This window comes from Sus scrofa, chromosome X, assembly GCF_054392235.1.
Source record: "Sus scrofa isolate SSC_HxYL_T2T_F1_AM1 chromosome X, Sscrofa_HxYL_maternal_Yorkshire_Landrace_v2.0, whole genome shotgun sequence".
NCBI lineage: Eukaryota > Metazoa > Chordata > Mammalia > Artiodactyla > Suidae > Sus > Sus scrofa.
The window spans coordinates 53,074,002-53,146,090 of record NC_139401.1 but is presented as its reverse complement, the minus strand read 5'-3'; the positions used below and the strand labels follow the sequence as shown (position 1 = coordinate 53,146,090).

The 72,089-nt window shown below is 45.9% G+C and overlaps 1 protein-coding gene across 2 annotated transcripts; it reads right to left on the bottom strand.

Moving 5' to 3' along the window:
* Positions 1 to 27,049: 27,049 nt before the first annotated feature.
* On the bottom strand, positions 27,050 to 56,728 carry LOC110257828 (uncharacterized). 2 transcript variants are annotated; one of them, XR_002340839.2, is made up of 3 exons: positions 56,633 to 56,728; positions 50,015 to 50,075; positions 27,050 to 27,186 (listed from the first exon to the last, which is right to left on the bottom strand). XR_002340839.2 is itself a non-coding variant. In XM_021080578.2 (2 exons), the coding sequence occupies exons 1-2, from the start codon at positions 55,663 to 55,665 to the stop codon at positions 27,179 to 27,181; spliced, it is 462 nt and encodes a 153-aa protein (XP_020936237.2). In that variant the 5' UTR covers positions 55,666 to 55,795; the 3' UTR covers positions 27,050 to 27,178. The 2 variants fall into 2 exon arrangements, 1 of the variants encoding a protein (XP_020936237.2); XM_021080578.2 differs by lacking the exons at positions 50,015 to 50,075; positions 56,633 to 56,728 and adding an exon at positions 55,212 to 55,795.
* Between the last annotated feature and the right edge of the window lie 15,361 nt (positions 56,729 to 72,089).

Below are 72,089 nucleotides of genomic sequence, written 5' to 3'. Positions count from 1 at the left end.
TCTAGTTTTTCTTGGCTCCTCCTTATATTTTCTAGCTCCTTTCTGAGGGTATCTGCATTACTGTTCATATCTTCTCTTCATTCCTTCAGTATTTTCAGTATTTCTCTTTTGAACTCCAGGTCTGTCAGACTACTGAGATCTGTTTCATTGTTGACTGTTTTAGGTGAGTTCTCCTGTTGGTTTGACTGGGGGTGGTTTCTCAGCTTCTTCATCTTGCTTGTTGTCTTCTTTCTCCTGAAGGAGTTGTACTCTCCGTTATCGGGTAGTGTTTGCCTTGTCACTGCCGTGGAATATTTCCTGAGGGCTGTCGTTGTTGGTCAATCTTTTTTGAGGCAGTGTGGCTTTTCTGGAGTGTTGATGGGACTAACAGTGTTTCTTTGAAGCAAAGTAGGACTTCCTGAGGGCAGACAGAACTGGGAGGTCCACCCCACGATGGTAGCAGATTTCACTTGGTTCTCAGCACCCCCTGGGGTCTTGGGCGGGTAGCAGGGCCCTTGGAGACTCAAGAGGCTCCTCCCCAGGGCAGCCCGATTCAGAAAGACCGTCTGAGATCTTTTCCCAACTCGGCCAGGCTTGTTGCAGCTTTTCTGGGCTGCATGGGGTCCTGCCTGGAGCTGGCAGTCCTATGCAGCTGGTCCACTAGGTCGCAGCACCCCTTGGGGTCTTGGGCGGGTAGCAGGGCCCTTGGAGACTCAAGAGGCTCCTCCCCAGGGCAGCCCGACTCAGAAAGACCGTCTGAGATCTTTTCCCGACTCGGCCAGGCTTGTTGCAGCTTTTCTGGGCTGCAGGGGGTCCTGCCTGGAGCTGGCAGTCCTTTGCAGCTGGTCCACTAGGTCTCAGCATTCCCTGGGGGCTTGGGCGGGTAGCAAGGCCCTTGGAGACCCAAGAGGCTCCTCCCCGGGGGAGCCCGTCTCAGAAAAACCATCGGAGAATTAGGCTGATCTATTCACGACCTGGCTAGGCTTGTTCTAGCTTTTCTGGGCTGCAGGCCTTTTCCAGGGGGCTGGTGGTGTTTGGTGCTGCTCTGTGGAGGTGTAGCCCCTCCAAAGGGCAAGCAGGCCTGTGCAGGGAGAGCCCCTGCGGTGGTAGGCTTCAGGCAATTGTTGAGGCCAGCCCTCCTGGATGGCAGGCAGCCCCAGGTTCCGCGAGAGCGTAGGGGGTGGTGGGGGTGGGGGGAGGGAATGCACTGGGAAGCACAGCTCTCTGCTAGCTAGTGGGCCTGTAAGCTTGCTGTGGCATGGGGGGTATTCTATGGGAACCCACCCCTTCTTCTCTCCACTCCCCAGCAGGGGCGCAGACCAGGCTCTTCTCCCAGGTTCCCTCTGAGGCGGCTTTCCACTTCCCCGCCCCTAGAGTATTGCTCCCTTCCTCTGAGACAGCTTTGTTTTCTAGTCTCCCAGGTAGTCTCTGCCCCGTCAAATGGTTTCTAGACCTCCCAAGCAGTTTCCACTCTGCCCCGCCCCCCTAGCCCAGGGACTAATCTCTGGAGCCGAGGTCTCGGTGCCCAGCCCCCACCCAGGCGTCCCACGGCCCCCTCTCGGGGACCAACCTTCAGAACCGAGGATTCGGTGCCCAGCCCCCACCCAGGCGTCTCAATTTTTGGTGACTGTGCCCGTAGTTCAGATGGTCCGTTGGGTTCTTGATCCGTTTTTCCGTACTCTGACTTACTGCTACACTCTTCTCTGCATCTGGGGATTCCTCCGGTTCATTTGATCTTTCGCCCGGTAGGTGACTTTCCAGGGTGCGGGATCCCTTTCTCCTCCGCAGTTCCCTTTCGGGAGCGCCCGTCCCGCTGGGATTCACCTTCTCTCACTCTCCTCTTTTCTCCCATTCTGCCCAATAATGTCACGAACTTCTTGCCGTTATTGGAGTTTAGGTTCCTCTGCCAGCGATTGGTTGCTGTTCTGTGTGAGTCATTTCTTCTGTAGATGTGCTTTTTTTGTTGTGTTTGTGGGAGAGGGCGAGCGTGTCCCCCTACTCCTCTGCCATCTTGTCCTCCTGTGTCTGTGGTGTCAGTTTTAATTTCTCCTTTTTAATTTCTATCTGTATTGACTTGAACCTTCCCCACCCCCTTTTCTTGCTGAGTCTGGTTTAAGTTTTATCAATTTTGTTGATATTTTCAAGGAACCAACTTTTTGTTTCATTGATCTTCATTATTTTCTTTGTCTCTTTTTCTATCATTTCTTCTCTGACATTTACAATTTCTTTTCTTCTACTGATTTTGGGCTTTGTCTGTGCTTCCTTCTCTAGTTGTTTTAGGTGTATGTTTAGGCTCTTTATTTGAACTTTTTCTTCTTTCCCCATGCTTGCTAGTTTTAACATCATATTTGTCAATGGATGATTTTCTATCTTTATGTTATCATTGCCTTTACCAGTGAGTTTTCTCATTTGAAATTTTCTTGTTTCTGGTTGTGACCTTTTTTTTTTCTTTTCTGCCCATAGACATTCTTTTAGTAGTTGTTGTATAGCTGGTTTGGATGGACTTAATTCCCTTAGCTTTTGCATGTCTGAAAATCTTTTAATCTCTCTATCAGATCTGAATAAGAGCTTTGCTGGGTAGAGTATTCTTGATTCTTATCCTTCATCTCCTTAAGTGTATCTTGCCACTTCTTTCTTGCTTGCAGTTTCTGCTGGAAAATAAGCTGTTATCCCCATGGGGGTTCCCTTGTATGTTATTCATTGCTTTTCCATTGTGGCTTCTAATATTTTTTCTTTATAATTAATTTTTGTTAACTTTATCCGTATGTGTTTCACTGTGTTTCTCCTTGAGTTTATACTCTATGGGATTCTCTTTGCATCCTCAATGTGAGTGTTTCCTTTCCTTTATTAGGGAAGGTTTTGTCTATAATCTCTTCAAATATTTTCTCCCGCCCTTTTTCTCACTCTTCTCCTTCTGGAACTCCTATGATACAAATGTTGGTACATTTAATGTTGTGCCAGAGGTCTCTAAGACTCTCCTCAATTCTTTTCATTTCTGTTTTCTTTAGTATTTTCTGTGGCAGTGTTTTTCATCACTCTGTCTTCCACTTCACTTATTCATTCTTCTACCTCCATTATCCTGCTATTGATTCTTTCTAGTGTGTTTTTCATTTTCGACATGATGCTATTCATCTTAGTTTGCTTATTCTTTAAATATTCTAGTTTTTTATTAAACATTTCATATAACTTCTCTATCTGTGTTTCCATTCTTTTTCCTGGATTTTGAAGCATCTTTACTATCATCACTCTGAATTCTTTCTTCAGATAGACTGATTATCTCCTCTTCATTTGGTGTGTGTGTGTGTGTGTGTGTGTGTGTGTGTGTGTGTGTGTCTTGTTCCTTTTCATGAAAGCTATTTCTTTTTTTTTCCTTAGGGCCACACCTGTGGCATATGGAAGTTCCCATTCCAGGGGTCAAAATAGAACTGTAGCTGCTGGCCTACACCCCAGCCACAGCAATGCAGGATCTGAGCCATGCCTGTGACCTACACCACAGTTCACAGCAATGCCAGATCCTTAATCCACTGAGTGAGGCCAAGGGTTGAACCCAAATCCTCATAGGTCCTAGTTGAGTTAATTACCACAGAGTCACAATGGGAACTCCCTGAAAGACATCTCATGATGTCTAACTTTATATGTTTATTGTCCCCTTGACAGCAAGTATGAAGATGCAGCAGCTGGTGCCCAGTCCTGGAGTTCTCAGGGGTGGTAGTGACTCATGTGTACCCAAAGCACATGATTGGATCAGTGGTATCAGGCTACCTCTCCTGGAGCCAGGTGTCTGCTACCCATGGGGTCTGTGAGAGAAGTGGAAGTGGTTCACAGTTCACAGGATTATTTTTAAAGGGGGGGCAGGCAGCCATGTCTCCTGTGATCCCTCCTGATACCTTGTAGCTCTCAGGAGCTTTTCTTATTGCAGACAATGTCAGCAGATGCTTCTGCCATCCCTCCCTTTGCTGGGGAGGGCTTCAGGACTGCTGTCTCTATCTGCAGGACCAGGCATATATTTGTAGTCACTCCCTTTGTTGGCTGCACTAGGTAGCATTCTCTGTAGCCCCAAGAGCAGGGGCTGGTCCATAACTGTTGCTAAAATTATCTCTGTAGCTGTAGGTCCTTAGCCTTTCATGTGGTCTTTCCCACTACTGGGTGATGGTAGTATGCTTCCTGTAGCCTGAGTGGAGTAGAATGTGCTCCAGTGGGCCCTGCACATCTCTTCTGACCAGCAATGCAACATATGCCTCTTTCACATTCCCCTGTCTGGTTTCTAGGGGGGATTGTGGAGCTCATACTATTCTGAGATCACTCCACCCACCTTCCTGGCCCTTTTGCAAATCCTGGACAATTTGGACTGTTTCTGCTTTCTCTGTGCCCAGCCACGGGGCTGATTGTGGCTCTCCATCTGTGCACTGGGCCATTTAAGGCTCGTGGAGCTGTTTGTACCATTTTTGCAATCACTTTGGCTACCCACTGGGCTGTTCATGGCTCCTCCCACTGGTCCTTTTGCAACTCTCAGCACAGTCTGTGCTGTTTCAGTGATCACTTTTCTGCACCACTTCACTTTTCCTGCCCACCTGGCCATTCGTGGCTATTTACTGCCTGCTGGCTCATCTCTTAGTTTCAAATGCATTTCAAATATCCTACATTTGTACATTTCTCTCACAATTTCTGCTTTTGATGTCATATTTGCATATGGATAATTTCCTACATTTCATAATTTTTTCTCTCTCTCTTTGTCTGGTTAGGGCTACACCCATGGCATATGAAGGTTCCTAGGCTAGGGGTCAAATCAGAGCTAAAGCTGCCAACCTATACCATAGCCACAGCAATACCACATTGAAGCCTCATCCATGACCTACACCACAGCTGATAGCAATGCCAAATCCTTAACCCACTGAGCAAGGCCAGGGATCAAACCTTCATCCTTATGGATACTAGTTAAGATTCATTCCCACTGAGCCACAATAGGAACTCCAATTTTCTCTTTTTCTATTTGTGGCCTTTTCTTTTCTACTTTAAAGTACTTTAACGTTTGTTGTAAAGCTGGTTTGGTGGTGCTGAATCCTTTTAGCTTTTGATTGTCTGTAAAGCTTCTCTGATTTCCCCAGAAAATCTGAACAAGAGCCTTGCTGGGTAGAATACTCTTGGTTGGGCTTTTTATCTTGCATCATTTTAAATATATCATGCCAAGCCCTTTTTTCTACAGTGTTTCTTCTGAAAAATCAGATAATAACCTTATGTATATTCCCTTGTATGTTATTTGTTGTTTTTCATCATTGCTTTTAATATTTTCTCTTTGACTTTAATTTTGGTCAATTTGATTACTGTGTTTCTTGGCATACTCCTACTGGGTTAATCGTGCATGAAACTGTGAAATTCCTGGACATCGGTGACTATTTCCTTTCACATTATGGAGCAGTTTTCCATTATTATCTATTCCAATATTTTCTCAGGAATTTCTCCCTTTCTTCTCCTTCTAAGACCACTATTATGGGAATGTTAGTGCATTTAATATTGTCCAAGAGGTCTCTTAAACAGTCTTCATTTATTTTAATTCTTTTTTATTTTGTTCCATGGCAGTGATTTCACATTCTGTCTTGCAGCTCACATAATTGTTCTTCTGCCACATTTATCCTATTTTATTCCTTCTAGTGTATTTTTCATTTCAGTTATTGTATTCTTCAACTCTGTTTAGCTGTTCTTTATAATTTCTAAATCCTTTTTAAAAAATTTCTTGCAAATTTTATAATGTGCATCCATTATTTTTCTGAGATCTTGCATCATCTTTTGTGAGAAACATTGAATTTATTTAAAAGTAGACATAAAACTAAACAACTGTGTAAAGTAAATATTCTTCTTGCAGCCAAGTAAATTAAAAAGTGGGAAAACATTTGGGATTATATGTTTTTCCATTGTTCCAAGAGCAGACCTTTACCCTGTTGTTGAAATGATGATACACAGTTCAAAATATTAAACAGGAATGATAATTGAACATAACTCCAATTAAAAATATAGATAAAATGCTTTTTCCATTTGACATAAGTGTGGATATGAGCATACTTAGATTTAATGCATTTGAATTAGATTTGCCAAATTTTGGAGAAATGACCCTTAGAGAAGCAGTCTTCTGAACCTTGACATCCAACAGAAGATCAATCACTAATTCTGACATTCAATTTTCCTAAAATTTTGAAGTTAGATCAAATATATCTTTGAAGACATGAAAATCAAAAATCCATCAAATTGATTCCAGACATGTTAGAAGGGATATATAATAAAACATAATATGCGATTCTTAACAGAATGTTGAATCACAATTGGTAAAACATTCCTATCATGTTTCAGATTGCTCCAAAGCTTACTTTTAAATTTTTAATCAAAACTGGTGTGCCTTGTCTATTTTTCACTTTTACAAATCTACTTGGATAATACGCTGTACCTAGAAATCCTGTTACTAGAGAAAATGAGTTGGATTAATTTTCTAAAAGCCAGGCATCGTAGAAAAAGAAAAATCAGAAAGGAAAATGAGTAGTTCAGGGTTATTAATTCCAATAGAGTGTTATATAATTGGTAATATTTTGTTGCTAAGCAGTATGCTATGAAATAGCTTCAGTTAAGATCAAGAAAGATATTTATAGGGTCACATGCTAAACCACTAGATTTTGTCAGGCCTCACTTTTCAAGGCTGAGTTGGAGTATGTCAACTGCATGGTGGGCCTTCTAATCCAACCCATTTGCCATGGGAGGAATTAGATAAGGAATGATATAACCAATTGTGGGAGGGTTAGAAAATCCTTGGTTAAGGGTGAGGTTTTTTAAATTACTTAATGAATTTGATTACATTTATAGGTGTACAATGATCATCACAACCAAATTTTACAGCATTTCCATCCCAAACTCTCAGTGCATACCCCTACCATGCAACCTGTCTCATTTGGAAACCATACATTTTTCAAAGTCTGTGAGTCAGTATCTGTTCTGCAAAGAAGTTCAGTCTGTCCTTTTTTCAGATTCCACATGTAAATGATAGCATTTGATGTTGGTGTCTCATTGTCTGACTGACTTGATTTAGCATGATAATTTCTATGTCCATCCATGTTGCTAAAAATGCAATTATTTCATTCCTTTTAATGGCTGAATAATATTCCATTGTGTATATGTACCACACCTTCTTGATCCACTCCTCTGTCGAAGGACACTTATGCTGTTTCCATGTCTTGGCTATTGCATATAATGCTGCAATGAACATTGGAGTACATGTGTTTTTTTGAGTCATGGCTTTCTCTGGATAGATGCCCAGGAGTGGGATTGCTGGATCAAATGGTAGCTCTATTTTTAGTTTTCTGAGGCATCACCACACTGTTTTCCACAGTGGTTGCGCCAATTTACATTCCCATCAATAGTGTACTAGAGTTCCTTTTTCTCCACACCCTCTCCAGCACTTATTGTGTGTAGACTTTTTGATGATGGCCATTCTGGCCAGTATAAGGTGGTACCTCATAGTGGTTTTGATTAGCATTTCTCTAATAATTAGGAATGTTGAACATCTTTCCATGTGTTTTTTGGCCATCTGTATGTCTTCTTTGGAGAATTGTCTATTTGGATATTCTGCCCATTTTTTAATGGGGTTGTATTTTTGGTATTGAGTTGTAGGAGGTGTGTATAGATTTTGGAGATTAATCCCTTGTAAGTCAATTCATTTGCAAATGTTTTCTCCCATCCTGTGGTTTGTCTTTTCACTTTGTTTAGGGTTTCCTTTGCTGTGCAAAAACTTTTAAGTTTAATTTAATTAATTAATTAATTAATTCTTTTATCTTTATCTTTTATTTTATATCTATATGAGATGATGGATATTCATTAAACATATGTGGTCATCATTTCATGATGTATTGATTGATTGATTTGTATTTTTATTTTACTTTATATATTTTAATTGTTATTTCCACAGTACAATTTTTTCCTACTGTACAGCATGGTGAACCAGTTACACATACATGTATACATATTTTTCTCACATTATCATGCTCCATTATAAGTGACTAGACAGAGTTCCCAGTGCTACACAGCAGTATCTCATTGCTAATCCATTCCAAAGGCAAGAGTTGGCATCTATTAACCACAAGCTCCCAATCCACCCCACTCCCAAGCCCTCCCCCTTAGAAACCACAAGTCTATTCGCCATATGGGTTTTATTCTTCATGACTTTCTTTTCTGTGGAAAGGTGCATTTGGGCTGTATATTAGATTTCTTTGTTTTTATTTTCATTACTCTAAGAGGTGGATCTGAGAAGATGTTGTGGTTGTTTACGTTAGTGTTTGGCCCATACTTTCTCTAAGAGTTTTATAGTATCTGGACTTAACATCTGTCTTTAATCCATTTTGAGCTTATTTTTGTGTATGCTATTAGGAAGTGTTCTAATTTCATTCTTTTACATGTGGCTGTCCAGTTTTCCCAGCAACACTTATTGAAGGAACTGAATTTTTGTCCATTCTATTTTCTTGCATCCTTTGACATAGATAGTTGCCTATAGGTGTGTAGATTTAATTCTGGGCTTTCTATCCTGTTCCCCTGATCTAGATGTCTGTCGTTGTGCCAGTACCATATGGTTTTTATGTCTGTTTCTTTGTAGTATAGTCTGAAGTGAGGAAGCCTGATTTCTCTGGCTCCATTTTTCTTTTTCAGGATGGCTTTGACTATTCTGAGTCTTTTGTGATTCCAAACAAACTTTAAAACATTTTGTTCGAGTTCTGTGAAAAATCTGCTTGGTAATTTGATAGGGATTGCATTGAATCTGTAGATTGCCTTGGGTAGTATAGTCATTTTGATAATATTGACTCTTCCCATCCAAGAGCATGGTATGTCTTTCCATCTGTTTTTGTCATCTTTGATTTCATTCATCAGCATCTTATACTTTTCAGAGTACAGGTCTTTTGTGTCTTTAGGTAGCTTTATTCCTTAGTATTTTATTCTTTTTGATGCAATGATAAATGGGATTGCGTCCCTAATTTCTCTTTCTGATCTTTCATTGTTAGTGTATAGAAATGCAGTTGTATTAATCTGATCTTTCATTGTTAGTGTATAGAAATGCAGTTGTATAGATTGCTGTGTATTAATTTTGTATCCTGTGATTTTGCCAAATTATCAATGAGTTCAAAAAAATTTTTGGTGGAGTCTTTAGGATTCTCAGGGTATAGTATCATGTCATCTTCAAATAGTGATAGTTTTATTTCTTCCTTTCCAATTTGGATTCCTTCTATCTATTTTACTTTTCTGATTGCTGTGGCTAGGACTTCCAAAACTATGTTGAGTAATAGTGGCAAGAGCAGATATCCTTGTCTTGTTCCCAATCTCAGTGGGAATTCTTTCAGCTATTCACCATTGAGAATGATGTGTGCTGTGGGTTTGTGATATATGATCTTTATTATGTTGAGGTAGGTTCCCTCTATGCCCACTTTCTGAAGGGTTTTTATCAGAAATGGGTGTTGGATTTTGTCGAAGGATTTTTCTGCATCTTTTGAGAGGATCATATGGGTTTTATTCTTCAGTGTGTTAATGTGGTGTAGCACACTAACTGATTTGAGGGTATTGAATGATCCTGGCATTCCTGGGATAAATCTCACTTGATCATGATGTACAATCCTTTTAATGTATTGTTGGATTCAGGTTGCCAATATTTTGTTGAGGATTTTTGCATCTGTATTCATCAGTGACACTGGCCTATCGTTTTTTTTGTTTTTTGTTTTTTTTTCATTTGTAAAACAGGTATTTATTTATTTTTTTTCAGTTTAAAGGATTTTCAATTTCTTTTTTTTTTTTCCACTGTACAGCAAGGGGGTCAGGTTATCCTTACATGTATACATTACAATTACAGTTTTTCCCCCACCCTTTCTTCTGTTGCAACATGAGTATCTAGACATAGTTCTCAATGCTATTCAGCAGGATCTCCTTGTAAATCTATTCTAAGTTGTGTCTGATAAGCCCAAGCTCCCGATTCCTCCCTCTCCCTCCCCCTCCCATCAGGCAACCACAAGTCTCTTCGTTCATTTTCTTTTGTTGTGGTATCTTTGTCTGGTTTTGGTATCATGGTGATGGTGGCCCCATAGAATGAATTTGGAAGTGTCCCTTCCTCTGCAATTTTTTGGAATAGTTTTAGAAGCATAGGTGTTAGCTCTTCTCTAAATGTTTGATAGAATTTGCCTGTGAAGCCCTCTGGTCCTGGACTTTTGTTTGTTGGAAGTTTTTAAATCACAGTTTCAATTTCAGTACTTGTGATTGATCTGCTCATCTTTTCTATTTCATCCTGGTTTAGTCTTCGAAGATTGTATTTTTCTAAGAATTTGTCCATTTCTTCTAGGGGTTCCATTTTATTGGTGTATAGTTTCATATAATAGGCTTTTATGATTCTTTGTATTTCTGTGATGTCCGTTGTTACTTCTCCTTTTTCATTTCTAATTTTATTGATTTGAGTCCTCTCTCTGTTTTTCTTGAGAATTATGGCAAAGGGTTTATCAATTTTGTTGATCTATTCAAAGAACCAGCTTTTTGTTTCATTGATCTTTTCTATGGTTTTCTTTGTTTCTATTTCATTGATTTCTGCTCCGATCTTTATGATTTCTTTCCTTCTACTAACATTAGGTCTTGTCTGTTCTCTCTTGAGCTGCTTTAGATGTAAAGTTAGGTTGTTTTTCTGAGCTTTTTCTTGTTTCCTAAGGTTGGCTTCTATTGATATAAACTTTCCTCTTAGAATGGCTTTGCTGCATCCCATGTTTTGGACTATCATAACTTTGTTGTCAATTGCTTATAGGTATTTTTTATTTTCCTCTTTGATTTCTTCAGTGATCCATTGGTTGTTTAGTAGCATGTTGCTTAGTCTCCACGTGTTTGTGTTTTTTGCAGTTTTTTTCCTTGTTGTTGATTTCCAGTCCTATAGTGTTGTGGTTGGAAAAGATGCCTGATATGATTTCAATTTTCTTAAAGTTACCGAGCCTTGATTTGTAGCCCATGATGTGATCAGTCTTAGAGAATGTTCTGTGTGCACTTGATAAGAATGTGTACTCTGCCATTTTTGAATGGGATGTCCTGTAAATATCTATTAAGTCCATCTGGTTTGATGCTTCATTCAGGGCCTGTGTTTCCTTATTGATTTTATGTCTGGATGATCTGTCCCTTGTTGTAAGTGGGGTGTTAAAGTCCCCCACTATTATTGTGTTATTGTTGATTTCTCATTTTAAGGTTGTTAGCAGTTGCCTTATATATTGTAGAGATCCTATGTTGTGTGCATAGAAATTTTAAATTGTTATATCTTCTTCTTGCATTGATCTTTGATCATTATGTAGTGTACTTCCTTGTCTCTTAACACATTCTTTGTTTTAAGGTCTATTATATCTGATAAGACTATTGCTACTCCAGCTTTGTTTTGATTCCCATTCACATGTAATATTTTCTTCCACCCTCTCACTTTCAATTTGTATGTGTCCCTAGAAGTGAAGTGGGTCTCTTGAAGAGAGCATATATATGGGTCTTATTTTTGTATCCATTCAGCCAGTCTATGTCTTTTAGTTGGAGTTCTTAGTCCACTAACATTTAAGGTAATTATTGATATGTAAGTTCTTATTACCATTTTATTAATTGTTTTAGACTTGATTTTGTTGCTCTTTTTTCTTTCATTCTCCTCTTCTTCTCTCCTCTTGTGGTTTGATGACTATCTTTAGTGTCGAATTTGAGTTGATTTTTCTTCTTTGTGTGTGTATCAAGATTCTTTGTGTGTGTATCAAGAAGTTTTCGATACAGGAATATAACTGTTTTAAGTTGTTGGTCTCTTAATTGCAAGTACATCTCCAGTATTCTGCATTTGTACCCACCTCTTCTCATTATTTCTTATTTTGAGAGCAAAATTGTGCATGGATGATTTCATATCTTTACTGTATATATGCCTTTACTGGTGAGCCTTGTCATTTGTGGTATTTTTGTTTCTGATTGCGGCCTTTTCTTTTCTGCCTGGGGAAGTTCCTTTAGTATTTGTGGTAAAGCTGGTTTAGTGTTGCTGAATTCTCTCAGCTTTTGCTTCTCTGTGGAGCTTTGGATTTCTCCTTCAAATTTAAATGAGAACCTTGCTGGGTAAGGTAATCTTGGTTGGAGGTTTTTTTCCTTTCATCATGTTAAGTATATCATGCCAATCCCCTCTGGCCTGCAGAGTTTCTCCTGAATAATCTGATAACCATATTGGGGTTCCCTTGTATGTTATTAGTTTCTTTTCCCTAGCTGCTTTCAAGATTTTCTCTTTGTCTTGAATTTTGGTCAGTTTGCTTAATGTGTGTCTCAGGGTGTTCTTCCTTGGGTTTATTTTATATGGTACTCATTGTGCTTCCTGGATTTGAGTGAGTGGTTCCTTTCCCATGTTAGGGAAGTTTTCAGCTATTATCTCTTTGCATATTTTTTCTGTCCCTTTCTCTCTCTCTTCGCCTTCAGGCATCTCTATAATATGGACGTTGGTGCATTTAACGTTGTCCCAGAGTTCTCTGAGACTCTCTTCATTTCATTTAAATCTTTTTCCTCTTTTCTGTTCTGCATCTATGATTTCCACTAGTCTGTCCTCCACTTTGCTTATTCGTTCTTCTGCCTTCTGTATTCTGCTGTTGGCTGCTTCTAATGAATTTTTTATTTCAGTTATTGTATTTTGCATCTCTTCTTGCTTACGTTTTACATCTTGCATTTCTTTGCTCAATGTTTCCTGTAAAATATCAATCTTTGCCTGCAGTTTATTTTCAATGTCTTGCATCATCATCAGCATCAACTGTCTAAAGTCTTTTTCCTGGAGGCTGAGAATCTCCTTATCACTTAGCTGTTTTTCTGGGATTTTTTCTTTCTCCCTCATCTGAGTTATAGTTCTCTGTCTTTTCATTTTTATAGGTTTTTGGTGTGGTGACCGTTTTGCAGACATTATAGTTGTAGACCCTCTTACTTCTGGTGTCTGTCTCCCTTGTGTCTGAAGTTGGTATTGGGGCTTTCTTAGGCTTCCTGATAGGAGGGACTGGTGCCGGCCCACTGGTAGGTTGGCCTGATTCCTATCCCTCTTGTGGGTGGGGCTTTGTCTTTGGGTGAGATTAGAGGTGGCTGCATGCCTGGGGGATCTTTAGACAGCCTGCTTACTGATGGTGGGTCTGTGATCCCACTTGGATTGTTGTTTTGCCTGGGGCTTCTCAGCACTGATGGGTGGGGCCAGATTATCCAAAAATAGCCACCTCCAGAGAAATGCATGCTGATGAACATTCCCAATAGCTTGGCCTCCAATGCTCTTCCTCCACAACAAGCCACAGACTCCCCCTGTTTTCCCAGGAGATCCTCCAAGAACTGCAGTCATGTCTTTCCCAGATTCCTACAGAGACTTTACTTTGCCCTGGGACCCAGTGCACGTGAAATTCTGTGTGAACCTTTTAAGAATGTGTTCTCTGTTTCCCCCAGTCCTGTGGAGTTCCTGTGCACAAGCCCTACTGGCCTTCAATGCCAGATGATCCAGGGGCTCTTTCTCCCATTGCCAGATCCCCAGGGGTGGGGATTTGACATGGGCTCAGAACTCTCACTCCTGTAAGTGAGTCTCTGTGATACAGTTACTTTCCAGTCTGTGAGGCTTCCCACCCAGGAGGTATAGGTTTGCTTATATCACATAATTGCCCCTCCTACCTCTTGATGTGGCCCTTTCTTCGTCTTCTGGAGTAGGATATCTTTTTGAAAGTTTCTAGTCCATTTGGTTGAAGGCTGCTCAGCATTTGGTTGTAATTTTGTTGTTTTTGTGAGAGAAGTTGAGCTCCAGTCCTTCTATTCTGCCATTTTAATCCCCTTGAATTATCTTTATGATCATTACCTTGAAGTCTTTCTCTGGTTGGTTTCCTTTGTTCTTCTGGGGTTTTACATTTTTCGTTCATCCAGAGAGTATTTTTTCTGCCATTTCATTTTGTTTAAATTTCTGTGTTTGCATGCTCAGTTCCACATGCTGCCAGATTTTGTTCTTTCTTCTGGTGTCTGTCCCCTGGTGGATGAAGCTGGTCTAGAAATTTGTGCAGGCTTTCCAGTGGGATGGGCCAGTACCTGCCCTCTGGTGGGTGGACCTTGTTCTTGGTCCTCGGGTGGACAGGGCCATGTCAATTTTGTGTCTAGAGGTGGCCATTAGACCACTCAAGACATCTTTAGGCAGCCTGTATGCTGACTGGTAAAGTTGTATTCTCCCCCTTTTGGTTGTTTGACCTAAGATGTCCCAGCACTAGAGCTTATAGGCTGTTGGGTGGGGCCAGATCTTGGTGCTGATAACCCAAGCAAGATGTCTGCCTCCTCAAAAGGAGCTTAACATTCCCTGAAATCACCACCAATGTCCACATCCCCAGAGAGAACCACTGTTACAACCTGTCTCCCAGGAAAAACCCTCCAAGACCAACGGGTAAGTCCAGAACAGTCTCCTGTAAAGTCACTGCCCTCACCATGTGTCCCAGTATATGTGAGACCTTTTGTTCACCTTCCAAAAGTGGAGTCTCTGGTTCCCCCAGTACTGTGAAGCTCCTGCAACCAATCCCTGCTGGCTTTCAAAGCAAAATGCTTTGGAGTTCTCACTGTGGGATTGGTGGCATCTTTGCATCACTAGGATGCAGGTTTAATTCCTGGCCTGTACAGTGGATTAAGGATCTGGCATTGCCGAAGCTGTGCAGTAGGTCACAACTGAAGTTCAAACCTAATCTCTAGCCAGGTTACTCAATGTGCCATGGGGCAGCCATAAAATTTAAAAAAAGCCAAATGCCTTGAAGGTTTCTCACCCAATGCTCGACCCCCAGGCTGGGGAACCTGTCGTGGGGCTTAGAACTTTCATTTCTGTTAGACAGCTTCTGTGATATAATTGTTCTCCAATTTGTGGATTTCCCACCCAGGGGATATGGGCTTTGATTATATCATGAATGTATACCTCCTACCATCTTGTGGTTTCTTCTTTATATCCTTGCATGTAAAATTTATTTTTTGGCAGGTTCCAGTCTTTTTTTTATTAGTGGCTATTCAGCAGCTAGTTGTGGTTTTGGTGTGAGCATGAGAGGATATGAGCCCAAGGTCCTTCTACCCTACCATCTTGAAAGTTCACACACTAATGTAAATTTTGGATTATAAGGATTCAATGTAAATTCATCAGTTGTGACAAATCCACCACTTTGATGGGTGATATTGATGATGGGGGGGTTAGTGCATGTGTTGGGGCAGGGGATATATAGGAAATATATATGTTATACTCAATTTTTCTGTGAACCAAAAACTACTCTAAAAATAGTCATTACATTAAAAATAACCTTTTAAAGATGGAGGAAATCCTGTCATACACTACAGCATGAATGAACCTTGAGGACATTATACTAAGGGAAACATGCCAATCATAAAAAGACAAATACTTTGCAATTATACATATATGATTTATCTAGTGTAGTCAATCTTAAAGAAACAGAAAGTGAAATGGTTTATGGCAGGGGCTGGGAGTAGTAGTAAATGAATTGATGTCTCATGCATATAGAATTTTTTTTTGTAAGATGAAAAGAGTTTTATAGATTGATCGCACAACAATATGAATATACTTAATACTGCTGAACTATACAGTTAGAAATATTTAAGACAGTCAATTTTACATTGCACATATTTTACCACAATTTAAAAAGGAAAGATAGTCTGAAACATGGATAAAACGTGAAAATAGGAGTTCCTGGAGTTCCCATTGTGGCACGGTGGTTAACAAATCCAGCTAGGAACTGTGGGGTTAAGGGTTAGATCCCTGGCCTTGCTCAGTGGGTTAAAGATCTGGTCTTGCTTTGATCTGTGGTGTAGGTCACAGATGTGGCTCGGATCCTGCATTGCTGTGGCTCTGGCATAGGCCAGCGGCTACAGCTCTGATTAGACCCCTAGCCTGGGAACCTCCATATGCCATGGGAGCCACTCAAGAAAAAGCAAAAAGACAAAAACAGAAAAAAAAGAAAATAGGAGTTCCTACTGCAGCAACATCTCTGGAGTGCTAGGACAAAGATTCAATCCCTGTCACAGCACAGTGGATTAAGAATCCAGAATTGCCCCTGGAGTATGTTGCAACCGAGGCTCAGATATGATCCTTGGCGCAGAACCTCCATATGCAAAGAGGTGGCTGAGAAAGAAAAAGAAAACCTTGAAAATATTATGTCAAGTGAAATAAGCTGTACACAAAAAAGACAAATACTGTGTGATCCCACAGATATGAGGTATATAGAGTAATTTGATTCACAGAAACAGAAAGTAAAATGGAGGAATGAGTTATTGATTTATGAGTACAGCATTTAAGTTTGGGAAGATGAAAAATTCTGGGGGTGATTGGTAGTGATGGTTACATATTAAATATATGAGAATGCACAATTATAAATGGTTAAATAGTAAATTTTATATTACATATATTTTAGTGGGCTGGCGTTCAGCTTTTCTCCATTGAGTATTATATTTGCTGTGGGTTTTTCATAAATGGCTTTGATTATGTTAAGGAATGTTCCCTCTATACCCACTTTGCTAAGAGTATTTATCATGAAGGGATGTTGGACTTTGTCAAATATTTTTTCTGCATCTATTGAGATGATCATATGCTTTTTGAGTTTTCTTTTGCTAATGTGGTGTATGACATTGATTGATTTGCATATGTTGAACCATCCTTGTGAAGCTGGGATGAATCCCACCTGGTCGTGGTGTACGATCTTTTTGATATGTTGCTGGATCCAGTTGGCTAAGATTTTGTTGAAAATTTTTGTGTCTATATCCATGAGAGATATTGGCCTAGTTTCCTTTTTTGGTTATATCTTTGTCTGGTTTTGGAATGAGGGTGATGGTAGAATCACAGAATGTCTTTGAGAGGGTTCCTTCTTCTTCAACATTTTGAAAAAGTTTAATGAAGATGGGCACAAGTTCCTCTTTGAATGTTTGGTAGAAATCACCTGAGAAGCCATCTGATCCTGGACTTTTATTTGTAAGGAGTGTTTTTATGACATATTCAATTTAATTTCTAGTGATTTGTCTGTTCAGTTGATCTACTTCTTCTTGATTCAGTTTTGGCAGGCTGTAAGTTTCTAGAAAGTTGTACATATCTTCTAGATTGTCAAATTTGTTGGCATATAATTGTTCATAGTATTCTCATATGGTTTTTTGTATTTCTTCAGTATCTGTTGTGATTTATCTTTTTTCATTTCGAATTTTGTTTATTTGGGTTCTTTCTCTCCTCTTCTTGATGAGTCTAGCCAGAGGTGTGTCAATTTTGTTTACTTTTACATAGAACCAGATCTTGGTTTATTGATTTTTTCTATTTTTTTAAAAAAATCTCTATTTTATTATCTTTATGATTTCCTTCCTTCTGCTGGCTTTAGGTCTTTTTTGTTCTTCTTCTTCTTTATGATTTCTTTGATCTTTATGATTTCTTTCCTTCTGCTGGCTTTAGGTCTTTTTTGTTCTTCTTTTTCTAATTCATTTAGGTGGTGGGTTAAGTTGTCAGTTTGAGATCTTTCTTCTTTTTTGAGGAAGGACTGTATTGCTATGAATTTTCCTCTGAGCAGTTCTTTTGCTGCATCCCATAGATTTTGAATGTTGTGTCTTGATTTCCTCATTGACGCATTGGTTTTTTAGTAGCATGTTGTTTAGTCTCCATGTAATTGTTTTTTTCTCATTTCTTTTCCTGTGGTTGATTTCTAGTTTCATAGATTTCTCTGTGATCAGAGAAGATACTTGAAATAATGTCTATACTCTTAAATTTGCTGAGGTTAGCTTTGTGCCCCAATATGCAATCAATTCTTGAGAATGTCCTATGTGCACTTGGTAAGAATGTATATTCTGATTTTTTTTATTGTAATGTCCTAAAAAAGTCAATTAAGTCTAATTTTTCTATTGTGTCATTTAGGATTACTGTTGCCTTATTGGTTTTCTATCTAGAGGATCTGTCCATTTATGTGAGTGGGGTGTTAAAGTCTCCTACTATGATTGTATTCCCTTCAATTTCTCCTTTTATATCTCTTAGTATTTGTTGGAGGTATCTGGGTGCTCCTATAGTAGGGGCATATTTGTTGACAATTGTAATATCCTCTTCTTTGAATGGATCCTTTAACCATTAAATAGTGTCCTACTTTGTCTTTCTTTATGACCTTCGTTTTAAAGTCTATTTCATCTAAGTATTGCAACTCCTGCTTTCCTGTCTTGTCCATTGACATGAAATATCTTTTCCCATCCCTTCACTTTCAATCCATATGTGTCCCTAAGGTGAATTTCTTGTAGGTAGCAGAATGAAGATTTTTGCTTTCTTGTCCAATCTGCCACTCTGTGTCTTTTGATTGGAGCATACAGTCCATTGACATTTAAGGTGATTATTGATAGGTATGTATTCAGTGCCATTTTAAACCTCATTTTCCAGTTGATTCTATGTCTTGCTGTTCTTCCTTTCTGTTTGTTTGGTTTTTTTTTTTTTTTTTTTTGATTGATGGTTTCCATTTATTTTCTACTTGAGTACTTTTCAGTTTTTGTGAATGTAATGTTTGGTTTTGATTTCTGGTTGCCCTGTTTTTTAAGTTTGTTGACCCCTTCCTATATCTGCGTGCTTTAGCCTGTTTGTCATATAGGTACAAACACATCATTAAAATTTAAAAAAAAAGAATCTATATTTTCTTACTTTCCCCACATTGTATGATTTGATATCTTTTTTTCCAAAGTCTTCATGTTTATATCTGTATGCTAGCTTATTTCAGTGATTGCTTTCCAACTGTGGTTTCCTCCATCCTAATTCTTCTTACTTTTTTTTTTTTATTTAGAGATGCCCTTTCAGAATTTCTTTTATTATTTTATTTTATTTTATTTCTCAAATGAATTTATCACATCTGTAGTTGTATAATGATCATAACAATCTGATTTCACAGGATTTCCATCCCACAGCCCAAGCACATCCCCCCACCCCCCAAACAGTCTCCTCCAGAGACCATAAGTTTTGACAATAAAAACAAAAATAAACAAATGGGACCTAATGAAATTTCATAGTTTCTGCACAGCAAAGGACACCCTAAACAAAATGAAAAGACAACCCACAGTATGGGAGAAAATATTTGCTAGTGAATCAACTGACAAGGGATTAATCTCCAAAATTTGCAAACAACTTCGGCAGCTCCATCCCAAAAAAACAAACAACCCCATCAAAAAATCGGCAGAAGATCTAAACAGAGAGTTCTCCAAAGAAGACATATACATGGCCGAGAAACACATGAAAAGATGTTCAACATCACTCATTATTAGAGAAATGCAAATCAAAACCTCTCTGAGGTACCACCTTATACCAGCCAGATGGCCATCATCAAAAAGTCTACACACAATAAGTCCTGGAGAGGGTGTGGAGAAAAAGGAACCCTAGCACACTGTTGGTGGGATTGTAAATTTGTGCAACCACTGTGGAAAGCTGTAGGGAGATGCATCAGAAAACTACAAATAGAACTACCATTTGATCCAGCAATCCCACTCCTGGGCATCTATCCAGAGAAAGCCATGACTCAAAAAAACACATGTACTCCAATGTTCATTGCAGCACTATTTGCAATAGCCAGGACATGGAAACACCCTAAATGTCCATTGACAGAGGAGTGGATCAAGAAGAGGAGGTACATATACACAATGGAATATGACTCAGCCATTAAAAGGAACAAAATACCAGCATTTTTAGCAATGTGGATGGACCTAGAAAAAATCATGCTAAGTGAAGTAAGCCATACAATGAGACACCAACATCAAATGATTTCACTGACATGTGTAATATGAAAAAAGGACAGACTGAACTTCTTTGCAGAACAGATGCTAACTCACAGACATTGAAATACTTATGGTCTCAGAATTTCTTTTAGAATGGGTTTCGTTGATGTACTCTTTTAGCTTTCGTTTGTTGGAGAAATTCTTTATTTCCCCTTCTATTTTAAATGATATTCTTGCTGAATAGAGTATTATAGGTTGCAAATTTTTTCCTTTCATAAATTTAAATATATCTTGCCACTCCCTTTGACCTGTATTTTTTCTGTAGAGAAATCAGATGATAGCCTTATGGGGGTTCCCTTATAATTAATACTTTGCTTTTCTCTTGCTGCCTTTAGAATCCTCTCTTTATCTTTAACTATTCCATTTTTATTAGAATATGTCTTGGTGTGGGCCTGTTTGGGTTCAACTTGTTTGGGGCCCTCTGTGCTTTCTGTATCTTGATATAAGTATCCTTTAGATTTGGAAAATTTTCAGCCAAAATTTCTTCAAATATATTTTCAATCCCCTTTTCTTTTTCTTCCCCTTCTGGAATCCCTATTATGCATATGTTGGCCCACTGTATATTATCCCATAGGTCTCTGGTGTTGCTTTCATGTTTTTTAATTTGATTTTCTGTCTGATGTCCTGATTGGGAGATTTCCATTATTCTACCTTCCACATCACTAATTCGTTCCTCTGCATTGTTCATTCTGCTCTTTATTGCCTTTAGCTCAGTTTGCATCTCTGCAAATGAATTTTCTGCCTTTTCTATGTTCTGCCTTATGATTTCTAGTTCCTTTCTAAAGGAATATGTATTACTGTTCATGTCCTCTCTTAATTCCTTCAGTATTTTCACTATCTTCCTTTTGAACTCAAAGTCTGTCAGACTGCAGAGGTCTGTTTTAATGTTGACTGCTTTAGGTAAATTCTTCTATTTCTTTAACTGGGAATCATTTCTGAACTTCTTCATCTTGCCTGTGTTTTTCTTTTTCTGTGTATTCAGGAAAGCCAAACTGTAGTCTTGCAAGGCTACTTCTATGCAAAAATACCCCTCTGTATTTTTGGGGAGGTTACTATTAATTTTTGGTGTGGGAGGTTGAATCTTTTCTCTCTTTCTTCAGTGTGAGCAGGCTGTTATCCCCAGGATGCTCAGTGTGTTTTCAGGGAGAAGGAGGCAATGGGTAGGGCCAGCAGTCAGTGCCTGGTCCTTGGGCTCTCAACATCAGCAAGGACCTACAGGAAGGAGGCACAGGATATTCCTAGTTGCAGGGCCGTGGGACATGGTAATGAGATCTAGGCAGATATTCAAGCTGGCCAGAGCATTTGGCAGTAGCAGAAGCAGGGTGTGTGAGTTCCCAGGGGAGTGAGAGCAACAACAGCTTGTGTTCAATTGCAATGCCATGCTCTGAGGTGATTGGAACCACAGGTGATGCCTGTTCAGGGACCCCTAGTGGGAGCAGGCCATGACCATCTCTAGAGTCAGTGATAACTGCGGTGGTTTGCCCCCTCCACCTCTAGACCATGCATGAAGCAACTCATCTCACTTAGGCCACAAAGGAAGTGCTGCAGAGGCTGCTCCTAGTTGCAGGATCCTGGGAAGTGACAGAGATCAGGCATGTGAATACCGCTTGGAGATTTTGGCAGTGGCGGCATCAGGGCAGGTGTGTTCCCAGGGTTGTGAGAGCACCAACAGGTGGTGTTCAGTCACACTACCCTACTCTGTGGTGCCTTTGAAGTGAATGGGGCTACAAGTGGTGTCTGTTCATGGACCCCCGGTGGCGAGCCTCTTCTACCTCTGGGGCCAGAGATAACTTTGGTGGTTTGCCCACACCTCCTGTAGACCATGACAGAAGTACCTTGTCCTCCTTATCCCCCATAGGAGGTGCTGCACAAGCTGTTCCTAGTTGAAGGTTCCTGGGAAGGGACAGAGATGAAGCATCTGGACACTGCCAAGAGGGTTCGCAGTGGCAGCAACAGGGCGGGTGTGCTCCCTGGAGATCGAGAGCAACAACAGAGTGTGTTCTGTCACAATGTCCTTCTCTGTAGTGTCCTCTGAGGTGTTTGGGCTGCAAGTGATTTTTGTTCAGGTTATCCCCACTGATGGTGGGCCATGCCCACCTCTGGAATCAGGGATAACTGCAGCAGTTTGCCCCCGCCACCTGCAGATCATGCAAGAAGCATCTTGTTCCACTTAGCCCATGCAGGAGGTGCTGCACCGGCTGCTCCTAGTTGTAGGGTCTTGGGAAGGGACAGTGACCAAGTGTCTGGGCACCTCCCAGAGCATTTGGCAGTGTCAGCTGCAAGCTGGGTGTGTTCCCAGGGGAGTGAGAGCAATAGCATATGCTGTTTGGTTGCAGTGCCATCTTTTTTTCTTTTTTGCAAACCCCTGAGGTGACTGGGGTCACAGGTGGAGCCCACTCACAGGCCCCCAGTGGTGGCAAGCCATGCCTCCCTGTGGCCTCTGAGATGACTGCCATGCTCTGTCTCTGCCATGTGTATATTGTGCAAGAAGCACCACATGGCACTTAGGCCCCTGATGCCCTTAGACACACAAGAGGTGCCTGGCCACCGGTAGCCTGTACAAGAAGCACCCAGTCTCCCCTAAATGAGCAAGCGGCTTCTCACCAACCATAGCCTGCACTAGAGCTACCCCCCCCTCCGAGAGCCCACAGGGAAGCACATGCTCTGGTGCAGGATGTTTCCTGTGGTGGTCTGTCTCTCCTCTTCTTGCCTTCCCTAACAATGGCACCTAGACTCCCCTGTGGTTCCAGACCTTCTCCTGGGTTCCCTCTCCCATGGTGTTCCCTTCCCCCGCCCATGGCACACTGCTCCTTAGCCCCTTTGGCTGTCCTTGCATAGTCAGCCACAGTCCTTTCCCCAGACCTCCAGAGCCTAAGTCCCAGCACCCATCCTCCACCTGAGCATCTAAGTCTGTGGTTTCTGGGCCAGTGGCTCAGATGATCTGTGCTGCTCTCACTCTGCTTTGCTGTTTTCAGTCCAGCTGCTGCGCTTTTCTTGGCAACTTTGAGGCCCCTCTGACTTGGCTTATCTTTCTGTCAGTTAGGTAGCTTCCCAGGATGTGGGTTCCTTTTCTCCTTCACAGCTCCCTCTCAGGAATGCTAATCCCATCCTGTTTCCTTTTTTCTCTCTCTGTCTTTTTTTCTTTTGGGTTCTACCTAGTTATGTCAAGAGTTTCTTGTCTGTTTTGGAGGTTTAAGTTCTTCTGCCAGTTGATGTTCTGTGTGAGTCATTTTACATGTAGATGTGTTTTTTGGATATGTTTGTGGGAGAGGTGAGCATGACCTCTTACTCCTCTGCCATCTTGCTCCACCCCCACTAAATTTCCTTTTAATTTGCCAAAAAGTCAGTTTTCTTGCCTTTGGGCTTATCGTTTTTTCTCTTTGATTGACACACTCTTTCCCCTTTTCTCTCTCTCTCTCTCTCTCTCTCTCTCTCTCTCTCTCTCTCTCTCTCTCTTTGGCCTTTTTAGGGCTGCACCCTCAGCATATGGAGGTTCCCAGGCTAGGGGTCTAGTTGGAGCTATAGCCGCCAGACTACACCAGAGCCACAGCAAAGCAGGATCCAAGCCATGTCTGCAACCTACACCACAGCCCAAGGCAATGCCAGATCCTTAACCCACTGAATGAGGCCAGGGATCAAACCCACAACCTCATGGTTCCTAGTTGGATCCATTAATCACAGAGCCATGACTGGAACTCCATCCCCTTCTTCTTCTTCTATTTTTTTCCCCAATTACTACTCATCATTATTCAGCTTTGCAGAGAATGTATATTAATTTTTAACTTGCCTCATGTCCCTTCCTTTTGGGAATTATCCTTCCCTGGTTCAGTGGGAGGGACAATTCTCAAAAGGTGAAGCTCTCAATTAAGGAGCCTCACCTTCCTCTCTATAGTGGTGAGAATACAATCTTCGACCAGCCAGCCAGAGTACCCATTCTGGTATATAGTAATTCATCCATAAGTTTGTATATGACCCTAGAAGGGTCAAATTGAGTACTTTTTGGGCCATTGGTAAGGTGAGTTGAAAAAGAAATCACCTATCTTTCTGAGTGTGTGAGCTTAATGTAATGTAATCCTAAGGTGCCGTCCTAATCATTATGAAGAGACAGCCTAGCTGGCAATGAAGTAAGCAAAGGAATTCTGAATTGAGAGATGAGGAGATAGCTATGAGGGCAACTTGAGCACATGGATCCAGCCTTAGCTTATAATCTTGTTTAATTGACTGCTTTCCCTGGTGGACAGCAAACTACATTCGTTGCTATTCTACTCACCATTATATTTCCAGTATGTTGTATAGCACTTGTCACATCATAAATATTTAATCAACACATTTCAAAAACTTGAATTATTGTTATCTATGGGGTCATGCTAACTCCACAAAAAATATAAATATTCATCAGTTGTCTTCTAATATGTTTAATGATTTGATTATTTAATTTAAATCTATGGCATAAAGAAGATCTAATTTGTTTCTTTCCTATATAATCAGCCAGATTTCTTTACAAAATTTAATGAATTATTCTGTAATTCTTCACTAATTTGAAATGCCGCCTTTGAGTCTTAAAAAGCCTGTTTCCCAAATCCAACTAGGAACCATGAGGTTGCGGGTTTCGATCCATGGCCTCGCTCAGTGGATTAAGGATCTGACATTGCCATGAGCTGTGGTGTAGGTTGCAGATGCTGCTCAGATCTGGCACTGCTGTGGCTCTGGTGTAGGCTGGCAGCAACAGCTCTGAATGGACCCCTAGCCTGGGAACCTCCATATGCCATGGGTGCAGCTCTAAAAAGACAAAAAAAAAGCCTTCCATTTCTGGAGGTTATATACTGTTATATTGAGTGTGTACATGTTTCTGTATCAGTGATACATTGTTTTAATTATTGTATCCTTACTATATTATTTAATGCAACATAAAGATCTCCAAAAAAGTAACTTTATATTTTCCTCTGATTCCTGAACAATACAGGAAATATGTGATATATTAAACATTGCTGACTGACGTTTTCCATTCTCCTTCTATTTTTTATCATAATTCTCATTAATGCTGTTAATTATGATGCTCTACTTAATATTAAGTGTTTTAGAAGTTAAATAGAAAATAGAAAGCAACAAGCACAGCAGCCATCTCAATGAGGAAAGCAGTTAAGATGAAGAATAAGGCATACCAAAGATCAGATATACAGCATAGAAAATTTGACAGTAAAGAGTGTGTTGACAATTATTTTTCATATTTTTTAATTTGTCACCCCACCCCAATCCCACTTTCCTGATATTTTCACACAATAAAGAATGATATTCCATGTTCCTGGATTGGAAAATCAATATTGTAAAAATGGCCATACTACCCAAAGCAATCTACAGATTCAATGCAATCCCTATCAAATTACCCATGACATTTTTCACAGAACTAGAACAAACAATCCAAACATTTATAGGGAACCACAAAAGACCCAGAGTCGCGAAAGCAATCCTGAGAAACAAAAACCAAGCAGGAGGCATCACTCTCCCAGACTTCAAGAAATACTACAAGCCACAGTCATCAAAACAGTGTGGTACTGGTATCAAAACAGACAGACACCAATGGAACAGAAGAGAGAACCCAAAAATAAACCCTGACACCTATGGTCAATTAATCTTTGACAAGGGAGGCAAGAACATAAAATGGGAAAAAGAAAGTCTACTCAGCAGGAATTGCTGGGAAACCTGGACAACTGCATGCAAAGCAAAGAAACTAGAACACACCCTCACACCATGCACAAAAAGAAACTCAAAATGGCTGAAAGACTTAAATATACGACAGGACACCATCAAAATCCTCGAAGAAAACATAGGCAAAACACTCTCTGACATCAACCTCATGAATATTTTCTCAGGTCGGTCTCCCAAAGCAATAGAAACTAGAGCAAAATAAACAAATGGGACCTCATCAAACTGAAAAGCTTGTGCACAGCAAAGGAAACCCAAAAGAAAACAAAAAGACAACTTACAGAATGGGAGAAAATCGTTTCAAATGATGCAACCGACAAGGGCTTAATCTCTAGAATATATAAACAACTTATACAACCCAAAAGCAAAAGAGCCAATCAATCCATGGAAAAATGGGCAAAAGACCTGAATAGACATTTCTCCAAAGAAGATATACAGATGGCCAGCAAACACATGAAAAAATGCTCAACATCGCTGATTATAAGAGAAATGCAAATCAAAACTACCATGAGATACCACCTCACACCAGTCAGAATGGCCGCCATTAATGAGTCCACAAATAACAAGTGCTGGAGGGGCTGTGGAGAAAAGGGAACCCTCCTGCACTGCTGGTGGGAATGTCAACTGGTACAGCCACTATGGAGAACAGTTTGGAGATACCTTAGAAATCTACACATAGAACTTCCATATGACCCCGCAATCCCACTCTTGGGCATCTATCCGGACAAAACTCTACTTAAAAGAGACACATGCACCCACATGTTCATTGCAGCCCTATTCACAATAGCCAGGACATGGAAACAACCCAAATGTCCATCAACAGATGATGGGATTTGGAAGATGTGGTGTATACATACACAATGGAATACTACTCAGCCATAAAAAGAATGACATAATGCCATTTGCAGCAACATGGATGGAACTAGAGACTCTCATCCTGAGTGAAATGAGCCAGAAAGACAAAGACAGATACTATATGATATCGCTTATAACTGGAATCTAATATCCAGCACAAATGAACATCTCCTCAGAAAAGAAAATCATGGATTTGGAGAAGAGACTTGTGGCTGCCTGATGGGAGGGGGAGGGAGTGGGAGGGATCGGGAGCTTGGGCTTATCAGACACAACTTAGAATAGATTTACAAGGAGATCCTGCTGAGTAGCATTGGGAACTTAGTGTAGATACTCATGTTACAACAGAACAAGGGGTGGTGGAAAAAATGTAATTGTAATGTATACATGTAAGGATAACTTGATCCCCTTGCTGTACAGTGGCAAAATAAAAAAAAAATTAAAAAAGCTAAAAAATAAGAATGAGTGAATGGCCATTTGTAGAAAGAAGGTCCTATTTTGAGAGAAATTTTAGTAATATTTTGTATTTGGAATTATTATGAAACATTTACTGAAAATTCACAATTTACTAGATAGCAGTCATATAAAACTAACAGCAATGAGAAAAAAGAATTTTATTGGAACCTTAATGGAATTACAGGAATTCAAAGTTATACATCAAGGAATGAGTATCACCAAAAGAGAAATTTAATTGTCTGCTGCAGGACCATCTCACAGGCATTATTTGCTTTGGTGAGTTCACCATGATCCAGGCCTGGGTCTTCAATCTTAGAGGTCTATGGCCTGATATTGGTCATGTCCCAGAATTCATCCAAATTCAGGAGATGAAATTTTGCTTATTGTATCATAGCACTGAAAGATATTAAAAAATAAGGATGATTTATTCATTTATATTGATAAATACAATTATACAGATCAGAGATATCTCTTGAGAAGTTATCGCCTCAATTTCCCTTATAGACAGATTACAAGAGAAGCAAAATTATTACAGCAATTCTTCCAAAATATTAAATCAAAGTCATAGGACGCTTGTAACTGTCATCTTGCTTTATACCTGATGTATTTGCCTGCACAATGAAGACACACAGACCAGATGTTTCCATCACCCAGGGCATTTTTTCCTGAGAGAAGTTCTGGGATGTCTACCTCTGTGTTTCATATTTTTCCTAGACTTACATAATTGATCAACTGTCCCCATTGTGTCCCCACTACCCCTCAACACATTCTTATATTCTCCAGAAAATCTGTATTTATTTACACAAATAATACATGACTATAAATGAACTGTACATAATATAAACAACATAGAAAAAAATTACTCTTGCAACATCAAACTTCTACTTTTCATCAGTTCTATCTCCAAAAGAAACCACAAGTATCAGTTCTTTCTATACCTTTTTATATGCATTTAAAGTACACACAAATAGTACTTACAGTAATACAAAATTTCAGAAAAAAAGGTTTTGAATATAAATTAGATCATCCATACATACAATTCTGCAATTTGTTTTAACCCACTTAATAAAATAGCTTAATTATTTTTCCGTATTAAAATAAATCTAACCCAGTATTTCAACATCCCCACAGTATTACATTGCATGACACAATAATTTATTTAGTCATTTATCTGTTAAAAGGCAACTTTTCTTTATAATAAAAATGTATATTCATATGTAACAGTTTTTCAGTAGGCTCCATAAATTAAATATGTGTCAAAGAGTGCACACTTAAAAGTTTTAATCTTACTAAAATACTATAAAAATATACACTCTCATAGGTTGTTTATACTTTGTCACATCCTTCCTAAAGTCAAAGATTATTTAGATTTTTTTATTGTTGTAAATATGATAGGCTAAAAATGGTATCTTGAATTATATTTTGATCACTAATAATGGAGTTAACTGATTATCATTATATTCTGTCTTCTCTGAAATGTCTATTTGTTGACCATTTTTCTATCAAGTTATTTGTGATCTTGTATTATATATAAAAATGTTTTAGGGTTGCAAATAAAGAAGGTAGAGCAGGAGGAGGTAGAACTCATCTACCTTCATGAACACATCAAAATTACATCTACAAGTGGAACAAGTATCACTAAAAAAATACTAACTGGAGACTAGCAGAAAGATTCCTGTACAGCTAAGGCTATAAGAAACATACATGCAGAACTGGATAGGAAAGGGAAAAAAGCAATCATATTGGGACCTGAACCCCTGGGAGAAAACTCGGAGGAAAAAGAAGATAGTCTTTGGCTATTCAGAGTCTTTTGTGTTTCCATACAAATTATAAAGTTTTTTTTTAATTATTCTAGTTCTGTTGAAAATGCCATTGATAATTTAATAGGAATTGCACTGAATCTGTAGATTTCCTTTGGTAGTATAGTTATTTTGATGATATTGATTCTTCCAATCCAAGAATGTGGTCTATCTTTCCATTTGTTTTTGTCATCTTCAATTTCTTTGGATAGGAAAGGAAAAGAAGCAATCAGATTGGGACCTGAGCCCCTGGTAGAAAACTAAGAGGAAAAAGAAGATTATGGGGGAATAGACTCTCCATGAGGAGTGAGAAGTTTGAACCACATTATTGGGTAACCTAGCCCTGGAGTATGAAAAAGACAAGTTAAGCACTCTTGACCGGTTGGAGGGTTGGTGGGGCTAACAAGAGGGCTGTAGAAAGTTGAGATTCTGTTTAGAGGAGTTCTTGAATGCTTGCTTGCTCCCAAAATAGGTGGAAAGAGTGGCTTGAAACCATATAGCTGGCTGACTCATTCCCTGAGACCACCAAGGTGTGTGCAAGAGCCTGAGCCAAGTGAACACTCTAGCCCCCTTTGCCTCATATTGCAGTTCCACACTAGAGTGAGGGTAGCTGGAAAAAGTTCAGCCATGAGATGCTGTGGTGGTGTAAACCCTAAGTGGTGTCTGAGCAGGGACTAGGCAGCCATTGTTACTCATAGCACAAGCAGCACATCAGAGACAGACCAGATATCTGATGGCAGCCAGACTGCCACATCCTGTACACTGACCCTTGCCCAATATCCACACTAACTCCTACTGCTCCAAAACTGCTCCACTCAGGCAAGTGTGCCAGGGTTGGGAAGTGGGAGAGCATACACTTAAAGGGAACTGAGCCTACTCAGACTCGACCCTCAAGCCTTTTGCTCCAGAAACCTGATACCTGACTTGACCCCCAACAGGTTAATGATAGTCAATGACAAGAGGGGAAGCCCCTCCTAACACCTGCCTTTGACCCTAGCCCCCAAATCTCCAGGTGCACCTCCTACCATGGTGGCTAGCACATTTTGAGGAAAGATGTGACTTGTGTTCACATCAAATCCAGCTCTACCACCAAAGCCACTGGGCATATAAGACTGTGTAGGGATGCTCACAAAGAAGGACACCACTTCAAGGCTACCATAAGTAACAGTTTTACCTAATTTTATAGAGACAGAGAAAATGTACCAAGCTGAGAAGACAGAGGATTTTTTCTTAATTGAAAGAGAAAGAGAAAACTTCTGAGAAAAACAACTAATAAAGAAGAAATAAACAATATATTAGATTTTAAAAATCCAAAGCATTAGTAATAAGAATGCTAGCTGAATTATGTAAAAGAATAGAGGGGAGTTCCCGTCATGGCTCAATGGTTAACAAATCTGACTAGGAACGATGAGGTTGCAGTTTCGATCCCTGGCCTCACTCAGTGGGTTAAGGATCCAGTGTTTCTGTGAGCTGTGGTGTAGGCCACAGACTTGGCTCGAATCTGGCATTGTTGTGGCTGTGGTATAGGCCAGCAGGTATAGCTCCGATTGGACCCCTAGCCTGGGAACTTCCATATGCTGTGGGTGAGGGCTTAGAAAGACAAAAAATATGTAATAAAAGAAAAGAATAGATGAAAGCAGTGAAAAATTTAACAAGGAAATAGAAGAGTAAAATAACTGAAATGAAAAACACTCTAGAGGGAATGGAAAACAGACTGAGATACAGAAGAATACATAAGTGATCTGAAGAATAGGATAAAGAAAATTGCCAGCAGGAAAGCAAAGATAAAAACAAATATTAAAAAATGAAAACTGTTTAAGGGATCTTTGGGATAACATCAAGCATACAGATATTTGCTTAATAGGGGTCACAAAAGAAGAATGAGAGAAGGGAGTAAAAATTCTTTTCAAAAATTGGGTTGAAAACTTCCCAAGTCTGAAGAAGGGAAGATATCCAGGTATAGGAAGAACAGTGGGTCCCAAATAAGGCTGATTCCCAAAGAGATCCATACCACAATGTATTATAATTAAAATAGCTAAAGGTAAAGAAATAATTCTAAAGGTAGCAAGAATAAAAAAGAGTCATATGCAAGGGAATGCCCATATGATTATCAGCTGATTTTTTTTGCAGAAATGTTACAGGCCAGAAAAAAGTGGCATGGCATATACAACAAACTGACAGCCAACACCATCCTCAATGGTGAAAAGCTGAAAGAATTTCCACAAAGATCAGAAACAAGACAAGAATTCCACTCTCACCACCTTTATTCAACATAGTTTTGGAAGTCCTAGCTACAGCAACCAGAAGAAAAAGAAATAAAAGGAATCGAAATTGGAAAAGAAGAATTGAATCTGTCACTGTTTACATATGATATGATACATAGAAAACTCTAAAAAAGCTACCAGAAAACTACTAGAGCTCATCAATGAATTCAGTAAAATTGAAGTAACACACAAAACTCTCATATTCTTATATGCTAACAACAAAAGATCAGGAAGAGAAGTTAAGGAAACAATCATATTTATCATAGCATCAAAAAATTAAAAAATAAAAAACCTAGGAATAAACCTACCTAATGAGACAAAAGACCTACACTCTGAAAACTATTACAAGAAATTGAAGACGACAAAAACAAATGGAAAGATAGACCACATTCATGGACTGGAAGAATCAATATCATCAAAATGACTATACTATAAAAGGAAATCTACAGATTCAGTGCAATTCCTATTAAATTATCAACGGCATTTTCAACAGAATTAGAATGACTCTGAGTAGACAAAGTGATCTTGAGAAAGGAAAACAGCTGGAAGAATCAGGCTACCTAGCTTCAGGCTATACTACAAAGCTACACTCATCAAAACAGTATGGCATTGGCACAAGAGATGTAGATCAGTGAACCTGGATAGAAAGCTCAGAAATAAAACCAAGCACCTATGGTCAACTAATATATGACAAAGAAGACAAGAATATACAATGGAGATAAGACAGTTTCTTCAATAAGTGGTTCTGGGAAAATTGGACAGCTACACATAAAAGAATGAAATTAGAACAGTCACTAAAACCATTCATTTATTTTGAAAAATAAATTCAAAATGGATTAAAGTCCTAAACATAAGGCTAGATACTATAAAACTCTTAGAGGAAAACAGTCAGAACTCTCTCCAATATAAACCAGAGCAATATCTTCTTTGTTCCACCTCCTAGAATAATGATGAATAAAACAAAAATAAACAAATGGGACCTAATTAAACTTAGACGGTTTTTTCACAGCAAAAGAAACCATTAAAAAAAAAAGACAACCCATAGCATGAGAGAAAATGTTTGCAAATGAAGCAACTGACAAGGGATTAATCTCCAAAATCTGCGAACAACTCAGAGCTCAATATAAAAAAAATTAAAAAATGATAAGATGACTTAAATAGACATTTCTCCAAAGATGACACCCAGATGGCAAAAAACACATGAAAAGATGCTCAACATCTTTAATTATTAGAGAAATGCAAATCAATACTCTTATGAGGTACCACCATATACCAGCCAGAATGGCCATCATCCAAAAGTCTACAAAAATAAGTGCTAGAAAGGGTGTGGAGAAAAAGGAACCCTACTACACTGGTGGTGGGAATGTAAATTCGTATGGCTACTATGGCAAACAGTATAAAGATAAGCCCCCCCAAAAAACTAAATATAGAACAAATAAATGATCCAACAATCCCATTTCTGGGCATCTATACAAAGAAAACCATAATTTGAAAAGATAGATGCATGCCCTTGTACACTGCAGCACTATTTAAAATATCCAAGACTGGGAGAGAAGATAAGATGGCAGAGGAGTAGGGGGATATGCTCGCCCTCTCCCACAAACACAACAAAAAAAGCACATCTACAGAATAAATGACTCACACAGAACAGCAACCAATCGCTGGCAGAAGAACCTAAACTCCAATAACAGCAAGAAGTTCACGACATTACTGGGCAGAATGGGAGAAAAGAGGAGAGTGAGAGAAGGTGAATCCGAGTGGGACGGGTGCTCCCGAAAGGGAACTGTGGAGGAGAAAGGGATCCCGCACCCTGGAAAGTCACCTACTCGGGGGAAAGATCAAACGAACCGGAGGAATCTCCAGATGCAGAGAAGAGTGTAGCAGGAAGTTGGAGTACTGAAAAGCCAATCAAGAACCAAACAGACTATCTGAACTACGGGCACAGTCACCAAAAATTGAGACGCCTGGGTGGGGGCTGGGCACCGACTCCTCGGCTCCAGAGGTTAGTCCTCAAGAACGGGCTGGGGAGGTGGGGCGGCGCGGGACCTGGGGCTGCCTGCCATCCAGGAGGGCTGGCCTCAACAATTGCCTGAAGCCTACCACCGCAGGGGCTGTCCCTCCACAGGCCTGCTTGCCCTTTGGAGGGGCTACACTTCCGCAGAGCAGCACGAAACACCACCAGCCCCCTGGAAAAGGCCTGCAGCCCAGAAAAGCTAGCAACAAGCCTAGCCACGCTGTGAATAGATCTGCCTAATTCTCCGACGGTTTTTCTGAGTCGGGTTGCCCCGGGGAGGAGCCCCTTGGGTTTTCAGTGGCTCTGCTATGCGTCCAAGCCCTCAGGGGGGCCCCACTCCCGTGGAATAGCTGCTCAGCACCACCAGCTCCCTGGAGGAGCACCTGCAGCCCCTAAAAGCTGCAACAAGCTTGGCCAGACTGTGAAAAGAACCACCTACATTCTCAGGCCAACCTTCTGAGGTGGGCTGCCCTAGGGAAGAGCCTCTTAGGTTCTCAGTGACCCAGACAGCTTCTCCAGCCCTCAGGGGGTGCTGCACTCCTGAGGAACAGCTGCCCAACACCAACAACCCCCTGAAAGCACCCCACAGCCTAAAAACACCAGAGCAAGCTCTGCATGACCAAGTGAAATCTGCTACCATCGCGGTGTGGACCTCTCAGTCCAGTCTGCCCTCAGGAAGTCCTCCTTTGCTTCAAAGAAACACTGTTAGCCCCATCAACACTCCAGAAAAGCCACACTGCCTCAAAAAAGATTGACCAACAACGCCAGCCCTCAGGAAACATTCCACGGCAGTGACAAGGCAAACACTGCCCGATCACGGAGAGTACAACTCCCTCAGGAGAAAGAAAACAACAAGCAAGATGAAGAAGCTGAGAAACCACCCCCAGTCAAACCAACAGGAGAACTCACCTAAAACAGTGAACAATGAAACAGATCTCGGCAGTCTGACAGACCTGGAGTGCAAAAGAGAAATACTGAAAATACTGAAGGAATGAAGAGAAGATAGGAACAGTAATGCAGATACCCTCAGAAAGGAGCTAGAAAAGATAAGGAGGACCCAAGAAAAACTAGAACATTCATTTGCAGAGATGCAAACTGAACTAAGGGCAGTAAAAACCAGAATGAATAATGCAGAAGAACGAATCAGTGATATGGAAGATAGAATAATGGCAATCACTCAATCCGGTCAACAGACAGAAAACCGAATCAAAACACTGGAAAGCAATATAAGAGACCTATGGGATAATATAAAACGGGCCAATCTACACATAATAGGAATTCCAGAAGGAGTAGAAAAAGATAAGGGAATGGAAAATATATTTGAAGAAATTATCGCTGGAAAGTTCCCAAATCTAAAGGACACTGGATTCAAGATACAAGAAGCACAGAGGGCCCCAAACAAACTGAACCCAAACAGACCCACACCAAGACACATCATAATAAAAATGGCAAAAGTTAGTGATAAGGAGAGGATCCTAAAGGCAGCAAGAGAAAAACAGAATGTTACCTACAAGGGAACCCCCATAAGTTTATCAGCTGATTTCTCTACAGAAACACTACAGACCAGGAGGGAATGGCAAGAGATATTTAAAGTGCTCAAAGGAAAAAATATGCAACCTAGAATACTCTATCCAGCAAGAATATCATTTCAAATAGAAGGGGAAATAAGAATTTTTTCCAACAAACAAAAACTTAAAGAATACAGCAACACAAAACCCAGGTTCAAGGAAATATTGAAAGGGCTCCTCTAAACCAAAAAGAAAGGAAGGAAAGGGAAGAAAAAAGAAAAGAAAAAAAAAGAAGAAGAGGAAGAACTAGGACTGAGGAAACCGCAATCAGAGAGCAGTCACTCAAATAAGCCAGCATACAGATTTAAACGTGAACATGCTTCAAACAAAATAAAATTAAAAAGCAAAAAATAAAAAAGAGTCATCAAAACCATAAAATGTGGGCAATGGATTTTAGGAAGTAAATAACATTTTTTGTTTGTTTGTTTGCACGTTTCTCTTCTTAATTTTAATATAGTAATGAAGTGTTTGAACTTACAGGACCATCAGGCTAAAACACACAATTATGGGAAGGGGTTAGCATACTTAAAGAACAGGGCAAGCACAAGCCAAAACCAAATATTGCATCTGCAAAAAATGAAAAAAAAATACACTCAAGCAGATAATAACAGGAGACCATCCAACCAAAAAGAAAGGAAGAATGGAGAACCATAGAATCAACTGGAACACGAGGTTCAAATGGCAATAAATAATCATCTATCAATTGTCACCTTAAATGTCAATGGACTGAATGCCCCAATCAAAAGACACAGAGTGGCTGAGTGGATAAAAAGGCAAAAACCTTCAATATGCTGCCTACAGGAAACTCACCTTAGGACAAAGGATACATATCGATTGAATATGAAGGGGTGGGGAAAAATACTTCAAGCCAATAGACATGACAGAAAAGCAGGAGTCGCAACACTCATATCAGATAAAATAGACTTTAAAACAAAAGACATAGGAGTTCCTGTCATGGCGCAGTGGTTAACGAATCCGACTAGGAACCATGAGGTTGTGGGTTCGGTCCCAGCCCTTGCTCAGTGGGTTAATGATCTGCCGTTACCGTGAGCTGTGGTGTAGGTTGCAGACGCGGCTCGGATCCTGCGTTGCTGTGGCTCTGGTGTAGGCTGGTGGCTACAGCTCCGATTAGACCCATAGCCTGGGAACCTCCATATGCCGCGGAAGCGGCCCGAAGAAATAGCAAAAAGACACAAAAAGTAAATAAAATAAAACAAAAGACATAAAGAAAGACAAAGAAGGACACTACTTAGCGATTACGGGATCCATCCAAGGAGAGGATGTTACTATCGTCAACATATATGCCCCAAATATAGGAGCACCCACGTACATACAGCAAATATTGACAGACATACAGGGGGATATTGATGAGAATACAATCATAGTAGGAGACCTTAATACCCCCCTCACATCAATGGACAGATCCTCTAGACAGAAAACCAATAAAGCAACAGAGATCCTAAAGGAAACAATAGAAAAGTTAGACTTAATTGATATCTTCAGGACACTACATCCAAAAAAAGCAGAATACACATTCTTCTCAAATGCTCATGGAACATTCTCAAGAATCGACCACATATTGGGACACAAAGCTAACCTCAATAAATTTAGGAGCGTAGAAATTATCTCAAGTATCTTCTCTGACCACAATGCCATGAAATTAGAAATCAACCATGGGAAAAGGAAAGAGAAAAAACCTACTCCATGGAGACTCAACAACATGCTACTAAAAAACCAATGGGTCAATGAGGAAATCAAGAAGGAAATTAAAAACTACCTTGAAACAAATGATAATGAAGACACAACCTCTCAAAATCTATGGGATGCTGCGAAAGCAGTGCTCAGAGGGAAATTTATAGCAATCCAGGCCTTTCTCAAAAAAGAAGAAAGATCCCAAATGGACAACTTAACCCTCCACCTAAACGAATTAGAAAAAGAAGAACAAAAAAGTCCTAAAGTCAGCAGAAGGAAGGAAATTATAAAGATCAAAGAAGAAATCAATAAAATAGAGACTCAAAAAACAATAGAGAAAATTAATAAAACCAAGAGCTGGATCTTTGAAAAGGTGAACAAAATTGACAAACCCCTGGCCAGACTCACTAAAAAGAGGAGAGAAAGAACCCAAATCACCAAAATTAGAAATGAAAAAGGAGAAATCACAACGGATACAGCAGAAATACAAAAAACCATAAGAGAATACTATGAACAACTGTATGGCAACACGTTTGACAATCTGGAAGAAATGGACAATTTTCTAGAATCTTACAGCCTGCCAAAACTGAATCAAGCAGAAACAGACCAACTGAACAGACCCATCACTAGAAATGAAATTGAAGAGGTCATAAAATCACTCCCTACAAATTAAAGTCCAGGACCAGATGGCTTCACAGGTGAATTCTATCAAACATATAAAGAGGAATTGGTGCCCATTCTCCTTAAACTCTTTCAAAAGGTTGAAGAAGAAGGAATACTCCCAAAGACATTCTATGAGGACACCATCACCCTCATTCCAAAACCAGGCAGAGATACCACCAAAAAAGAAAACTATCGCCCAATATCATTGATGAATATAGATGCAAAAATTCTCAACAAAATCTTAGCCAACCGAAACCAACAATATACCAAAAAAAATTATACACCATGACCAGGTTGGGTTCATCCCAGGTTCACAAGGATGGATCAACATATGCAAATCAATCAGCATCATACACCACATTAACAAAAGAAAAGTCAGGAGTTCCCGTTGTGGTGCGGTGGTTTACGGGTCCGACTAGGAACCATGAGGTTGCGGGTTTGGTCCCTGCCCTTGCTCAGTGGGTTGACGATCCGGCATTGCCGTGAGCTGTGGTGTGGGTTGCAGAGGCGGCTCGGATCCCGCATTGCTGTGGCTCTGGCGTAGGCCGGTGGCTACGGCTCCAATTCAACCCCTAGCCTGGGAACCTCCATGTGACACAGGAGCGGCCTAAGAAGTAGCAACAACAACAAAAGACAAAAAGACAAAAAAAAAGAAGTCAAAAAATCATATGGTCATCTCAATAGACGCAGAAAAAGCATTTGACAAAGTCCAACATCCATTCATGATCAAGACCCTCGCCAAAGTGGGTATAGAGGGAACATTCCTGAATATCATCAAAGCCATAATCCTCAATGGGGAAAAACTGAAAGCCTTCCCACTCAAATCTGGAACAAGACAGGGATGCCCACTCTCACCACTGCTCTTCAACATAGTTTTGGAAGTCCTAGCCACAGCAATTCGACAAACAAAAGAAATAAAAGGCATCCATATAGGAAGAGAAGAGATCAAACTGTCACTGTATGCAGATGACATGATACTATACCTAGAAAACCCTAAGGACTCAACCCCAAAACTCCTTGAACTGATTAATAAATTCAGCAAAGTAGCAGGATATAAGATTAATATTCAGAAGTCAGTTGCATTACTGTATACCAGCAATGAAATATTAGAAAAGGAATACAAAAATGCGATACCTTTTAAAATTGCACCTCACAAAATCAAATACCTCGGAATACACCTGACCAAGGAGGTAAAGGACCTATATGCTGAGAACTCTAAAAATTTAATCAAAGAAATCAAAGAAGATGTAAAGAAATGGAAAGATATTCCATGTTCCTGGATTGGAAAAATCAATATTGTGAAAATGGCCATCCTACCCAAAGCAATCTACAGATTCAATGCAATCCCAATCAAATTACCCATGACATTTTTCACAGAACTAGAACAAACAATCCAAACATTTATATGGAACCACAAAAGACCCAGAATCGCCAAAGCAATCCTGAGGAACAAAAACCAAGCAGGAGGCATCACTCTCCCAGACTTCAAGAAATACTACAAAGCCACAGTCATCAAAACAGTGTGGTACTAGTATCAAAACAGACAGACAGACCAATGGAACAGAAGAGAGAATCCGGAAATAAACCCTGACACCTATGGTCAATTAATCTTTGACAAGGGAGGCAAGAACATCAAATGGGAAAAAGAAAGTCTATTCAGCAAGCATTGCTGGGAAACCTGGACAGCTGTATGCAAAGCAATGAAACTAGAACACACCCTCACACCATGCACAAAAATAAACTCCAAATGGCTGAAAGACTTAAATATACGACAGGACACCATCAAACTCCTAGAAGAAAACATAGGCTAAACACTCTCTGACATTAGCATCGTGAATATTTTCTCAGGTCAGTCTCCCAAAGCAATAGAAACTAGAGCAAAAAGAAACACATGGGACCTCATCAAACTGACAAGCTTGTGCACAGCAAAGGAAACCAAAACAAAAACAAAAAGACAACTTACAGAATGGGAGAAAATCGTTTCAAATGATGCAACTGACAAGGGCTTAATCTCTAGAATATATAAACAACTTATACAACCCAACAGCAAAAAAACCAATCAATCCATGGAAAAATGAGCAAAAGACCTGAATAGACATTTCTCCAAAGAAGATATACAGATGGCCAGCAAACACATGAAAAAATGCTCAACATCGCTGATTATAAGAGAAATGCAGGAGAGAGGACAAGATGGCGGAGGAGTAGGAAGACACGCTCGCCCTCTCCCACAAACACAACAAAAAAAGCACATCTACAGAAGAAATGACTCACACAGAACAGCAACCAATCGCTGGCAGAGGAACCTAAACTCCAATAACGGCAAGAAATCGTGACATTATTGGGCAGAACAGGAGAAAAGAGGAGAGTGAGAGAAGGTGAATCCAAGCGGGACAGGGGCTCCCGAAAGGGAACTGCGGAGGAGAAAGGGATCCCGCACCCTGGAAAGTCACCTACCGGGCGAAAGATCAAACGAACCGGAGGAATCTCCAGATGCAGAGAAGAGTGTAGCAGTAAGTTGGAGTACGGAAAAGCCGATCATGAACCCAACGGACCATCTGAACTAAGGGCACAGTCACCAAAAATTCAGACGCCTGGGTGGGGGCTGGGCACCGAGACTTCGCCTCTGAAGGTTAGTCCCCGAGAGGGGGCCGGGGAACGCCGGGTGGGGCCTGGGCACCGAGACCTCGCCGCCGAAGGTTAGTCCCCGAGAGGGGGCCGGGGGACGCCTGGGTAGGGGCTGGGCACCGAGACCTCGCCTCCGAAGGTTAATTCCTGAGAAAGGGCTGGGGGACGCCTGGGAGGGGGGCTGGGCACCGAGACCTCATCGCAGAAGGTTAGTCCCCGAGAAAGGGCCGGGGGGCGCCAACTGGGTGGGGGCTGGGCACTGAGACCTCGGCTCCAGAGATTAGTCCCCGGGCTAGGGGGGCGGGGCAGAGCGGAAACTGCTTGGGAGGTCTAGAAACCAGTTGACAGGGCAGAGACTGCCTGGGAGACTAGAAAACAAAGCTGTCGCAGAGGAAAGGAGCAATATTTCAGGGGTGGGGAAGGGGAAAGCCACATCAGAGGGAACCTGGGAGAAGAGCCTGGTCTATGCCCGTGCTGGGGAGGGGAGAGAAGAAGGGGTGGGTCCCCATAGAATACCCCCCACGCCACAGCAAGCTTACAGGCCCACTAGCTAGCTGAAAACTGTGCTTCCCAGTGCATCCCCTCCCCCCACCCCCGCCACGCCCTACGCTCTCACGGACCTGGGGCTGCCTGCCATCCAGGAGGGCTGGCCTCAACAATTGCCTGAAGCCTACCACCGCAGGGGCTGTCCCTGCACAGGCCTGCTTGCCCTTTGGAGGGGCTACACTTCCGCAGAGCAGCACCAAACAGCACCAGCCCCCGAGAAAAGCCCTGCAGCCTGGAAAAGCTAGAACAAGCTTAGCCAGGCTGTGAATAGATCGGCCTAATTCTCCGACGGTTTTTCTGAGTTGGGTTGCCCCAGGGAGGAGCCTCTTCGGTTTCCAGTGGCCCTGCTACCCGCCCAAGCCCCCAGGGGATGCTCTAGTGGACCAGCTGCATAGGACTGCCAGCTGCAGGCAGGACCCCCTGCAGCCCAGAAAAGCTGCAACAAGCTCACCCAGGCTGTGAAAAGATCCGCCTACATTCTCAGGCTGTCCTTCTGAGTTGGGCTGCCCTAGGGAAGAGCCTCTCAGGTTCTCAGTGACCCAGATAGCTGCTCCAGCCCCCAGGGGGTGATGCACCCCTAAAGAGCAGCTGCCCAACACCGCCAACCCCCTGCAAGAACCCCACAGCCTAAAAACACCAGAGCAAGCTCTGCATGACCAAGTGAAATCTGCTACCATCGCGGTGTGGACCTCTCAGTCCTGTCTACCCTCAGGAAGTCCTCCTTTGCTTCAAAGAAACACTGTTAGCCCCATCAACACTCCAGAAAAGCCACACTGCCTCAAAAAAGATTGACCAACAACACCAGCCCTCAGGAAACATTCCACGGCAGTGACAAGGCAAACACTGCCCGATCACGGAGAGGACAACTCCCTCAGGAGAAAGAAAACAACAAGCAAGATGAAGAAGCTGAGAAACCACCCCCAGTCAAACCAACAGGAGAACTCACCTAAAACAGTGAACAATGAAACAGATCTCGGCAGTCTGACAGACCTGGAGTGCAAAAGAGAAATACTGAAAATACTGAAGGAATGAAGAGAAGATAGGAACAGTAATGCAGATACCCTCAGAAAGGAACTAGGAAAGATAAGGAGGACCCAAGAAAAACTAGAACATTCATTTGCAGAGATGCAAACTGAACTAAGGGCAGTAAAAACCAGAATGAATAATGCAGAAGAACGAATCAGTGATATGGAAGATAGAGTAATGGAAATCACTCAATCTGGTCAACAGACAGAAAACCGAATCAAAACACTGGAAAGCAATATAAGAGACCTATGGGATAATATAAAGCGGGCCAATCTACGCATAATAGGAATTCCAGAAGGAGTAGAAAAAGATAAGGGAATGGAAAATATATTTGAAGAAATTATTGCTGGAAACTTCCCAAGTCTAAAGATACTGGATTCAAGATACAAGAAGCACAGAGGGCCCCAAACAAACTGAACCCAAACAGACCCACACCAAGACACATCATAATAAAAATGGCAAAAGTTAGTGATAAAGAGAGGATCCTAAGGGCAGCAAGAGAAAAACAGAATATTACCTACAAGGGAACCCCCATAAGAATATCAGCTTATTTCTCTACAGAAACACTACAGGCCAGGAGGGAATGGCAAGAGATATTTAAAGTGCTCAAAGGAAAAAATATGCAACCTAGAATACTCTATCCAGCAAGAATATCATTTAAAATAGAAGGGGAAATAAAAATTTTTCCCAACAAACAAAAACTTAAAGAATACAGCAACACAAAACCCAGGTTCAAGGAAATATTGAAAGGGCTCCTCTAAACCAAAAAGAAAGGAAGGAAAGGGAAGAAAAAAGAAAAGAAAAAAAAAAGAAGAAGAAGAAGAGGAAGAACTAGGACTGAGGAAACTGCAATCAGAGAGCAGTCACTCAAATAAGCCAGCATCATGAACATGCTTCAAACAAAATAAAATGAAAAAGAAAAAAATAAAAAAGAGTCATCAAAACCATAAAATGTGGGCAAGGGATGTTAGGAGGTAAATAACCCATTTTGTTTGTATGTATGTCTCTCTTCTTAATTTTAATATAGTAATGAAGTGTTTGAACTTACAGGACCATCAGGCTAAAACACACATTTATGGGAAGGGGTTAGCATACTTAAAAAACAGGGCAACCACAAGCCAAAACCAAATATTGCATTTGCAAAAAATGAAAAAAAAAAAAAAACACTCAAGCAGATAATAACAGGAGACCATCCAACCAAAAAAAAAAAAAAATGGAGAACCATAGAATCAACTGGAACACGAGGATCAAATGGCAATAAATAATCATCTATCAATTGTCACCTTAAATGTCAATGGACTGAATGCCCCAATCAAAAGACACAGAGTGGCTGAGTGGATAAAAAGGCAAAAACCTTCAATATGCTGCCTACAAGAAACTCACCTTAGGACAAAAGATACATATAGATTGAAAGTGAAAGGGTGGGGAAAATATTTCACGCCAATAGACATGACAGAAAAGCAGGAGTCACAACGCTCATATCAGACAAAATAGACTTTAAAACAAAAGACATAAAGAAAGACAAAGAAGGACACTACTTAGCGATTACGGGATCCATCCAAGGAGAGGATGTTACTATCATCAACATATATGCCCCAAATATAGGAGCACCCAGATACATACAGCAAATATTGACAGACATAAAGGGAGATATTGATGAGAATACAATCATAATAGGAGACCTAAATACCCCCCTCACATCAATGGACAGATCCTCTAGACAGAAAACCAATAAAGCAACAGAGATCCTAAAGGAAACAATAGAAAAGTTAGACTTAATTGATATCTTCAGGACACTACATCCAAAAAAAGCAGAATACACATTCTTCTCAAATGCTCATGGAACATTCTCAAGAATCGACCACATATTGGGACACAAAGCTAACCTCAATAAATTTAGGAGCGTAGAAATTATCTCAAGTATCTTCTCTGACCACAATGCCATGAAATTAGAAATCAACCATGGGAAAAGGAAAGAGAAAAAACCTACTCCATGGAGACTCAACAACATGCTACTAAAAAACCAATGGGTCAATGAGGAAATCAAGAAGGAAATTAAAAACTACCTTGAAACAAATGATAATGAAGACACAACCTCTCAAAATCTATGGGATGCTGCGAAAGCAGTGCTCAGAGGGAAATTTATAGCAATCCAGGCCTTTCTCAAAAAAGAAGAAAGATCCCAAATGGACAACTTAACCCTCCACCTAAACGAATTAGAAAAAGAAGAACAAAAAAGTCCTAAAGTCAGCAGAAGGAAGGAAATTATAAAGATCAAAGAAGAAATCAATAAAATAGAGACTCAAAAAACAATAGAGAAAATTAATAAAACCAAGAGCTGGATCTTTGAAAAGGTGAACAAAATTGACAAACCCCTGGCCAGACTCACTAAAAAGAGGAGAGAAAGAACCCAAATCGCCAAAATTAGAAATGAAAAAGGAGAAATCACAACGGATACAGCAGAAATACAAAAAACCATAAGAGAATACTATGAACAACTGTATGGCAACACGTTTGACAATCTGGAAGAAATGGACAATTTTCTAGAATCTTACAGCCTGCCAAAACTGAATCAAGCAGAAACAGACCAACTGAACAGACCCATCACTAGAAATGAAATTGAAGAGGTCATAAAATCACTCCCTACAAATTAAAGTCCAGGACCAGATGGCTTCACAGGTGAATTCTATCAAACATATAAAGAGGAATTGGTGCCCATCCTCCTTAAACTCTTTCAAAAGGTTGAAGAAGAAGGAATACTCCCAAAGACATTCTATGAGGCCACCATCACCCTCATTCCAAAACCAGGCAGAGATACCACCAAAAAAGAAAACTATCGCCCAATATCATTGATGAATATAGATGCAAAAAATCTCAACAAAATCTTAGCCAACCGAATCCAACAACATACCAAAAAAATTATACACCATGACCAGGTTGGGTTCATCCCAGGTTCACAAGGATGGTTCAACATATGCAAATCAATCAGCATCATACACCACATTAACAAAAAAAAGTCAAAAATCATATGATCATCTCAATAGACGCAGAAAAAGCATTTGACAAAGTTCAACATCCATTCATGATCAAGACCCTCGCCAAAGTGGGTATAGAGGGAACATTCCTGAATATAATCGAAGCCATTTATGATAAACCCACAGCAAATATAATCCTCAATGGAGAAAAACTGAAAGCCTTCTCACTCATATCTGGAACAAGACAGGGATGCCCACTCTCACCACTGCTCTTCAACATAGTTTTGGAAGTCTTAGCCACAGCAATTAGAAAAACAAAAGAAATAAAAGGCATCCATATAGGAAGAGAAGAGATGAAACTGTCACTGTATGCAGATGACATGATACTATACCTAGAAAACCCTAAGGACTCAACCCCAAAACTCCTTGAACTGATTAATAAATTCAGCAAAGTGGCAGGATATAAGATTAACATTCAGAAGTCAGTTGCATTTCTGTATACCAGCAATGAAACATTAGAAAAGGAATACAAAAATACGATACCTTTTAAAATTGTACCACACAAAATCAAATACCTCGGAATACACCTGACCTAAGAGGTAAAGGACCTATATGCTGAGAACTATAAAACCTTAATCAAAGAAATCAAAGAAGATGTAAAGAAATGGAAAGATATTCCATGTTCCTGGATTGGAAAAATCAATATTGTAAAAATGGACACCCTACCCAAAGCAATCTACAGATTCAATGCAATCCCTATCAAATTACCCATGACATTGTTCACAGAACTAGAACAAACAATCCAAACATTTATAGGGAACCACAAAAGACCCAGAATCGCCAAAGCAATCCCGAGAAACAAAAACCAAGCAGGAGGCATCACTCTCCCAGACTTCAAGAAATACTACAAAGCCACAGTCATCAAAACAGTGTGGTACTGGTACCAAAACAGACAGACAGACCAATGGAACAGAAGAGAGAACCCAGAAGGAAACCCTGACACCTATGGTCAATTAATCTTTGACAAGGGAGGCAAGAACATCAAATGGGAAAAGGAAAGTCTATTCAGCAAGCATTGCTGGGAAACCTGGACAGCTACATGCAAAGCAATGAAACTAGAACACACCCTCACACCATGCACAAAATGAAACTCCAAATGGCTGAAAGACTTACATATACGACAGGACACCATCAAACTCCTAGAAGAAAACATAGGCAAAACACTCTCTGACATCAACCTCATGAATATTTTCTCAGGTCAGTCTCCCAAAGCAATAGAAATTAGAGCAAAAAGAAACCCATGGGACCTCATCAAACTGAAAAGCTTTTGCACAGCAAAGGAAACCCAAAAGAAAACAAAAAGACAACTTACAGAATGGGAGAAAATCGTTTCAAATGATGCAACTGACAAGGGCTTAATCACTAGAATATACAAGCAACTTATACAACTCAACAGCAAAAAAACCAATCAATCCATGGAAAAATGGGCAAAAGACCTGAATAGACATTTCTCCAAGGAAGATATACAGATGGCCAACAAACACATGAAAAAATGCTCAACATCGCTGATTATAAGAGAAATGCAAATCCAAACTACCATGAGATACCACCTCACACCAGTCAGAATGGCCATCATTAATAAATCCACAAAGAACAAGTGCTGGAGGGGCTGTGGAGAAAAGGGAACCCTCCTGCACTGCTGGTGGGAATGTCAACTGGTACAGCCACTATGGAGAACAGTATGGAGATACCTTAGAAATCTATACATAGAACTTCCATATGACCCTGCAATCCCACTCTTGGGCATCTATCCGGACAATGCTCTACTTAAAAGAGACACATGCACCCGCATGTTCATTGCAGCCCTATTCACAATAGCCAGGACATGGAAACAACCCAAATGTCCATCGACAGATGATTGGATTCGGAAGTGGTGGTATATATACACAATGGAATACTACTTAGCCATAAAAAAGGATGACATAATGCCATTTGCAGCAACATGGATGGAACTAGAGAATCTCATGCTGAGTGAAATGAGCCAGAAAGACAAAGACAAATACCATATGATATCACTTATAACTGGAATCTAATATCCAGCACAAATGAACATCTCCTCAGAAAAGAAAATCATGGACTTGGAGAAGAGACTTGTGGTTGCCTGATGGGAGGGGGAGGGAGTGGGAGGGATCGGGAGCTTGGGCTTATCAGACACAACCTAGAATAGATTTATAAGGAGATCCTGCTGAATAGCATTGAGAACTATGTCTAGATACTCATGTTGCAACAGAAGAAAGGGTGGGGGGAAAAACTGTAACTGCAATGTATACATCTAAGGATGACCTGACCCCCTTGCTGTACAGTGGAAAAATAATAATAAAAAAAAAGGGGAAATGCAAATCAAAACTACCATGAGATACCACCTCACACCAGTCAGAATGGCCGCCATTAATGAGTCCACAGATAACAAGTGCTGGAGGGGCTGTGGAGAAAAGGGAACCCTCCTGCACTGCTGGTGGGAATGTCAACTGGTACAGCCACTATGGAGAACAGTTTGGAGATACCTTAGAAATCTACACATAGAACTTCCATATGACCCTGCAATCCCACTCTTGGGCATCTATCCGGACAAAACTCTACTTAAAAGAGACACATGCACCCACATGTTCATTGCAGCCCTATTCACAATAGCCAGGACATGGAAACAACCCAAATGTCCATCAACAGATGATGGGATTTGGAAGATGTGGTGTATACATACACAATGGAATACTACTCAGCCATAAAAAGAATGACATAATGCCATTTGCAGCAACATGGATGGAACTAGAGACTCTCATCCTGAGTGAAATGAGCCAGAAAGACAAAGACAGATACTATATGATATCACTTATAACTGGAATCTAATATCCAGCACAAATGAACACCTCCTCAGAAAAGAAAATCATGGACTTGGAGAAGAGACTTGTGGCTGCCTGATGGGAGGGGGAGGGAGTGGGAGGGATCGGGAGCTTGGGCTTATCAGACACAACTTAGAATAGATTTACAAGGAGATCCTGCTGAGTAGCATTGAGAACTTAGTGTAGATACTCATGTTACAACAGAACAAAGGGTGGTGGAAAAAATGTAATTGTAATGTATACATGTAAGGATAACCTAACCCCCTTGCTGTACATTGGGAAAATAAAAAATTATATAAAAAATAAAGAACTAGGACATTCTCCAACATAAAAAATAATAAAAAAATAATAATAAATAAATAAATAAATAAATAGGCCCAAATCCTTGAAAAAAAAAATATATATATATATCCAAGACTGGAGTTCCCATCGTGGCGCAGTGGTTAATGAATCCAACTAGGAACCATGAGGTTGTGGGTTTGATCCCTGCCCTTACTCAGTGGGTTAAGGACCTGGCATTGTTGTTAGCTGTGGTGTAGGTTGCAGATGCGGCTTGGATCCCGCATTTCTCTGTGGCTCTGGCGTAGGCCAGTGGCTATAGCTCCGATTAGACCCCTAGCCTGGGAACCTCCATATGCGGCAGGAGCAGCACTAGAAAAGGCAAAAAGACAAAAAAAAAATAAAATAAAAAATAAAGAAAATATCCAAGACATGGAAGAAACCAAAATGTCCATCAGCAGAGGGATGGATAAAGAAGCTGTGGTATAAATATAAAATGGAGTATTAGCCATAGAGAAGAATGAACTAGTGCTATTTTGTGGCAACATGACTGGACTTAGAGATTGTCATACAAAATGAAAATTAGTCAGTGAAAGACAAACATCATAAAATATCACTTATATGTGGAAACTTTAATCTAAAAAGGATAGAAATGGACTTATTTGCAAAACATGAAAAGACAGAATTTGAAAACAAACTTACAATTATCAAAGGGAACAGATTGGGGGGGGATGGACTGGGGGTTTGGGATTGGCATATGCACACTGAAGTATGTGGAATGATCGGCAAACGGTGACCTGCTGTATAGCACAGAAAACTCTACCCAATTTTCTCTGATAATCTATGTGGGGAAAGCATCTGAAAGAGAATGGATGTGTGTACGTGTATAACTGAAACACTTTGTTGTACAGCAGAAATTTTCACAATATTGAAAATCAACTGTATTTCAATAAAACTTTTAAAAGTAAAAAAACAGTTACTTACAAAACAGTAACAGACTCAAAGATTTTGAAACCAAACTTAGGTTTAGCAAAGGGAAAAATATGGGGTGGTATAAATTAGGGCGTTGAGATTGATATATACTCACTACTCTGTATAAAATAGATGGGTATCAAGGACCTACTGTATAGCACAGGGAAATTTACTCCATACTGTGTAATAACTCATATGAGAAAAGAATCTGAAAAGGAATGGATATATGTATATGTATATTGATTTACTTTGCTGTAAGACTGAAATTAATGCAACTTTGTAAATCAACTATATTCTGATTTTAAAAAATTTTAAACAACAAAATGGTGATGAGGAAAGAAAAAGAAGAAAGAAAAAGAAAGAAAGAAAGAAAGAAAGAAAGAAAGAAAGAAAGAAAGAAAGAAAGAAAGAAAGAAAGAAAGAAAGAAAGAAAAGAAAGAAAAGAAAGAAAGGGAAAAGGAGTGGCATGGTATATTTAAAGAACTACAAGGAAAAAGCTGCAACCTAGGATTCTCTACCCAGCAAGCTTATCATTTAGAATTGAAGAAAAGACAACTCAGAAAAGCAGAAAATAAGAGTTCATCTGTACTAAACCTATCCTACAAAGATGTTAAAGGGTATTCACTTAAGTGGAAAAGAAAAGAAAATAACATCTCTAGAAATGTAAAAATCTCAGTAGTAAAAGCAAATAACTGGTAAAGGCTGAGATTAAACCACTTAAATAAGCTAATATGAAGACTAAAAGACCAAAAAAAAAATTAAAACCAAATACAACCACAATACTGAATAATGGGATAAACATGAAGATATAAAATATAACATCAAAACACAAAGTGTGGGGGAAGAAAATAGAAATGTAGCTTTTTTAGTATGTGTTTGAACTTAAAGGAATACATATTTAAAACAAGTAGACATAGTTATAGGTCAAGACATATAAAGTATATGGTAACCATAAATCAAAAACCTATAATAATAACAAATGCTAGAGAGGGTGTGGAGAAAAGGGAACCCTCCTACACTTTTGGTGGGAATGTAAACTGGTACACCCACTATGGAAAGCAGTATGGAGGTACTTTAGAAAACTAAATATAGAATTACCATATGGCCCAGCAATACCATTCTTGGGCATATATCCTGACAAAACTTTCCTTGAAAAAGACACCTGCACCTGTATGTTCACTGTAGCACTATTCACAATAGCCAAGACATGGAAACAACCCAAATGTCCATTGACAAATGAGTGGATTAAGAAGATGTGGTGTATATACACAATAGAATACTACTCGGCCATAAAAAAAGAACAAAATAATGCCATTTTCAGGAACATGGATGGAACTAGAGACTCTCATCCTGAGTGAAGTAAGTTAAAAAGAGAAAGACAAATACCACATAATATCACCTATCTGGAATCTAATATATGACAAAAGTGAAACTTTCCACAGAAAAGAAAATCATGGACTTGGAGAACAGACTTGTGGTTGCCAAGGGAGAGGGGGCAGGATTGGGATAGACTGGGAATTTGGGGTTAATGGATGCCAACTATTGCCTTTGGAATGGATAAGCAATGAGATCCTGCTGTATAGCACTGGGAACTATATCTAGTCACTTATGATGAAGCATGATAATGCGAGACGAAGAATGTACATATGTATGTGTTACTGGATCACTTTGCTGTATAGTAGAAAATTGACAGAACACTGTAAATCAGCTATAATGGAAAAAATAAAAATCATTTTTAAAAAAGCTACAATAGATACACAAAAACAAGAGATAAAGGAACACATAACTTTCACTAAATGAAATCATAAAACTACAAGATAAGAAACTAAAAGAACAAAAGCACAGGGAGAAACTACAAAAAAAAACAGAAAATATGTTATAAAATGGAAATAAATACATACCTATCAATAGGGACTTTAAATGTCAATGAACTGTATGCTCCAATCAAAAGTCATCTGATGCCTAATTGGATATAAAAACAAGACTCATGTGTATGCTGTTACAAAACACTCATGACAGAACTAAAGACATACACAGACTGAAAGTGAAAGAAGGGGAAAATATATTTCATCCAAACGGAAATGTCAAGGGTAGCATTGCAAGGATAGCAATACTAATATCAGGCACAAAATACTTTGAAATAAAGTCTACTACAAAAGACAAAGAAGGGCATTATATAATAATAAAGAGATCAATACAAAGGACGAAAATATACTTGTTAACATATATTAATCCAATACATGACCATCAAAATATATGAAGCGAATATTAGAAGAGTAAAGGGAAAAGTGACCATAATACAGTAGTAAATAATAAAATAACACTAGGAGACTATGACAACACACATAAATGTACAGATACCAAACCAAAAAAAACACAATAAGGCAACACGGGTCATAATGAAATAATAAACCAGTTTAACTTAACAGATATCTACAAGATATTCCATTTGAAAAAACAAGATGCACAGTCTTTTCAAGTGTACATGCAGCTTTCCTTAGAAAAGACATATGCTAGGGGAAAAAACAAATAACAAAAACTACAAGAAGACACAAAAAAAAATAGGATTTTTTTTTTTCTGATCACACTAACCAGAGAAATTCTTGGTGCTGGACTTTGGTTTTACGTTATGTAAAAAAACAGAGAAACATAAATTATATCAGGATCTAACTGGAACCATTTTCTGATATCAAAAGCTGTATATATCCAGATGGACGAGAAACACATGAAAAGATGTTCAACATCACTCATTATTAGAGAAATGCAAATCAAAACCTCTCTGAGGTACCACCTTATACCAGCCAGATGGCCATCATCAAAAAGTCTACACACAATAAGTCCTGGAGAGGGTGTGGAGAAAAAGGAACACTACTACACTGTTGGGATTGTAAATTGGTGCAACCACTGTGGAAAGCTGTAGGGAGATGCATGAGAAAACTAAAAATAGAGTTACCATTTGATCCAGCAATCCCACTCCTGGGCATCTATCCAGAGAAAACCACAACTCGCAAAGACACATGTACTCCAATGTTCATTGCAACACGGTTTGCAATAGCCAAGATATAGAAACAACCTAAATGTCCATCAACAGAGGGTGGATCAAGAAGGTATGGTACATACACACAATGGAATATGACTCAGCCATTAAAAAGAACATAGTACCAGCATTTTTTGCAACATGGATGGACCTAGAAAAAATCATGTTAAGTGAAGTAAGCCATACAATGAGACACCAACATCAAATGATTTCACTGACATGTGGAATATGAAAAAAGGACAGACTGAACTTATTGCAGGACAGATGCTGACTCACAGACACTGAAACACTTATGGTCTCTAGTGGAGATAGTTTGTGGGGTGGGAGGATGTACTTGGGTTATGGGATAGAAATCCTGTGAAACTGGATTGTTATGATCATTATACAACTACAGATGTGATGAATTCAATGGAGTAAAAAAACAAATTATAAAAAATAAACACATAAATAAATAAAGCTGAATATATCAAAATATGGAATAAGAAAACTTCAATTTGTCACTGGAAGATTTATGAAATTGAAAAGGTTAAAAAGCAAAGCACAAAGATATGAACATAGGTGGGGGTGATGGAATGCCAAATGCTAACCATATAAAAATGACCCTGATAATGCCTAAGGAAATGGAGGAGACAGTTTGAATACAAAGTGATAAACCTACAAGAGAAACGCGGGCTTTTCACTTCACCAAAGGGCAGCCATGGCACGAGGACCCTTAGGACACCAGGGACACAGCTAAGAACTGGAAGCGAAAGGAAACGAGGGAAGCAGTATGTCCTCACCTCCACCACCACTGCCAAGGCACTGCCAAAGCTGTCCTGGACCTAGGGCACGGAGGGGTGCTTCGCTGGGACTTGGCGGCCTTCCAGGACTGACCAGGAGACACAAGGTGCCTAGAGACCAGGGGACACACCAGCAGGCAGATCCCTGCCACGAGGGTCCCTCCTGAGTGCCACCAAGGGCTCTGACCCAAGAGTAGACCTGCCTGGGGGTGGGGGGCAGGGTGTGCAGAGAGAAGGCAAGAGGGGAGGAGGCGGGGCCACGCGCCCCGACGACACCCCGAGCAGAGCAGGTCCTGTCCTGGGCACATTCATGGGACGGGACAGGACAGGACAGGACAGGACAGGACAGGACAGGACAGGGAAGGGATGAGGGTACTCTCCGATGGCAATTAAGGGATGGTTGGGAGGGAGTGCCCCCTTGCTCCTGCGATCCGTGCGGGTCATCGGCACTTCCACAGGAAAGGAGAAGGAAAAGGAAAAGTACTGGCCAGGGCGCTGCTCCCAGGCACCTGCCCAATCCTGCCTTCTAGACAGAGGCACACCCGCGCCAGAAGGCCTGAAAGTCAGGAAGCGAGTGTAAGTAAGGGACGGAAAGCGCAGAGCGAAAAGAAAGCAAAGGTGGAACTGAGGTGGAGCTGAAGCCTGAAGGTGATCCCCGGGGCACTGTGTCCCAGGGGGGGCAGCTGGAACCTGTGGCCCCCTAGGGGAAGAGCCATCACCCGAGGCAGAGCCGTCAGCCACTGAGGCAAGGGTTTGGACCCTGGCCAGGGAGAGGCCTGCCTTGCGATGCTGTAGTGCCCACCTGGGAAGGGGAAAGACAACCAGAATGGGCCAAGGAGGAAGAACTGGGTCGGGCCGGGCCGGGGGGTGGGGTGGGGGGACGGGGTGGCCAGGAAGGTAGGGCCGCTCTTCCCCCCGCCCCACCCCCCCCCGCCCCCCCGGGTCCAGTGCCACTGGCAGAGAGAATAAGCTGTGTGCCTGTGCAGACCCGTTCACCTGACTATAAGGCTGTGTGTGTGGGTGTGTGCGGGGGTGGGGGTTGGGGGGGGTCGGGGGGATGTGTGCGTGCACGCATGCGCGCGCGCGCCAGGGTTCTGCAACCAGAAGAATGCAGGGAAAGGCGGCAAGTCATGTGAAACGATGCTGAACCCTGACGCCAAGAGTGGGGATTCCACGCCTAGCTGGTCCCCGATGCCTGCCCTCCTTTCTCCCTGCATTGTCCCCAAGTTAGGTGTCAGGGGTGCCCTGGTGTTTACCTTCTGGGCAAGAGGCACCTCAGGTCCCTACCTGACAGGATGGGGGTGACTTTTGTTTTCCTGAGTTGTTTTCTGTCTCTTTGTATTTTCCCGACCACTTCCACCCACCGATGGCCTGCTTCCCGGGAGAGCATGGGGGAGAAGAAGGCTCTTGGGAAAAGGCCATTCCTCAATTCTAAGCGTCCTTAAGACACTACCCAGTGTGGCAAATCCCGGCCATGGCCACGACGGTCCCGGGGGGGGGGGGGGGGGGGGGCCGGCCGGGGTGGGGGGGGCGGGGGGCGGGGTGCGAGGGGTGGGGTGGGTTTCCATTCCTCGGAGCTCCCTTCCTTCCGGTCCGCACTCCTAGGAAGACCTTAAGGGAGCAAAGAAAGGAACCGCTTACAGGGGAAACACTAAAGACCCTCAGGCTCCCCTCCCTCCCCCATTGCTGTCTTTGCGAGGCACTGGCTGGCATGGGCGTGATGCCCTCAGACACTCAAGGCAGGGTCACCACTGCTTTCCTTTCCATCCGCCGACCAAACCAACCAACCAAGGCCAGAGAACAACCACAAAAGGTTGCCTGCCTTTACTGTGCACAAAGGTGGTGGCCCGGCCATTAGCCACCAGCCACTGCGGCTGCCCCCAAAGCTGCATCCGGAGGGGAATTCAGGATGGAGACAAGCAGGACGCTGGCCCTGGAGGGTTAAGGTGCCAATCTAGGAGTGATGTCAAGGGGCCCTAGTCCTGAGCCATCCCATACAGAGAAAAGCCCTCAAGTCACTGCCTGGGGATGTCCCCCATTTTGTTTGGTTGGTTGGTTTTGGTTTTGGTTGCATGAGCTCTAATCTTTGGATGATCCAAGACAGCATTTCCCTCCTTTCTCTTTTTCTCAAAAGAAAGTCCTGGCGCCTTCCTCCCTTTCCTCTTCGGGACGTACCCTCGGAGCTATCTGAGGGGCTGTCACCGTGGCTATAGTCCTCACAGAGGGCTCACAGAGGGCTCACAGAGGTCTCCGAACAAAACATAACTCTCGGTGTTTAGCTTGCGCATTTCTCTTCTGCCCACACCTCCCAATCTGCCCTGCAAAAGGGCCCTGAGCCCTCCTTTGGAGTGGGTGTGGCTGGATACTCAGCATTCCCTTAAGCTGTTCAGTGGTTCCTCAGAAGTGGTTTCTCAGATGTGTGCATGTGTGCCTGCCTCTGTGTGTGTGTGTGTGTGTGTGTGTGTGTGTGTGTGTGTCTGTGTGTGTGTGTGTGCCCGCGCGGGCGCGCGCTCACGCGCTCACGCGTGCGTGTCTGTGCGTGTGTTTGGGGGTGGCCGTGGGGGTGAATATGTGTGAGCGTGACTGTTTGACGGGGATCCACAGTTTCCACGCCAAGTTCTCAGGTGTCAAGCCCTCGGGTGAAGACCAGGCTAGTGTCAGGGCTTACTTAGGCTGAGAAGCAGAGCGATGGACACATCAGACCAAACCCCCAAGCTCCCTTCTGCCACTTGACCCCCGCCTCCCCACACATCAAGCCCCACCCTCCCTCCACCTCCCCTAGTCCCTTAGCCTCCTAAGCTTCACCTTCTCCCCGAGGATAAAATGCCATGGGGGTCGGGGAAACCTGAGCAGGACCTGTTCGCGGGCTCTTGGTAGAGAACTGACGCCCGACGGCCTGGCTACCCAGGCCTGAGGGCAGAAGGACCCTGATGGGGCTGACTTGTGAACCAATGCCTACCAGGCCAAGCGGCCCTCCCCGAGACCCACCTGTGTGAGCCCTGCCATTCCAAAACGTCGCAGCCCTGGGCACAAAGGAGTGCTCAGGCTCCCAAGCAGAGATGCCCCCAGCGGCCTCTTCCGGACCCTGGTGACTCCTGGCACGACCCCGCTGTACAGAAGGGGCCAATGACATCTGGACCCGCTTGGGACCTGCCTGCCTCTGACCCAGCCGCCTTTGGCCCCCTGAAGCATGCACGCAACCTCAGGAGAAGCAAGGTTGCTGCCTGGGAAGGGGTATGGTACAGACAAGCCAGGGGCCAGGAGGAGTCTGAAGCTACATACCAAGAGGAATCTGCAAGCCCAGTGGTGGCATCTCTGCAAGGCTGTCTGTGTTCACAGTGAAGCAGAGCCTGAACAGAGTCAAGAACGGCCTAGCTACCCTTGCAGGGTTGGCCCAGAGTGGCCAAGTTGGTGAGGGGCCCTGCCGAAGGTGGCCTGGCTGTTCTGCGGGCTGGACTATTGCTGGTGATGAGGATATTGGCATACGGATGCTGCTGCCGCTGCCGCTGCCGCTGCCGCTGCCGCTGCCGCTGCTATTGTTGCTATGGATGACAGTGATGATGGCGGTGGTGGCAGTGGTGGCGGTGGCGGTGGTGGTGGGAAGAAGAGAAGAGGAGGAGGAGGAGGAGAGGGTGAAAGGATGGTGTCTCCACCTGCACCCCACCCCCTCCTCTGTCAGGCTGCCAAAGGAAGGAGAGGAAGGCTTGGTGGGGGCAGGGGAAGGGGTGACTGCCATTTCTGGAGCCACAGTGCCATCCAGCGGAAAGTGTATGGGAAAAGGCCAGGCAGCAGCCTGGCTTCTGCCAGGCACAGAGAGCAGCAAGGCTGTGCTGGGCTGACCGGGCTGTGCTCAAGCCCCAGGTTCCCCCTGCAGGGGAGCTGGGCACCGAGGCCGGTCGGTCGGGGCCGTCGGAGGCCCTGAGGGCCTTGGCCTGCCAGCAGGACCCGCTGGGGGAGGCAGGAGCTCCAGGAGCCCTGGACACAAGCCGGCAGCCCCTAGGCAGAGCAGCCCAGACAGCTGAGCTTCCCGTTTGTCAGCCATTTTGGGGTGGGCCCAGAGGAATTCCACCCCGTTTCCTCTGGTGTCCCTGCTGCGGAGCGGAGTAGCGTAGCGGGGCGCCCTGCCTCGGGGCACACCGGCGTCAGGGGTCCCCTTTCCCCACCTGGAGCCCAGGCCCTTAGGAGTTCTGGGACCAGGGCCATTTGCCCGCCCCTGGCACTGCTCCCCGCGGTAGCCATCTTGGGCGGCCTCTGGGGTTTCTGAGGGCCTTCTCCAGCTGTGGGCCTCGGGCCCACTCTCCCGTGGGGCACACAGGCGGAGGGACAGCCAGGGGCCCTTCGCCCCTGTGCACCCGCTGCACCCTCCGGACCACCCCGCCCGCACTGGGCACAGCACAGCCCCCCCCCCTCTGTCTCTGTCTCTGTCTCTGTCTCTCTCTCTCTCTCTCCCCCTCCCGGAGGGCCTCTGCCTTGGGCCCTGCTAACCGGCTCTGACAGAAACTATCTCCGCTTGATGGCAGTATGGCTCCACCAATGCCAACCAAATGCTTACCCCCCCCTCCCCCTCCAACACCCGCCCCCAGGGCCTGGAGCCTCCTGCCCTACCAGGGTGAAAGCAAAAGCAAAACGCAACTGACACAGACAGTCCCAGGAAGAAGCACAGAAAAGGAAAGGAACCAGCCACCTGGACCCATGCCGCTCACCAAATGCACTGGGCAGAACGACTGCTGACCAGGAGGCGGGACCCCCTGCAGGCCTTTCCCCTTCTTTGCTCCAACCCCATTTTTCCTAGCTCCAGCTCTGGGAGAGAAGCAAAAGGCCAAGGACACACCCACAGGCCTGGGTGACTCTCTCTGTCCCAGGGATTAAATCAGGGGACCTGCCTCGGACAAGGTGGCAGCCACCATTCGGGTGGCCCAACGCTCTGCTCTGTCTTGCCAGGGACTTTTTTGGCCGGGCTCTGCTTCCTACCAAGGCCTGGAGCTCACCACCTTGGGCTGGCCCCCCAACAAAGCAGCCAGAAACGGCTGGCCCAACCTGCAGCCACAGGGCTCCCACCCCCCACCCCCACCCCGCCCCGGAGGCTCCCCTGTAAAGGGCTACCCAAAGCCCGAGGCAACACAGGCTGGCCTTGCTCTCACACAGGAACCCTGCAAAGGCCACCAAACCTCGCCAAGGCACAAGGCCCCACCCAGGGCCAGGATGCTGGAGAGGAAGGGCACAGACTCTGATGAATGGGACTCGGGACTCGGAGACCCCCGTTTCTTTCTCTGCCTAAACAAGGGAGGCCCCAAGTTTACACTGTAGCCCGGCGGACCTGCTGACAGACCACCAGCTCAGGAGACACAGAATGGCTCCCTGTCCCTTGCGCAGAGCCCTCCCGGGAACGTATGTTTCAGGCATTCTCTGTGTGCGCCTGTGTGGGGGACGGGGCGGCGGGGGCGCGGGCGCGGGCGCGGGCGGGGGGGTGGGGTGGGAGCAAGGTGGGTCTTGGGGTTGGAGCTGGGGGGTGGGAGGGTTGGTGGTGGGATGAGGTGTGAGTGTACATATGAAAGCACACACAGCAGTGTGTATCAGTGTGTTTGCGGTTGTGTGAGGGTATGGCCTGTGAAAGACTGGGCTGGGGGTGAGAGCATGTGTCTCTGTGTGCGTGTGCGTGTGCGTGTGCGTGTGCGGGTGTGGGTGTGTGTGGGTGTGTGTTGGGTGCTGGACATGCTCAAAGCCATATATGGTGCTTGCCCTCCTGTGTGCCTGGGTGACCATGGATATCCCTATCCCGGTGTGCCTGTGCCTTTGGGTGTGGGGATGGGTGCTTGAGTGCCTGGTCCTGTGAGCAAAGGCCAGTGCCGGCCTGCCAGGGCTTGGGCAAATGGAGGTGACAGGTTGTATGGATCCAGTGAAATCTCTATTGTTCCCTTCAGGCCAAAAGGAAGCAGGGCACGCCTGCAGGAAGCTCCTACTGGCTCAAGTCTGGACTTTAAGTGCTTCCATAAGGATAACAACTGCCAGGAATGGAACTTCAAGAGATTATTTTGGCAAGTCTTGAGTTCCCGATGCTCTTTCATTGCAAAGTAACTCCTGGATCACGGCTGGTTTTGTTTGTGGTCGGTTTCCTGGTGGTTTTGGAGGCTGAGGATGATCTCCACCCCTGGGGAATTCAGGGGAAGCGTGGACCCTGAACCTCGGTACTCTGTCCTGCTACCCTTGGACGTGCCCCTTCACCAAAGGGCAGCCATGGCACGAGGACCCTTAGGACACCAGGGACACAGCTAAGAACTGGAAGCGAAAGGAAACGAGGGAAGCAGTATGTCCTCACCTCCACCACCACTGCCAAGGCACTGCCAAAGCTGTCCTGGACCTAGGGCACGGAGGGGTGCTTCGCTGGGACTTGGCGGCCTTCCAGGACTGACCAGGAGACACAAGGTGCCTAGAGACCAGGGGACACACCAGCAGGCAGATCCCTGCCACGAGGGTCCCTCCTGAGTGCCACCAAGGGCTCTGACCCAAGAGTAGACCTGCCTGGGGGTGGGGGGCAGGGTGTGCAGAGAGAAGGCAAGAGGGGAGGAGGCGGGGCCACGCGCCCCGACGACACCCCGAGCAGAGCAGGTCCTGTCCTGGGCACATTCATGGGACGGGACAGGACAGGACAGGACAGGACAGGACAGGACAGGACAGGACAGGGAAGGGATGAGGGTACTCTCCGATGGCAATTAAGGGATGGTTGGGAGGGAGTGCCCCCTTGCTCCTGCGATCCGTGCGGGTCATCGGCACTTCCACAGGAAAGGAGAAGGAAAAGGAAAAGTACTGGCCAGGGCGCTGCTCCCAGGCACCTGCCCAATCCTGCCTTCTAGACAGAGGCACACCCGCGCCAGAAGGCCTGAAAGTCAGGAAGCGAGTGTAAGTAAGGGACGGAAAGCGCAGAGCGAAAAGAAAGCAAAGGTGGAACTGAGGTGGAGCTGAAGCCTGAAGGTGATCCCCGGGGCACTGTGTCCCAGGGGGGGCAGCTGGAACCTGTGGCCCCCTAGGGGAAGAGCCATCACCCGAGGCAGAGCCGTCAGCCACTGAGGCAAGGGTTTGGACCCTGGCCAGGGAGAGGCCTGCCTTGCGATGCTGTAGTGCCCACCTGGGAAGGGGAAAGACAACCAGAATGGGCCAAGGAGGAAGAACTGGGTCGGGCCGGGCCGGGGGGTGGGGTGGGGGGACGGGGTGGCCAGGAAGGTAGGGCCGCTCTTCCCCCCGCCCCACCCCCCCCCCGCCCCCCGGGTCCAGTGCCACTGGCAGAGAGAATAAGCTGTGTGCCTGTGCAGACCCGTTCACCTGACTATAAGGCTGTGTGTGTGGGTGTGTGCGGGGGTGGGGGTTGGGGGGGGTCGGGGGGATGTGTGCGTGCACGCATGCGCGCGCGCGCCAGGGTTCTGCAACCAGAAGAATGCAGGGAAAGGCGGCAAGTCATGTGAAACGATGCTGAACCCTGACGCCAAGAGTGGGGATTCCACGCCTAGCTGGTCCCCGATGCCTGCCCTCCTTTCTCCCTGCATTGTCCCCAAGTTAGGTGTCAGGGGTGCCCTGGTGTTTACCTTCTGGGCAAGAGGCACCTCAGGTCCCTACCTGACAGGATGGGGGTGACTTTTGTTTTCCTGAGTTGTTTTCTGTCTCTTTGTATTTTCCCGACCACTTCCACCCACCGATGGCCTGCTTCCCGGGAGAGCATGGGGGAGAAGAAGGCTCTTGGGAAAAGGCCATTCCTCAATTCTAAGCGTCCTTAAGACACTACCCAGTGTGGCAAATCCCGGCCATGGCCACGACGGTCCCGGGGGGGGGGGGGGGGGGGCCGGCCGGGGTGGGGGGGGCGGGGGGCGGGGTGCGAGGGGTGGGGTGGGTTTCCATTCCTCGGAGCTCCCTTCCTTCCGGTCCGCACTCCTAGGAAGACCTTAAGGGAGCAAAGAAAGGAACCGCTTACAGGGGAAACACTAAAGACCCTCAGGCTCCCCTCCCTCCCCCATTGCTGTCTTTGCGAGGCACTGGCTGGCATGGGCGTGATGCCCTCAGACACTCAAGGCAGGGTCACCACTGCTTTCCTTTCCATCCGCCGACCAAACCAACCAACCAAGGCCAGAGAACAACCACAAAAGGTTGCCTGCCTTTACTGTGCACAAAGGTGGTGGCCCGGCCATTAGCCACCAGCCACTGCGGCTGCCCCCAAAGCTGCATCCGGAGGGGAATTCAGGATGGAGACAAGCAGGACGCTGGCCCTGGAGGGTTAAGGTGCCAATCTAGGAGTGATGTCAAGGGGCCCTAGTCCTGAGCCATCCCATACAGAGAAAAGCCCTCAAGTCACTGCCTGGGGATGTCCCCCATTTTGTTTGGTTGGTTGGTTTTGGTTTTGGTTGCATGAGCTCTAATCTTTGGATGATCCAAGACAGCATTTCCCTCCTTTCTCTTTTTCTCAAAAGAAAGTCCTGGCGCCTTCCTCCCTTTCCTCTTCGGGACGTACCCTCGGAGCTATCTGAGGGGCTGTCACCGTGGCTATAGTCCTCACAGAGGGCTCACAGAGGGCTCACAGAGGTCTCCGAACAAAACATAACTCTCGGTGTTTAGCTTGCGCATTTCTCTTCTGCCCACACCTCCCAATCTGCCCTGCAAAAGGGCCCTGAGCCCTCCTTTGGAGTGGGTGTGGCTGGATACTCAGCATTCCCTTAAGCTGTTCAGTGGTTCCTCAGAAGTGGTTTCTCAGATGTGTGCATGTGTGCCTGCCTCTGTGTGTGTGTGTGTGTGTGTGTGTGTGTGTGTGTCTGTGTGTGTGTGTGTGCCCGCGCGGGCGCGCGCTCACGCGCTCACGCGTGCGTGTCTGTGCGTGTGTTTGGGGGTGGCCGTGGGGGTGAATATGTGTGAGCGTGACTGTTTGACGGGGATCCACAGTTTCCACGCCAAGTTCTCAGGTGTCAAGCCCTCGGGTGAAGACCAGGCTAGTGTCAGGGCTTACTTAGGCTGAGAAGCAGAGCGATGGACACATCAGACCAAACCCCCAAGCTCCCTTCTGCCACTTGACCCCCGCCTCCCCACACATCAAGCCCCACCCTCCCTCCACCTCCCCTAGTCCCTTAGCCTCCTAAGCTTCACCTTCTCCCCGAGGATAAAATGCCATGGGGGTCGGGGAAACCTGAGCAGGACCTGTTCGCGGGCTCTTGGTAGAGAACTGACGCCCGACGGCCTGGCTACCCAGGCCTGAGGGCAGAAGGACCCTGATGGGGCTGACTTGTGAACCAATGCCTACCAGGCCAAGCGGCCCTCCCCGAGACCCACCTGTGTGAGCCCTGCCATTCCAAAACGTCGCAGCCCTGGGCACAAAGGAGTGCTCAGGCTCCCAAGCAGAGATGCCCCCAGCGGCCTCTTCCGGACCCTGGTGACTCCTGGCACGACCCCGCTGTACAGAAGGGGCCAATGACATCTGGACCCGCTTGGGACCTGCCTGCCTCTGACCCAGCCGCCTTTGGCCCCCTGAAGCATGCACGCAACCTCAGGAGAAGCAAGGTTGCTGCCTGGGAAGGGGTATGGTACAGACAAGCCAGGGGCCAGGAGGAGTCTGAAGCTACATACCAAGAGGAATCTGCAAGCCCAGTGGTGGCATCTCTGCAAGGCTGTCTGTGTTCACAGTGAAGCAGAGCCTGAACAGAGTCAAGAACGGCCTAGCTACCCTTGCAGGGTTGGCCCAGAGTGGCCAAGTTGGTGAGGGGCCCTGCCGAAGGTGGCCTGGCTGTTCTGCGGGCTGGACTATTGCTGGTGATGAGGATATTGGCATACGGATGCTGCTGCCGCTGCCGCTGCCGCTGCCGCTGCCGCTGCCGCTGCTATTGTTGCTATGGATGACAGTGATGATGGCGGTGGTGGCAGTGGTGGCGGTGGCGGTGGTGGTGGGAAGAAGAGAAGAGGAGGAGGAGGAGGAGAGGGTGAAAGGATGGTGTCTCCACCTGCACCCCACCCCCTCCTCTGTCAGGCTGCCAAAGGAAGGAGAGGAAGGCTTGGTGGGGGCAGGGGAAGGGGTGACTGCCATTTCTGGAGCCACAGTGCCATCCAGCGGAAAGTGTATGGGAAAAGGCCAGGCAGCAGCCTGGCTTCTGCCAGGCACAGAGAGCAGCAAGGCTGTGCTGGGCTGACCGGGCTGTGCTCAAGCCCCAGGTTCCCCCTGCAGGGGAGCTGGGCACCGAGGCCGGTCGGTCGGGGCCGTCGGAGGCCCTGAGGGCCTTGGCCTGCCAGCAGGACCCGCTGGGGGAGGCAGGAGCTCCAGGAGCCCTGGACACAAGCCGGCAGCCCCTAGGCAGAGCAGCCCAGACAGCTGAGCTTCCCGTTTGTCAGCCATTTTGGGGTGGGCCCAGAGGAATTCCACCCCGTTTCCTCTGGTGTCCCTGCTGCGGAGCGGAGTAGCGTAGCGGGGCGCCCTGCCTCGGGGCACACCGGCGTCAGGGGTCCCCTTTCCCCACCTGGAGCCCAGGCCCTTAGGAGTTCTGGGACCAGGGCCATTTGCCCGCCCCTGGCACTGCTCCCCGCGGTAGCCATCTTGGGCGGCCTCTGGGGTTTCTGAGGGCCTTCTCCAGCTGTGGGCCTCGGGCCCACTCTCCCGTGGGGCACACAGGCGGAGGGACAGCCAGGGGCCCTTCGCCCCTGTGCACCCGCTGCACCCTCCGGACCACCCCGCCCGCACTGGGCACAGCACAGCCCCCCCCCTCTGTCTCTGTCTCTGTCTCTGTCTCTCTCTCTCTCTCTCCCCCTCCCGGAGGGCCTCTGCCTTGGGCCCTGCTAACCGGCTCTGACAGAAACTATCTCCGCTTGATGGCAGTATGGCTCCACCAATGCCAACCAAATGCTTACCCCCCCTCCCCCTCCAACACCCGCCCCCAGGGCCTGGAGCCTCCTGCCCTACCAGGGTGAAAGCAAAAGCAAAACGCAACTGACACAGACAGTCCCAGGAAGAAGCACAGAAAAGGAAAGGAACCAGCCACCTGGACCCATGCCGCTCACCAAATGCACTGGGCAGAACGACTGCTGACCAGGAGGCGGGACCCCCTGCAGGCCTTTCCCCTTCTTTGCTCCAACCCCATTTTTCCTAGCTCCAGCTCTGGGAGAGAAGCAAAAGGCCAAGGACACACCCACAGGCCTGGGTGACTCTCTCTGTCCCAGGGATTAAATCAGGGGACCTGCCTCGGACAAGGTGGCAGCCACCATTCGGGTGGCCCAACGCTCTGCTCTGTCTTGCCAGGGACTTTTTTGGCCGGGCTCTGCTTCCTACCAAGGCCTGGAGCTCACCACCTTGGGCTGGCCCCCCAACAAAGCAGCCAGAAACGGCTGGCCCAACCTGCAGCCACAGGGCTCCCACCCCCCACCCCCACCCCGCCCCGGAGGCTCCCCTGTAAAGGGCTACCCAAAGCCCGAGGCAACACAGGCTGGCCTTGCTCTCACACAGGAACCCTGCAAAGGCCACCAAACCTCGCCAAGGCACAAGGCCCCACCCAGGGCCAGGATGCTGGAGAGGAAGGGCACAGACTCTGATGAATGGGACTCGGGACTCGGAGACCCCCGTTTCTTTCTCTGCCTAAACAAGGGAGGCCCCAAGTTTACACTGTAGCCCGGCGGACCTGCTGACAGACCACCAGCTCAGGAGACACAGAATGGCTCCCTGTCCCTTGCGCAGAGCCCTCCCGGGAACGTATGTTTCAGGCATTCTCTGTGTGCGCCTGTGTGGGGGACGGGGCGGCGGGGGCGCGGGCGCGGGCGCGGGCGGGGGGGTGGGGTGGGAGCAAGGTGGGTCTTGGGGTTGGAGCTGGGGGGTGGGAGGGTTGGTGGTGGGATGAGGTGTGAGTGTACATATGAAAGCACACACAGCAGTGTGTATCAGTGTGTTTGCGGTTGTGTGAGGGTATGGCCTGTGAAAGACTGGGCTGGGGGTGAGAGCATGTGTCTCTGTGTGCGTGTGCGTGTGCGTGTGCGTGTGCGGGTGTGGGTGTGTGTGGGTGTGTGTTGGGTGCTGGACATGCTCAAAGCCATATATGGTGCTTGCCCTCCTGTGTGCCTGGGTGACCATGGATATCCCTATCCCGGTGTGCCTGTGCCTTTGGGTGTGGGGATGGGTGCTTGAGTGCCTGGTCCTGTGAGCAAAGGCCAGTGCCGGCCTGCCAGGGCTTGGGCAAATGGAGGTGACAGGTTGTATGGATCCAGTGAAATCTCTATTGTTCCCTTCAGGCCAAAAGGAAGCAGGGCACGCCTGCAGGAAGCTCCTACTGGCTCAAGTCTGGACTTTAAGTGCTTCCATAAGGATAACAACTGCCAGGAATGGAACTTCAAGAGATTATTTTGGCAAGTCTTGAGTTCCCGATGCTCTTTCATTGCAAAGTAACTCCTGGATCACGGCTGGTTTTGTTTGTGGTCGGTTTCCTGGTGGTTTTGGAGGCTGAGGATGATCTCCACCCCTGGGGAATTCAGGGGAAGCGTGGACCCTGAACCTCGGTACTCTGTCCTGCTACCCTTGGACGTGCCCCTTCACCAAAGGGCAGCCATGGCACGAGGACCCTTAGGACACCAGGGACACAGCTAAGAACTGGAAGCGAAAGGAAACGAGGGAAGCAGTATGTCCTCACCTCCACCACCACTGCCAAGGCACTGCCAAAGCTGTCCTGGACCTAGGGCACGGAGGGGTGCTTCGCTGGGACTTGGCGGCCTTCCAGGACTGACCAGGAGACACAAGGTGCCTAGAGACCAGGGGACACACCAGCAGGCAGATCCCTGCCACGAGGGTCCCTCCTGAGTGCCACCAAGGGCTCTGACCCAAGAGTAGACCTGCCTGGGGGTGGGGGGCAGGGTGTGCAGAGAGAAGGCAAGAGGGGAGGAGGCGGGGCCACGCGCCCCGACGACACCCCGAGCAGAGCAGGTCCTGTCCTGGGCACATTCATGGGACGGGACAGGACAGGACAGGACAGGACAGGACAGGACAGGACAGGACAGGGAAGGGATGAGGGTACTCTCCGATGGCAATTAAGGGATGGTTGGGAGGGAGTGCCCCCTTGCTCCTGCGATCCGTGCGGGTCATCGGCACTTCCACAGGAAAGGAGAAGGAAAAGGAAAAGTACTGGCCAGGGCGCTGCTCCCAGGCACCTGCCCAATCCTGCCTTCTAGACAGAGGCACACCCGCGCCAGAAGGCCTGAAAGTCAGGAAGCGAGTGTAAGTAAGGGACGGAAAGCGCAGAGCGAAAAGAAAGCAAAGGTGGAACTGAGGTGGAGCTGAAGCCTGAAGGTGATCCCCGGGGCACTGTGTCCCAGGGGGGGCAGCTGGAACCTGTGGCCCCCTAGGGGAAGAGCCATCACCCGAGGCAGAGCCGTCAGCCACTGAGGCAAGGGTTTGGACCCTGGCCAGGGAGAGGCCTGCCTTGCGATGCTGTAGTGCCCACCTGGGAAGGGGAAAGACAACCAGAATGGGCCAAGGAGGAAGAACTGGGTCGGGCCGGGCCGGGGGGTGGGGTGGGGGGACGGGGTGGCCAGGAAGGTAGGGCCGCTCTTCCCCCCGCCCCACCCCCCCCCCGCCCCCCGGGTCCAGTGCCACTGGCAGAGAGAATAAGCTGTGTGCCTGTGCAGACCCGTTCACCTGACTATAAGGCTGTGTGTGTGGGTGTGTGCGGGGGTGGGGGTTGGGGGGGGTCGGGGGGATGTGTGCGTGCACGCATGCGCGCGCGCGCCAGGGTTCTGCAACCAGAAGAATGCAGGGAAAGGCGGCAAGTCATGTGAAACGATGCTGAACCCTGACGCCAAGAGTGGGGATTCCACGCCTAGCTGGTCCCCGATGCCTGCCCTCCTTTCTCCCTGCATTGTCCCCAAGTTAGGTGTCAGGGGTGCCCTGGTGTTTACCTTCTGGGCAAGAGGCACCTCAGGTCCCTACCTGACAGGATGGGGGTGACTTTTGTTTTCCTGAGTTGTTTTCTGTCTCTTTGTATTTTCCCGACCACTTCCACCCACCGATGGCCTGCTTCCCGGGAGAGCATGGGGGAGAAGAAGGCTCTTGGGAAAAGGCCATTCCTCAATTCTAAGCGTCCTTAAGACACTACCCAGTGTGGCAAATCCCGGCCATGGCCACGACGGTCCCGGGGGGGGGGGGGGGGGGGGGGCCGGCCGGGGTGGGGGGGGCGGGGGGCGGGGTGCGAGGGGTGGGGTGGGTTTCCATTCCTCGGAGCTCCCTTCCTTCCGGTCCGCACTCCTAGGAAGACCTTAAGGGAGCAAAGAAAGGAACCGCTTACAGGGGAAACACTAAAGACCCTCAGGCTCCCCTCCCTCCCCCATTGCTGTCTTTGCGAGGCACTGGCTGGCATGGGCGTGATGCCCTCAGACACTCAAGGCAGGGTCACCACTGCTTTCCTTTCCATCCGCCGACCAAACCAACCAACCAAGGCCAGAGAACAACCACAAAAGGTTGCCTGCCTTTACTGTGCACAAAGGTGGTGGCCCGGCCATTAGCCACCAGCCACTGCGGCTGCCCCCAAAGCTGCATCCGGAGGGGAATTCAGGATGGAGACAAGCAGGACGCTGGCCCTGGAGGGTTAAGGTGCCAATCTAGGAGTGATGTCAAGGGGCCCTAGTCCTGAGCCATCCCATACAGAGAAAAGCCCTCAAGTCACTGCCTGGGGATGTCCCCCATTTTGTTTGGTTGGTTGGTTTTGGTTTTGGTTGCATGAGCTCTAATCTTTGGATGATCCAAGACAGCATTTCCCTCCTTTCTCTTTTTCTCAAAAGAAAGTCCTGGCGCCTTCCTCCCTTTCCTCTTCGGGACGTACCCTCGGAGCTATCTGAGGGGCTGTCACCGTGGCTATAGTCCTCACAGAGGGCTCACAGAGGGCTCACAGAGGTCTCCGAACAAAACATAACTCTCGGTGTTTAGCTTGCGCATTTCTCTTCTGCCCACACCTCCCAATCTGCCCTGCAAAAGGGCCCTGAGCCCTCCTTTGGAGTGGGTGTGGCTGGATACTCAGCATTCCCTTAAGCTGTTCAGTGGTTCCTCAGAAGTGGTTTCTCAGATGTGTGCATGTGTGCCTGCCTCTGTGTGTGTGTGTGTGTGTGTGTGTGTGTCTGTGTGTCTGTGTGTCTGTGTGTGTGTGTGTGCCCGCGCGGGCGCGCGCTCACGCGCTCACGCGTGCGTGTCTGTGCGTGTGTTTGGGGGTGGCCGTGGGGGTGAATATGTGTGAGCGTGACTGTTTGACGGGGATCCACAGTTTCCACGCCAAGTTCTCAGGTGTCAAGCCCTCGGGTGAAGACCAGGCTAGTGTCAGGGCTTACTTAGGCTGAGAAGCAGAGCGATGGACACATCAGACCAAACCCCCAAGCTCCCTTCTGCCACTTGACCCCCGCCTCCCCACACATCAAGCCCCACCCTCCCTCCACCTCCCCTAGTCCCTTAGCCTCCTAAGCTTCACCTTCTCCCCGAGGATAAAATGCCATGGGGGTCGGGGAAACCTGAGCAGGACCTGTTCGCGGGCTCTTGGTAGAGAACTGACGCCCGACGGCCTGGCTACCCAGGCCTGAGGGCAGAAGGACCCTGATGGGGCTGACTTGTGAACCAATGCCTACCAGGCCAAGCGGCCCTCCCCGAGACCCACCTGTGTGAGCCCTGCCATTCCAAAACGTCGCAGCCCTGGGCACAAAGGAGTGCTCAGGCTCCCAAGCAGAGATGCCCCCAGCGGCCTCTTCCGGACCCTGGTGACTCCTGGCACGACCCCGCTGTACAGAAGGGGCCAATGACATCTGGACCCGCTTGGGACCTGCCTGCCTCTGACCCAGCCGCCTTTGGCCCCCTGAAGCATGCACGCAACCTCAGGAGAAGCAAGGTTGCTGCCTGGGAAGGGGTATGGTACAGACAAGCCAGGGGCCAGGAGGAGTCTGAAGCTACATACCAAGAGGAATCTGCAAGCCCAGTGGTGGCATCTCTGCAAGGCTGTCTGTGTTCACAGTGAAGCAGAGCCTGAACAGAGTCAAGAACGGCCTAGCTACCCTTGCAGGGTTGGCCCAGAGTGGCCAAGTTGGTGAGGGGCCCTGCCGAAGGTGGCCTGGCTGTTCTGCGGGCTGGACTATTGCTGGTGATGAGGATATTGGCATACGGATGCTGCTGCCGCTGCCGCTGCCGCTGCCGCTGCCGCTGCCGCTGCTATTGTTGCTATGGATGACAGTGATGATGGCGGTGGTGGCAGTGGTGGCGGTGGCGGTGGTGGTGGGAAGAAGAGAAGAGGAGGAGGAGGAGGAGAGGGTGAAAGGATGGTGTCTCCACCTGCACCCCACCCCCTCCTCTGTCAGGCTGCCAAAGGAAGGAGAGGAAGGCTTGGTGGGGGCAGGGGAAGGGGTGACTGCCATTTCTGGAGCCACAGTGCCATCCAGCGGAAAGTGTATGGGAAAAGGCCAGGCAGCAGCCTGGCTTCTGCCAGGCACAGAGAGCAGCAAGGCTGTGCTGGGCTGACCGGGCTGTGCTCAAGCCCCAGGTTCCCCCTGCAGGGGAGCTGGGCACCGAGGCCGGTCGGTCGGGGCCGTCGGAGGCCCTGAGGGCCTTGGCCTGCCAGCAGGACCCGCTGGGGGAGGCAGGAGCTCCAGGAGCCCTGGACACAAGCCGGCAGCCCCTAGGCAGAGCAGCCCAGACAGCTGAGCTTCCCGTTTGTCAGCCATTTTGGGGTGGGCCCAGAGGAATTCCACCCCGTTTCCTCTGGTGTCCCTGCTGCGGAGCGGAGTAGCGTAGCGGGGCGCCCTGCCTCGGGGCACACCGGCGTCAGGGGTCCCCTTTCCCCACCTGGAGCCCAGGCCCTTAGGAGTTCTGGGACCAGGGCCATTTGCCCGCCCCTGGCACTGCTCCCCGCGGTAGCCATCTTGGGCGGCCTCTGGGGTTTCTGAGGGCCTTCTCCAGCTGTGGGCCTCGGGCCCACTCTCCCGTGGGGCACACAGGCGGAGGGACAGCCAGGGGCCCTTCGCCCCTGTGCACCCGCTGCACCCTCCGGACCACCCCGCCCGCACTGGGCACAGCACAGCCCCCCCCCTCTGTCTCTGTCTCTGTCTCTGTCTCTCTCTCTCTCTCTCCCCCTCCCGGAGGGCCTCTGCCTTGGGCCCTGCTAACCGGCTCTGACAGAAACTATCTCCGCTTGATGGCAGTATGGCTCCACCAATGCCAACCAAATGCTTACCCCCCCTCCCCCTCCAACACCCGCCCCCAGGGCCTGGAGCCTCCTGCCCTACCAGGGTGAAAGCAAAAGCAAAACGCAACTGACACAGACAGTCCCAGGAAGAAGCACAGAAAAGGAAAGGAACCAGCCACCTGGACCCATGCCGCTCACCAAATGCACTGGGCAGAACGACTGCTGACCAGGAGGCGGGACCCCCTGCAGGCCTTTCCCCTTCTTTGCTCCAACCCCATTTTTCCTAGCTCCAGCTCTGGGAGAGAAGCAAAAGGCCAAGGACACACCCACAGGCCTGGGTGACTCTCTCTGTCCCAGGGATTAAATCAGGGGACCTGCCTCGGACAAGGTGGCAGCCACCATTCGGGTGGCCCAACGCTCTGCTCTGTCTTGCCAGGGACTTTTTTGGCCGGGCTCTGCTTCCTACCAAGGCCTGGAGCTCACCACCTTGGGCTGGCCCCCCAACAAAGCAGCCAGAAACGGCTGGCCCAACCTGCAGCCACAGGGCTCCCACCCCCCACCCCCACCCCGCCCCGGAGGCTCCCCTGTAAAGGGCTACCCAAAGCCCGAGGCAACACAGGCTGGCCTTGCTCTCACACAGGAACCCTGCAAAGGCCACCAAACCTCGCCAAGGCACAAGGCCCCACCCAGGGCCAGGATGCTGGAGAGGAAGGGCACAGACTCTGATGAATGGGACTCGGGACTCGGAGACCCCCGTTTCTTTCTCTGCCTAAACAAGGGAGGCCCCAAGTTTACACTGTAGCCCGGCGGACCTGCTGACAGACCACCAGCTCAGGAGACACAGAATGGCTCCCTGTCCCTTGCGCAGAGCCCTCCCGGGAACGTATGTTTCAGGCATTCTCTGTGTGCGCCTGTGTGGGGGACGGGGCGGCGGGGGCGCGGGCGCGGGCGCGGGCGGGGGGGTGGGGTGGGAGCAAGGTGGGTCTTGGGGTTGGAGCTGGGGGGTGGGAGGGTTGGTGGTGGGATGAGGTGTGAGTGTACATATGAAAGCACACACAGCAGTGTGTATCAGTGTGTTTGCGGTTGTGTGAGGGTATGGCCTGTGAAAGACTGGGCTGGGGGTGAGAGCATGTGTCTCTGTGTGCGTGTGCGTGTGCGTGTGCGTGTGCGGGTGTGGGTGTGTGTGGGTGTGTGTTGGGTGCTGGACATGCTCAAAGCCATATATGGTGCTTGCCCTCCTGTGTGCCTGGGTGACCATGGATATCCCTATCCCGGTGTGCCTGTGCCTTTGGGTGTGGGGATGGGTGCTTGAGTGCCTGGTCCTGTGAGCAAAGGCCAGTGCCGGCCTGCCAGGGCTTGGGCAAATGGAGGTGACAGGTTGTATGGATCCAGTGAAATCTCTATTGTTCCCTTCAGGCCAAAAGGAAGCAGGGCACGCCTGCAGGAAGCTCCTACTGGCTCAAGTCTGGACTTTAAGTGCTTCCATAAGGATAACAACTGCCAGGAATGGAACTTCAAGAGATTATTTTGGCAAGTCTTGAGTTCCCGATGCTCTTTCATTGCAAAGTAACTCCTGGATCACGGCTGGTTTTGTTTGTGGTCGGTTTCCTGGTGGTTTTGGAGGCTGAGGATGATCTCCACCCCTGGGGAATTCAGGGGAAGCGTGGACCCTGAACCTCGGTACTCTGTCCTGCTACCCTTGGACGTGCCCCTTCACCAAAGGGCAGCCATGGCACGAGGACCCTTAGGACACCAGGGACACAGCTAAGAACTGGAAGCGAAAGGAAACGAGGGAAGCAGTATGTCCTCACCTCCACCACCACTGCCAAGGCACTGCCAAAGCTGTCCTGGACCTAGGGCACGGAGGGGTGCTTCGCTGGGACTTGGCGGCCTTCCAGGACTGACCAGGAGACACAAGGTGCCTAGAGACCAGGGGACACACCAGCAGGCAGATCCCTGCCACGAGGGTCCCTCCTGAGTGCCACCAAGGGCTCTGACCCAAGAGTAGACCTGCCTGGGGGTGGGGGGCAGGGTGTGCAGAGAGAAGGCAAGAGGGGAGGAGGCGGGGCCACGCGCCCCGACGACACCCCGAGCAGAGCAGGTCCTGTCCTGGGCACATTCATGGGACGGGACAGGACAGGACAGGACAGGACAGGACAGGACAGGACAGGACAGGGAAGGGATGAGGGTACTCTCCGATGGCAATTAAGGGATGGTTGGGAGGGAGTGCCCCCTTGCTCCTGCGATCCGTGCGGGTCATCGGCACTTCCACAGGAAAGGAGAAGGAAAAGGAAAAGTACTGGCCAGGGCGCTGCTCCCAGGCACCTGCCCAATCCTGCCTTCTAGACAGAGGCACACCCGCGCCAGAAGGCCTGAAAGTCAGGAAGCGAGTGTAAGTAAGGGACGGAAAGCGCAGAGCGAAAAGAAAGCAAAGGTGGAACTGAGGTGGAGCTGAAGCCTGAAGGTGATCCCCGGGGCACTGTGTCCCAGGGGGGGCAGCTGGAACCTGTGGCCCCCTAGGGGAAGAGCCATCACCCGAGGCAGAGCCGTCAGCCACTGAGGCAAGGGTTTGGACCCTGGCCAGGGAGAGGCCTGCCTTGCGATGCTGTAGTGCCCACCTGGGAAGGGGAAAGACAACCAGAATGGGCCAAGGAGGAAGAACTGGGTCGGGCCGGGCCGGGGGGTGGGGTGGGGGGACGGGGTGGCCAGGAAGGTAGGGCCGCTCTTCCCCCCGCCCCACCCCCCCCCCGCCCCCCGGGTCCAGTGCCACTGGCAGAGAGAATAAGCTGTGTGCCTGTGCAGACCCGTTCACCTGACTATAAGGCTGTGTGTGTGGGTGTGTGCGGGGGTGGGGGTTGGGGGGGGTCGGGGGGATGTGTGCGTGCACGCATGCGCGCGCGCGCCAGGGTTCTGCAACCAGAAGAATGCAGGGAAAGGCGGCAAGTCATGTGAAACGATGCTGAACCCTGACGCCAAGAGTGGGGATTCCACGCCTAGCTGGTCCCCGATGCCTGCC

Excerpts from the sequence above, each read along its gene's own strand:
- LOC110257828 (XM_021080578.2), bottom strand. The coding sequence starts at position 55,665 with ATGGCAGTCACCCCTTCCCCTGCCCCCACCAAGCCTTCCTCTCCTTCC.